The sequence below is a fragment of the Solanum pennellii genome, chromosome 8 (genome assembly GCF_001406875.1).
Source record: "Solanum pennellii chromosome 8, SPENNV200".
In the NCBI taxonomy this organism is placed as follows: domain Eukaryota; kingdom Viridiplantae; phylum Streptophyta; class Magnoliopsida; order Solanales; family Solanaceae; genus Solanum; species Solanum pennellii.
The window spans coordinates 58,199,147-58,262,304 of record NC_028644.1 but is presented as its reverse complement, the minus strand read 5'-3'; the positions used below and the strand labels follow the sequence as shown (position 1 = coordinate 58,262,304).

The 63,158-nt window shown below is 33.8% G+C and overlaps 4 protein-coding genes and 1 long non-coding RNA gene across 13 annotated transcripts; 4 read left to right on the top strand and 1 right to left on the bottom strand.

Annotated features, from left to right (window-relative positions):
- Positions 1–153: 153 nt before the first annotated feature.
- Positions 154–1,807, bottom strand: LOC107027925. Its single transcript, XM_015228980.2, has 4 exons — positions 1,679–1,807; positions 1,206–1,560; positions 545–622; positions 154–417 (listed from the first exon to the last, which is right to left on the bottom strand). Exons 2-4 carry the CDS (start codon positions 1,539–1,541, stop codon positions 367–369), a joined length of 465 nt encoding a protein of 154 aa, XP_015084466.1. The 5' UTR covers positions 1,542–1,560; positions 1,679–1,807; the 3' UTR covers positions 154–366.
- Positions 1,808–4,593: 2,786 nt separating this feature from the next.
- Positions 4,594–10,707, top strand: LOC107028138. The gene is made up of 3 exons (XR_001457796.2): positions 4,594–4,735; positions 5,207–5,264; positions 10,247–10,707. It is a non-coding gene; the product is annotated as an uncharacterized LOC107028138 (long non-coding RNA).
- A 6,863-nt stretch (positions 10,708–17,570) lies between these two features.
- On the top strand, positions 17,571–32,992 carry LOC107028610 (ABC transporter F family member 4-like). Of its 4 annotated transcripts, none has more exons than XM_015229746.2 (8): positions 17,571–18,257; positions 18,369–18,525; positions 18,888–18,951; positions 19,484–19,813; positions 20,267–20,439; positions 27,576–27,662; positions 27,757–27,830; positions 32,871–32,992. In XM_015229746.2, exons 1-4 carry the CDS (start codon positions 17,754–17,756, stop codon positions 19,566–19,568), a joined length of 810 nt encoding a protein of 269 aa, XP_015085232.1. In that variant the 5' UTR covers positions 17,571–17,753; the 3' UTR covers positions 19,569–19,813; positions 20,267–20,439; positions 27,576–27,662; positions 27,757–27,830; positions 32,871–32,992. The 4 variants fall into 4 exon arrangements, with proteins under 4 accessions (XP_015085232.1, XP_015085230.1, XP_027774792.1 ...); XM_015229744.2 differs by having other exon boundaries at positions 17,573–18,266; XM_027918992.1 differs by lacking the exon at positions 18,888–18,951 and having other exon boundaries at positions 17,574–18,266.
- LOC107028609 lies at positions 32,916–55,469 on the top strand. 6 transcript variants are annotated; one of them, XM_015229742.2, is made up of 15 exons: positions 32,916–32,990; positions 38,641–38,706; positions 51,766–51,829; positions 51,909–52,068; positions 52,156–52,266; positions 52,353–52,463; positions 52,551–52,661; positions 52,749–52,859; positions 52,946–53,056; positions 53,133–53,297; positions 53,385–53,495; positions 53,583–53,747; positions 53,864–54,028; positions 54,110–54,271; positions 54,345–55,469. In XM_015229742.2, exons 2-15 carry the CDS (start codon positions 38,703–38,705, stop codon positions 54,942–54,944), a joined length of 2,151 nt encoding a protein of 716 aa, XP_015085228.1. In that variant the 5' UTR covers positions 32,916–32,990; positions 38,641–38,702; the 3' UTR covers positions 54,945–55,469. The 6 variants fall into 6 exon arrangements, with proteins under 6 accessions (XP_015085228.1, XP_027774790.1, XP_027774791.1 ...); XM_027918987.1 differs by lacking the exon at positions 32,916–32,990 and adding an exon at positions 34,285–34,619 and having other exon boundaries at positions 51,763–51,829; positions 52,946–52,993; XM_027918986.1 differs by lacking the exon at positions 32,916–32,990 and adding an exon at positions 34,286–34,619 and having other exon boundaries at positions 51,763–51,829.
- A 1,569-nt stretch (positions 55,470–57,038) lies between these two features.
- On the top strand, positions 57,039–59,722 carry LOC107027371 (vacuolar-processing enzyme gamma-isozyme-like). Its single transcript, XM_015228547.2, has 9 exons — positions 57,039–57,278; positions 57,637–57,801; positions 57,980–58,136; positions 58,233–58,318; positions 58,401–58,621; positions 58,742–58,790; positions 58,917–59,117; positions 59,200–59,397; positions 59,494–59,722. The coding sequence occupies exons 1-9, from the start codon at positions 57,111–57,113 to the stop codon at positions 59,629–59,631; spliced, it is 1,383 nt and encodes a 460-aa protein (XP_015084033.1). The 5' UTR covers positions 57,039–57,110; the 3' UTR covers positions 59,632–59,722.
- Positions 59,723–63,158: the final 3,436 nt, after the last annotated feature.

The window sequence follows — 63,158 nt, the reverse complement described above, 5'->3', positions numbered from 1 at the left end:
CCTAGCCTATTCTACACCTACTTAGAAACTGTCCTGGCCTGCTCTGCCCCCCATTAGCCTATTCCCATCCCTACTATTCTATTTCTCATATTTTTATTTTTAAAAAAATACAAAAGCAAAATTATTTAGGAAATAACTAAAAGTATAAAGACATGAAATATAACGTTTACAATCTTTTAATTTACGCCAACGAAGAAGTACAATCAAACTAGCCCTTGAGATCATTTGATTTACGAATAAGTTATCTCAAAATTAATTATAGGGTATCGAAAGGCGAAAAAAGTACATTTGATCTTCAGCAATACCAAACAGCTCATATTTTCAGTCATAAAGTTTTTTTTTTCACTCAATGAAACCAGTAATAGTTTACTCAGAGTCAGATTCCATGTTTCCCATAGCTTTGAGTCCTCTTGGTCTCTGAAAAAACAACGTAAAATAAATTTATATCGATCAAAACTAGACTTGTTTGATTGAGTTTCGAAATCCAAAAAATATCACGTAAAAAGACGAAGTATTAATAAGTAATTTCGAGAGAGAATTGTACCTTCTTGGATACTTTTTTCTCTCTAACTTCATATCGCTCCAACGATAAATCACATAGCCAATCTCCAGGACTTATCAGCTACACAAATTTCAAAATTAACAACCTTATTACATACAACAATAGCAATTTGGCTCAATTAGGTAATTATACATATTTTAAGAAATAAAAATGAAATCATTATGTCTACGTCTATTATCTTAATTGCTTAGCCTTTTTTATCTTCTAAAAAAATTTATATGGCCCAACATAAATGAAACATCTACCTAAATCGTTCCACCTTTGAAATCGTTCATCTACTTAACTAACTAAATTTATATAATAAGAAACATCTCAGTCGATCAAAAATATATTTAAATTCAATCATTCAAATTAAAATATTATTTTTAAAGCGATCAATAATTAGATAAATAAAAATACAATGGTATACTTCAAAAAAAAAAAGGCCGAGTGTGACATTTTTCTTTTTTTCTCCTAGTCCTTTGTGCCCACCACAAAAAAAGCCAAAGTTTAGCATCCATAAATATCATTGTCCCACCAAATAGTATTCTTTTATTTATTTTTTAATAATATATAACATAAAGTAATAATTAAAGGAGTAGTACTTAATTCAAGTATACTTAAAATAATAAAATAATTGGGAAAAAGAAAAGTAAAAGCTTACATTGAGGGTACGTTGAACAGTTTTGGCTCTTTTTTTGGGTCTTTGAGGCAACTTTGAGCCTTTGATAGCCATGAAATCCTCTTCTTTCTCCTTGTTTGTTAAACCTATCACAAACTTAGATGGCCATACCATCGGAATCGCTTCATTTCCGTCTTCCTTGCTATCCTGCGCACTTTCCGACGATCCAGCGCCACCGTGGTTGTTGTTAGCATAATCATTTCTGACAGTCTTGTGGTGGTTGTGCTTATCGTGCGCACTGCCTCGCTTATCGTGCGCACCACCGCCCACTTTTTCCGGGGAAGCCATTGATCTTAACCCGTTACTCTTTTCTCTCATCACGATTGATTTATGTGACCTGAAAATAACAAAAATTTGTAAAAACAAAAAAAAAAATTGTTTCTTCCTTTTTGTCTAACTGCTAAAAATAAATAAATAAAAACACTATGGGTAAAGAGGATAATTACTGAAATAACCTTTGTGTTTGTATAGATCTGAGAATTGGGGAAGGGGCTTTTTGGAGAAAACTAATAAAGTGGAAACCAAAGAGAGAGAAACAATGGATTATTTGTCCTAGATTTGAGAAGGAAAAAAAAAAGTGAATAAAAATGGAAAAAAGTAGGGGGCAAGATGAGCCGTGTGATCAGAATTGTAGAGAAGGTTACGTGTCCTGATTACAAGATTCCAATTTGTTATTGTTGTGCCAAGCTATCTATTGTGGACCCACATACCTTATTGAGTATGACGATTTTCCGGCGGAGTAGTAAGTGATCTTTTATTCTGAAAAATATCTATGTTAGGAAGTGTTGTGGGACTTTTTGATGCGAGTTCAATGTATAGAAATTTACTAGTTTGTTCATTCTTTACATGAATTTACTTTTTTGGAGTCTAACTAACTTAAGATTCGCACTGAAAAATTCTCATGTATCTCCGAACAAATTCGCAGTGCTCCTATCAAGCATAATACTTTTTAATTAAGAATAAAAATACTTACCATTTCATTGTAATCCAAGAAAGAATAAAAGTACTTATCATTTCATCGCAAATCAGAAATCCCGGTTGATCAAATATATTCACTTGAATCTATAACTTTGTGCATTTCCTATTTTTTCTATAACAATGATGTAGAAAGTTGAATGAGTTGGTATGCACCTTAATTAATAAAGTATGGCCCATCTCCTACTACCACAACAAGAAAGAGCTCTTTATAGAATTAATTTTATTTTGAGTGTTTTTAAATTATAAATATTAATTTTTAGTATTTAAGTAAATTAAAAACCATTAAAAAAATACTTATTTTAAAACTAAATAATAATTAAACCAAAAATTATAAATTAAAATTTCTTACTTGTGAAAGTTAGAAGCCAAACCACAAAAACTACAAAGAGGATAAAGAAGAACAAATATTGTCCCCCACACGCCATCCTATATAGCTAATTCTAAGAGCTTCCAGACAAAGTAGTCAGAGGTGGTAGGATTTTAATGTACGTTTTGGCTCTGGATAATTCTCACTTTTTTCTAAAAAGAAATATATTATAAACATGTTGATATAAAGTTGTTATAATTTTTTAAAGATATTTTGATATTTTTAGAAATTCAAAAAATATGTTTTGCACAATAATATTATAAATCAACCACAATAATTCAAAAAATTGTGATTATATGCTTCCATTTTCGAAAACCATTTTAAACTTAAAAACAAATACAATTAATTTACAATTTCTATCTAAACACGCGAATAATATTTTAAAATCGTGCCTTATATGCAATTCAAGACCTCATCTAAACAAAATCACTTTGATTTGATTATTTAACCCAAACAAAATTATCATTGAATACCACAGAATTGACTGGGGGTAAAAAAGTTCCAATTGAATAGAAGAAACATAAAAAGAGCTAAACACATCTCTGGCACTAAAGAAGTGTTCCTTTTGATCTCAGACCTCCTCTAAACACATCTCTGGCAAAATATGCAATAGAGATGACTCCAACTATAAATCCGAGTAAATTCCCCACCATGGAAAACCATGAGTCTATGATCCAACCAACAAACCTTTCTCTCGTGAATAAACCAACTAGCTTTGTTCTTTGGAATACTAGGGGTACAAACAATCCCCAACTTAAAAGTTAGAAGTTTTACCTAAGATAAATACATATGACAGATGTTGGGTATGTAAATAAGCAAACTTTACAAACTAGTGATGCATTTTAAAGTCGTGTGAACCTAGACTCAAAACAGACAACAGCACTAGCGGGCTGGGCCATTATAAATGGTATTATATTAGAATCACTCTTATTTTAGCCTTGTCGATGTGAACCAAGTTCAATTGAATTTAGGCAAATCCCGATAAGGCAGGGCAAAACTCAGTGCTAAGTTTATGCAAATCTCATATGGTTGGGAAAACCTGAACGAGAATGCTGAGTCCATAGAGGGGGTGTATGTGACGCTCAGTTTAAGATTAAAAGTCTCACATCGGTAAAGTACATGAGAGATGTTGCGTACATAAGTAAGCAGACATTATCAACTAGTGACACATTTTAAAGTCGTGCAGGTCTAGGCCAAGAGCGAAAAAAATATCACTAGCAGACTAGATTTTTACAAATAATAGCCCTTGCATGGTGCCCTTGCATCAAGAGAAGCTTTAGGGAATTAATTAGGAATCATAGCCCTTGCATGGTGGCCTTGTTGGAACCTACGGTAGAAAATCACTTGAAGCTTAAGAATAAATTTGAGTTTAATGACTACTATGAAGTTCCAGCCCAAGATAGATCAGAGGTATTGTCCTGCTTTTGTAACACATCGAAGACTAGTAAGTTGAATTAGAACTAAAACGTGAGAATTAACATCAAGGGAAAATGGGCAAGGGCCAAGGCTCTTCATTTATGGCCAAGACATTGCCCACCAAGACCACGAGGGTCTTTACGACCCGTAGTGGAATTCCACTTGTGGAGGTGGAGGCAGTAGCCTCGTTAGGCTACCCTAAAAAGTGACCCCTCTACACGAGCCACTTCACGGCTCGTGAAGCCTTAGACATCTCATGAGAGTGGTCTTGGGCTTTACTTAGTGGGATGACCATTTAGGGTGGCTTGGCCTAGCCACTGCTTCAAGGTCAACGAGAGGGACCACGACTCGTAGTGCCCTTCGTGAAGTTGCCTTTGGCGTGCGAGCTAAAAGAACAGTTTCCTAGGCCACTACCTCAATACCACGACTCGTGGTTCTTGACCACGACTCATGGAGCCCTCGTGTCACTTGGGCAACTAACTTTAAGTGAGGGTGATTTTGGGAATTACATGTTTAAGTCCAATTAAAGTGGAGTCATTTTGGGCGAGTTTAGGGGAACTATATATGTTATTTTTAGACAAATTCACCCAATTTAAGTCATAATTCTGAAACACCCAAATAATTTCTCAAATTTTATGTTCTTTCCCAGAATTTCTCTCTCTAGAACTCAAGGTAGAAGAAAAGGAAGGTTGAAGTTAAGGCTTGAAGAAACAAGGCTTTCACTCAATTTCTTTGGACAAACATAACTAAGGTATTGTAGTCATTTATCTATGGATAGTTTTCATCTATGGAGTCCTTCTAAACTCAATTTCAAAAATAATAATTTCCCTAAAAATTAGGATTTTACTCCAAGTCATGGATTTCTTTTCAAAAATGATTCTATTGATTTAATTATTTGATACTATGATTGAATGGAGGATTTAATATAGTTTTATAATGAAATATCCCAAGAATTCATGAAACCCCCATATTTCAAATTTTGTGACTTTATGATTTAGGTGAATTGTAGAAAGAGAGTTTTATGAGATTATGCTTATAGCAATTGTAGTAATTGAATCATGTTATCATTCATGTCTAATGTTGTAATTCGATATATGCTAATTGAATGTGATCTATGGTACTTCAAGCATGAGAGTTATGCATGTTTACGAGGTTTATGTGTATGCTTTTAGATCACTCTGATATGATTATGATCTAATTGTTGTGTTGATTGGATTACTAGCATGGTAACTGTGACTCACATTAAGCACACCTCTCAGGACATCCACGTTATGATTCAGGTATTTCCTAGCCATAAATCTTGCTGGCTTAATGCTATATATTCTAGTACTAAGCTAGACTACTGTAATATTCTTTGGATTAATTTAGAAAACATTGCTTCCTCATTTAACAATCCATGACTTATTGCATGAGACTTTAATGATATCCTTAGTCAAAATGATAAGTGGGGTGACAGAAATATAATTATAAGTAGATTTAGGTCTTATGTTAGTAAGATTTAGGTCTTATGTTAATAATTTTAATCAGATTGACCTTGGTTTTAACAAGAGTGAGTATACTAATTGAACAAGATGACTTTTGCTCACAAAAAAAAAAAAAGAATATTAAGAAGGCTGGAGGATATCTAAAATTCAAAAGTTTATTCATATAGTAGCTTCATCTAATAACTTGAGCTCTCTCTGACCCACGACTATAACGAATTCTTAAAAGTAGAAGAAGATTTTTGAAAAATAGATTAAGAATTCATTGGCTCAGCGATGGCGATACTAAGACCAAGTTCTACCATCTTTCATAAATGAAAAAGAACAAAATATCTTACTTCATTGATGGTGATAATAATAACTAGATTACTTGGCCATTCATATATTAATCATGTTTGCAAATCCATCTTTTCGAGAGACCACAACTATTCTTATAAATTTAACATTAACAATATATTTCATACTCTACATCTCACCCATGTGGATTATCAAAATTAGTCTAGCATTGTAAACCATTCAAAGCCCACCCACACATCTTCCAAACTTAGTATATCTGAAAATTTTAAATAGCAATTCTAACAACCTAAAAAATTCTGTCCTACTAGGTTATGCAATACAGTTTATAAAATTATCACTAACGTCATTGTTATGAGACTCAATCCCTATTTAAATGAATTAATTGGACTTTTCCAAACTTGCTTCCAGAGTCCGCGATAACAACATTATTATCTAGGAACTCATAAATTACCTCGATTGTTCCAAGAGAAAAATAAAAAAAAGGTATTGTTATGCTGAAAATAGATCTCAATTTTTTTTTTGATCGTATTGAATAGTCCTTTGTCTACCAAACTATTCTACACTATAATTTTCCTTACCAAATTACTAAACTCATCATGAGCTATATCACCACTTCCAACACAACGATCTTAGTCAATGATACTTGAACATACTATTTTTCTATATCTCGCGGTATAAGGTAGGATATCTGATGTCTCCATACATCTTTATCCTTTGTATGGAACGTTTTCCAAATCACATTATACATTAAATTGGGACCTGATAGCCTAAGTCCTCCCACCTTATGCCATCTATTCTTTGCGGGTGATCTTACCTTCATAGCCAGAGCTAATATCAAATATGTAACAAGTATACACACTTGTATGAATTACTTCTATCAATTCTCTAGAAAAATAATGAACTCCTTAAAATCTAACGCCATCTATGTAAGCAATCGTACCCTCTCTTGGTTCAAAATCAATCCCTCAAGCCACTTGGTTTTCATATTCTTAGATAAAATCTAAAGTTGTTAATTTTTCAATTAAATAATACGATGAACAAAATCTTATCCTGGATAACTAAATTTCTTACTCCAATAATTTTACCTTAACACTATATATCTACCTATTCTCTCCTTGCCTATAAAAACTTTTCACCATATTGACCAAATTTACTTTTTTTTAGAGTATATTAATGAGTAGGACTGAAATTCCAAGCGCTCCTAGCTCAGAAACCACACACAGACAAACACATGGAGGCCCATAAAACCCAGAGAAACTTTCTATGGGAATCTACTGACCATAAAAGAAAGTTTCATCATATCTCTTGGATTACTATTACGACCCGTAAACTTTGTGGAGGCTTGGGCCTAAAAAAGCTCACGAGAAAAACTTTGTGGAATCATGCGGTGATTGTAAAATCATACATTGAATGAAATTAAAGCTTTCATACTGGCCTAAGTTTAGCACACTCTCTTAAATTCAAACAGGCTCTACTGGAATATTACAATTGCTTAATCACATAAAACCACCTTATGTATCTATTATCTTTCAATACATGTCATTGTTGAAGAAGTTGCGAAATTCGGAGGTCCGTCATAACTTTAAGCAAAGAAACTATGTACAAGATATATTAAATAAGCAAGACTCCAGGTTAACAGATTATAATAAAACTATCATTTTACAATCTCCACCGGACTGTGTTAAAGACAACTTGCTAAAGACAAGGATGAAGTCACTTCTACTAGACATTTTAACTAGCCTATATGTAACTCTTATATATATATATATATATCCTTTTAACCCAAAAAGAGAGTAAGAGGATATCAATGATCTAATAGTAATGCTCCTCAATCATTTTATATGGTAAGCACTTGCGTTCAATCATTTCATTCAAACTTATTCCTCTTTTAGAGTATATGAAAATAGGTACTATCAATTCTAGATGTGTTGATCAAGAGTTCATAACATTACCACATAACCACTTACAAATCAAAATACAATTAAAGGTCATTCATTATTATTCAACTCTAGTTATATTAGTGTAAATTTTTCACACAATAATCTTTCCTTACTCAACGTAAGGAGATTTAAAGTAATCTTCTTGATGGATCCTTATTATGCCTCAGAATTCCAATGGCCTAGACTAGAGCCTCACTTATAAATAATGCTTTAAAATGGTGTTTTCAGGCCTGAACAAAGGAAATTAACTTGATTAGGAAGTATTAGAGTCTAAACGTCAAGAAACGACTATGACGTCCGGAGACTAGTGAAAGTGATCTAGTGTTCCTTTAGGTCTTGGAAGTGGTTTAAAAAGTTGTATAAGGGTTAAATATTGTAATAAGACCTTTAACATATGTTATTACGTGTTTAGGGTCAAAATGTTCGTGTACGACTCCCCAAGGACCACCCTAAGGAACCTTGAGGAGGACCCATCATTTGACCCTAAAAGTTGTCAAGAAACAGCTTGGAACCACGAGGGGAACGATGAGCCGTCGATGGGCTTACGCCTTGTGGTAGACTCATCCCTCTTGCCCCCCCAAAAGGGGCTCTCTGTCCCAAACCACATTTCACCAGTACAGTCCGTGGTTTCGTTGATGGGGCGTCGACGGGGTCTCGTTGATCGACCCAAACCCCACTGCCTTTACACGGTTTAAGTGGCGGTGATTAGGTAATTATTTAATTAATTAACGGGGATAGTTATAATTAGTTTGTTTAGGGTTATTTAATCCTAAGTCATTAAACTAACCTAACACCCCATAATTCCCAAAACCCAAAAGACTCTCATATCTCTCTATGTTCTGTCACTATTTCAAAGGCCCTCGTTTAAGAAGAAGATCAAGTTCTCTCTATGGCTTCAAGATCAAGGATTTCCTTCACCAAATTCTAAGGATTGTTAAGCTATGCAGGCTATTCACTCTTGGGACTCCTTTCACCAAAGGGTTCTTCAAAAATTAATTCAATGTTATTTTTGACTTGAATTGTTTAGTCTTGATTCTATTATTAGTGATGAATTATGCATGTTTATATGTGGATTGATGTACTACTTTAGGATTTGACCTAATGCCTTCAAAAGGCCCATGAATACTCTTCTTCTCCTAACACTAATTTTTGAATTATGTTGGTTTATGATTAAGGGGACACAATTAAATGTATTCTTGTATAGTTTAATATTATGTTATGATTATGATTGAATTGTTGGGTATAAATCATTGAATTGGGAGTGAAGTCTTGAAAGAGCTTTCTTGGAGGCTAATGGTAAGACTTTCAAGTTCATGAGTACTTTATTGTAATGATGTTAGTATATTCTTGATAATGTGGTTCAATTGAAGTATGAATATGTTAGTATGATAGGAATGTGATGAAGTTAGGATTATATGAATGTGATGAATTGTGAGATGATGATAGGTGTAGTACTATGAGGGATTAGAGGTGATTCCTATGTGCATCTATTTACTATGTTTATGATGATGATATGCTCACATAATGTTGGGTTGTGATGAAAAGACTTTATCATCCTAGAACCTAGGAGCTATGAACATGATATATGAGGAGCTAATCTCCTAAGACATATACTATAAATTGGTATTTAAGAAAGACTTAAAGACACATCAAAAAGGAAATTTAGCTTAGCACCGAGTGAACTTGATAATGAGAGGTGTTCCTTCACAAAGGAAGGGAGGTTCACACTATGTTCTCTCATGAGGTGAAAATTATAACGCTAATTAGCATAAAGACAGTCTCTAGTAACAACCTCCTAGTTCCTTAACTATGTGCTCCATAGGAACCTAGATAGTGGATCCACCTAGATGTTATTATTATGTATATGTCTTACCTTGGCAAGTAGGATGCCCTCCTTTCGGTGTGAGGGTTTGACATCATATTTTATGTTTAGCTCACATGGTCTATTGTCGGTTATGAAGAAGTTTCTCGAAAGTAAAATGAAAGAATGATAATGATAAGATGAACATTAACTTGGACTATTGAAGGGGTATTGCTTAGTGTAGGTAAGGGAATGAGACTTTACCTATACATTGCACAAGTGGACCTTGAGGGGAGTTCTATATATGTGATGTTGTTTTTATATGATGATGTTTTCACTTGATATACATCATGTTGGTCTAAATTGTTATATATGATGTTGACTACACTTGTTATTAAGTTATATGAGGGTAAGACAATGCTTAGGGTCTTTTGCTAGTTGACTTGGTTTATGTGGGGTAATGGGACTTCACATACACATTGCACTAGTTGGCTTGGATTGGGATTTTGAGTAGGGTATTGTGATATATTGATGAAATAGATTCTAAACATGAAATATTGATTATGACTTTGGTAGGATGCTACTATTGAACATGAATATGAATATGTCTTTTTATGTGGTGATATGGACTCGTATATGTTCTTGGAATGTACATAAAGGTTTTTCATACTTAGTACATATAGTTTGTACTAACCCCTATTTCTATTACATTTCTACAATAATGTATGTTTGGACCATTGAAGGGTTTCAAGGCCAATTTTCAAGAAGCTTGAATAGATTCTCAAGTTGGTGAATTCTCAAGTCCGAAGAAGAAACCTATCAATCTAGTTCTTGTCATTTGATTAGTCTAAAGACATTGTTCTATTTCTTATCCTTTTTATCAGTTTAAGCTTATGTTTGTGCTTTAAAATTCTCCTTGCATGCTCATACATTCTATGTACTGACCACCTGAGTCCCAGAGTATGATTGGTGAGCCTCTTTGCTTTCGGAAAGACTCCACACTATGCTTTTATTGTTAGTTTGTTAGGATGATCGAAGTTTTGTCCCGACATCCATCGTAGTACTTTGAGGCTTTATAGACAGTAGAGTTTTGAGAAGTCCGTTTCATTTTCAATTGTTAATGTTCTAGAGTTGAGTTGTCTCTTTTGGCCAGTTGAATGTTTATTAAGTATTCTAAGTTATTTACTTTGAGATTTTTGAGAAACCTTTACTTTTGAGTTCATATATTGATGAGTAAGTTTTCCATTCAGTACTAAGCCAGGCCAAGGGTCCGCTTGGGGACCATCTATGGTTCTGGAGTGCCAATGTCGTTTACGGTGTAGACTCGGGGCGTGACACCTAATATTGAATAAACTTTTAATTTTTCACTTATGATATTTTTGTTCTTATTTTTATCACTTTAACTTAAAATCAAGCGTTGTAAGAGTTTTTTAATCTATTCAAATATTCCAAAAATACTTAGAAGCTATATTAGCTTAAAATAAGTCAATTTAAATGGACTTTAAGGGTATGTTTGACCATGCGATATGAAATCATGAGATAAAGTTGAAGTTTTGTTTGGACATGCAATTTGGACTTTTTATATAGCATAAAACCCTCACAAGTTGTAAGACTATTAAAATTGTCTAAATTTTTTTGTACAATCTTACCAAACAGTGTTTTCAAAAAAAAATTTGTGGCGAATCTCTGGGCAGAGCGTATTAAAATGCCTCGAAAACAAATCGAAGACATAGATTGATTTATAGAGCATAAGTCTTAGAATTTGGAGCGCAAGTTTCGAGCATAAAAACGTACGCCTTGTGCGTTTTTTTAACCCTTTTTTTACTTTATATCATATTCTTTTTATTGGTATAATGATATTTCACAAATAGTAATTGTAATATTTTTTTTCTATATTATTCGTTATAATATATATAATCTCAAATAAAAATCATAATATTTTTTTCTTTATATTATAGATTATTTGTTATAATTTATTTATAAAATAATTGAAAGTTTTATTTGCTTAATTTCTTAGTAACAAAATAATAAAATTGAATATATAAGAGATTACGTCTCTCTTCGTACTGCATAAAACATCTCGCCTTACGCCTCCGCCTTTTAGTACATTGTTACCAATTACGCAAAAGTTTATAATATTACATAATTCACTATCACAAAGTCATTCTAAAAAAGTACAACATTTATTTATTAAAACATAATTAATTAATTCAATAACAAAATTCAACATAAGTTGTAACCAATTAAGAAAATTGGTTTTTTCAAATAATGTAACCCTGGTTAGTATTGTCCACTTTATAATGATGAAAAAATATTTTTTTATTAAAAAAATATTTGAGTGAAGTAGTAATAAATTTGATAAATAAAATAATGAACTTGGTGAGAATAAATGGTAATTAATAAGTGATTTGAAGAACTTTTTTATGTGGGTAAGAATAATCGTTATATGAGATATAAATAATTTAAAAGTAATAACTAATGCTATGAATTATAAATTATATTTATATATGCAATAAATGATTAGACAATTTAAATGTGGGTTTTCTTTAAATTTGTGGGTCTTATTTTTTTAGAGGATTTTTTCGCAAAAAGCCACTATAATAAACTTAAGGCATAATACATAAATGTGTCCTTTAACTTGGCTTCAAATCATATTTATGCCATTCAACTTTGGATGTTTACAAATAGACACTTAAACTTGTATAAAGTTGAACAAATGGACACACATGTCCTAAATGTCATCCTACATGTCATTTTTGTCCTACGTGATGTCCTACGTGTATTATGTCATGTAGGACTCATGTGTTTATTTATTTAAAATTTGAATAGTTAAAGTGTCTATTTGTGCATTATGAAAGTTGAGGTCAAAGTTAAAATTTGAAGTCAAGTTTAGGGTCCAATGTATGTATTATTTCTAAACTTAATTATGCTCTATATCTATAGTTTGCATATTAACGAGTTGTAGCTAAATTTTAAGTTGTCTTGTTTGTATAATTCGTGGGTACAATTGTAATTTTGTATAATTCAGTTATTTTTGTATAAACTCGAAATAACGAATCTATACTATTACAAACATCACAAGTGTAAACAATTAAACAAATTATATTATACAAATTCTGAGTTATACAAAAGTTATACGAACTATATTACACAAATTTCGAATCATACAAACGTGTGAATTATACAAAACTAAAAAGGCGAATCGCGTAATTATTGCTAAATGTAGATCATGATTTGTAATTAAGACAAACTATGACCATATTACTTATACAAGTAATTTTGCCATATTAATCACAAATCATGATTTTTAAAGAATTTAAGATTTCATCTCAAATCAACTTGAAATCACGTATCCAACACTAATTTTATCTGATATGAAATCGCATGTCCGAGGATGAGTTTGAATTTAAACCCAAAAAATAAAAGGAAAAAGGACAAATATAGCACCAGAACTATCGCAAACAATATGCATATAACCTATCATACTTTTGGGACATTAATACTCTGCCATCCAAAAACTAGAGAATATATATCCTTCACTCTAACGGAACACTAAATACAGACATATGACACAATCTTATCCATCCATCTAATATTTAATAAATGTCAGATCGGTGGATAAGATTATGACAAATATATGTCCATTAGTATAAAAAATATATACTCTAATTTTTGCAGGATAAAAACACTAATATCGTAAAAATATGACGGAAGGTACTATTTACATGGGACTTTTAAAAAAGTGACAATAGGTTTCAAAATGAATGGGTGGTGACATAAGTCTTAAGTATTGAGTGTAGGTGACAATTATATGATTAATGATTAAGGATTGTGAAGTTCCCCTCAAGTTTATAAGTTGACAATTTGGTTCATTGAATTAAATAAAGGATAAAATGGTAAATTAACTAAAACCTAATTTAACCAATTTTGGTGGGAATTAAAATTGGGGGAAGCCACCACCAAGCTATACCAAAAGGGGAAATAAAATATTTTTCCCCACCTCTCGTCATATTTTTTTCTTCCTCTTCTTCTTCGTCGTTCTTGCATGCTTGCTTGTCTTTCTTCTCATTCTCTTTATCTTTTTCTTCTTTTTTCCCCGTACATTATTGGTCTTGACTGCTAGTCTTTGAATTTTCTTCTTTTCTTCTTCTTGAACCAGATTTAACTAATTTAATCAGCGGATTTTATATTTTGTTTGTTCTCAATTGAAACTACTTCATAAATGATTAGGGTCACACACCATTGTTTTGACATGTAAAATTAATAGTTCATTTGAAATCATTCATCATCATTTGGACACCTGCAATTTTTTCAATAATTTGCATTCTCGTTTCCAACAGATTGCTATATGTTGCAACAATTGATTACTGGAACAAATTATAGTCATATGTAGCTACAGAAACACTATTTCAATAGCAACAAAATTGATAGATGTTGCAACATATAACTTACACAAGCTGCAACGTATAAGCTAGACATGTAGCAACATATGACTTACATGCAACATGATAGTTATATAATACCCTTGTAAATCATTTTTTCAAGTGTTACATCATATTTTTATTGCTTAATTATGGTTTAAAGTACTAAAATTTTGTCCATTTGACATTTTTTTCATTCCTAAATCGCTCAACTTATCGATTAAGTCATCCTTGAAGTGACATATGTGGCAACATGTGCACGTTCTGTTGGGAAAATTGCAACAGAAGTGTCATATGTGGCAACATATGTATATCATAAAATGATATTTTGGGGGGTAATTCAATTAAATTGTCACTTAATTCAACATGTAACACTAATGTATAGTCCTACAACATGTCTAAGTACAAAATTATGGTCTAATACAACAATCTTCATCAATTCTATCAATTATTTTTACAAAGACTATCATTTACCACTAGTTCATCATACAATGATCAAGTAACTACATATGATAGTTATATAACACCCTTATAAATCGTTGTTTCAAGTGTTATATCATATTTTTATTATATAATTATGGTTCAAATTAATAAAATTTGGTCTAATTCGACATTTTTCCATTCTAAATTGCTCAATTTATTGATTAGGTCATCATTGAAATGACATGTAACAACATATGCACTTACTGTTGAAAAAATTGCAATAGAAATGTCATATGTGGCAGCATATGTATATCATAAAATGGTCTTTGAGGGGTTAATTCAATTAAATTGTCACCTAATTCAACATGTAACACTAACATATAGTCCTATAACATGTTTAAGTACAGAATTATAGTCTAATATAACAACCTTCCTCAATTCTATCAATTATTTTTACAAAGATTATCATATCACTAGTTCATCATACAATGATCAAGTAACTTCATATGATAGTTATATAGCATCGTTGTAAATCGTTGTTCCAAGTGTTATAACATATTTTTATTGCTTAATTATGGTCAAAAGTACTAAAATTTGGTCCAATTTGACATTTTTCCATTCCTAAATTATTCAATTTATCGATTAACCCATTCTTAAAGTGACACATGTAACAACATATGCACGTCCTGTTGAAAAAATTGCGACAGACATGTCATATGTGGCAGCATATGTATATCATAAAATGATCTTTGAGGGGTTAATTTAATTAAATTGTCACCTAATTCAACATGTAATACTAATATATAGTCATACACCACATCTAAGCATAAAAATATGATCTAATACAATAGCTTTCATCAATTTTATCAATTATTTTTACAAAGACGATCATATCACTAGTTCATCATACAATGACCAAGTAACTTCATATGATGGTTATATAACTCCCATGTAAATTGTTGTTCCAAGTGTTATAACATATTTTTATTGTTTAATTATGTTCCAGAATACTAAAATTTGATCCAATTAGATATTTTTTCATTCCTAAATCGCTCAATTATCGATGAAGTCAACCTTGAAGTGACATATGTGACAACATATGCATGTTTTGTTGGAAAAATTGCAACAGACATGTCATATGTGGCAACATGTGCATCTTAAAATGTATTTTTTTGCCAGATAATTTTTCAAAAGGAATAACAACCCAACCATCCTACAAACCAATAAGTGATAAAAACCATTAAAAAGTCCTGATTTAATACCAATAACTATTATATTTTATCTTTGAAGATATCAACGATAAACTAGAAATGATGAGGGCAACAACGCTTTGTTGAAGAAGAAAATCGGAACATATTACCACCGATGTTGTAGAAAACATACCAACAATTTGAATTATAAAGAAATAATGGAATGAGAGAAAGGAAAGAGAGATAAGAAAGCGAAAATTAGAAAAACAAATTAAATTTGAAATATGAAACGAAACGACCCTTTATAGAGGAGAGGCAAGAGGGAAAATGAAAGGACGATTGTTTTAGACATTTTTATTTTATTTTTTTTAATTTTTTTCGATAATTCATAGTGTGACATCTACTGCCACATATATCCTCTCTGTTGGGGTACATACAGATAATTTTATGGTTTCTTTTATAACAAAAGTTATATGTTGCCACAGACACCACATTTGTAACAATGAAATGTTGACACAATCTCTTTTCTGTGACATATGTTGCTACATATCTTCTTTTTGTGACATATGTTGCCACATATTTTTTTTTTGTGACATATGTTGCCACATATCTTCTTTATGTGACATATGTTGCCACATATCTTCTTTATGTGACATATGTTGCCACATATCTTCTTTCTGTGACATGTTTCCACATATCTTTTTTCTGTGACATATGTTGCCACATATCTTCTTTATGTGACATATGTTGCCACATATCTTCTTTATGTGACATATGTTGCCACATATCTTCTTTCTGTGACATATGTTTCCACATATCTTCTTTATGTGACATATGTTGCCACATATATCCTTTCTGTTGGGCACATGTAGACAATTTTGTGGTGTTTTTTATAACATAGGTTATATATGTTGCCATATACACCACATTTCTTCTTTTCCATCATAATTGACATTTGTTTCAACAAAAAAATCATTAATATTATCAACAAAAATAAACACTTCACCAATTGTTTTATACAATTTATCAACAAAAAAAGTAATTCACAATGGTATACATAACCATTAATCTAATCAATGGTGGATATTGTTGCTTCACATCACAATTGACGACTTCGATTTTTTTCTCTTTCTCTTTCGCTTTATATTCAATTTGTCCTTTCTCCATCTCTAGGTCCGTCTCCTTCTTGTTCTCCTTGCCCTTTGGGTTTGACTGTGATACAGAGCAGTAGCCATTGCCTTTTTCTTTCACTAATTATAGATAGTGATTGAGAAATATATTTTTTTAATCTCCTACACTTCAAATATTTGTGGACAGCTGAACAAAACTATATTTCTTAAATCATATGAACAAAATGATCACAAAAAGAACAACAAAAACAACTAAAAAAATGAATTTTCAGTGAATGTTAACATTACATATACATTTTCTCAAATTATGACTTTTTGGATTTGTTAATTTTCTTTCTAGAACAATAAATAATAGGTATCATTACACTATTATTCATTTTTCACATCTATATAACGATTTATTCTTCATTAACCCAAGAAGAAAGCTTAGTATTGTTTCAAAGTTGTAAAATCTTTTAAAAAATGACTTACCCATTTTAAGTCAAACACAATTTTTAGTTTAGAAAGAGGAGAAAGTCACGATCGGAGATGACAAGAAAGATAAGATAATGGGGGAGAATATTTGTTTTGATAGTCGGATTTTCAGATTTTCTAAAGAGGAAGAAGAAGAGAAGAGAAGAGAAGAGAGAACATTGAGAGAAGAAGAGATACTTATTATTTTTTTTTTTTAAAATGGTTTGGATAGAATTGTAAAATTAAAAAAATGAAGTACTTATTTATATTTTATAAAAGATTAGAAAGTTTGAGAAATATTAATTTGATCTCAAATTTACTTAATTACATTTTAAAAATGATTTGACCAACTTTTGGTCACCGAAAACCAAACCAAATACTTATTTGACACCTTTCATTTAATTTTCTCTATTTACATTCATACGTATATTTGTCCTTTTCCGAAAATTAAAGTAGTGTTTTAAGCTTTTCGTGGGAGGAAATTATAGTACCCAGAAAACAGTGCTCGTAAAGTCTCGTCATTGTTTGGTTCGTACAATTTCTTCACTCTCCTTCCTTTAAAACCCTACCTTTTGGATTTTGGCAAAAGAGAAAGAGTATAGGGGAAAAGCGAAAGTAGATTAAGAGGTGAAAATGAGCGGTCGCTGTAGAAAGAATGTGAAACAAAATGCTGTAGATGATGTCGAAAAGTCTGTAGAAAAACTGAGTAAGCCTGATCGCCATAAAATAGAGCAAAAATCAGCTCGGAACTCGAACAGAGTTGTTGACAAGTTAGTTAATGAACAACACTGCAATGCAAGAAGGAAGCGTGGAAGAGAAAATTTTGAATGTGAGAAAAAAGAAGAAGAAGAAGAACTCAATACAGCTATGAAAAAGAAGGGGAAAGGTCGCAACAATACAAGAGAAAATGTTGTAACTGATAAGGATGACCTGCAAGAAATTGCTGCTTCGAATGACGAAAAAATACTCAATACAGCTACTAAAAATGAAATTGCTCTCTTGCCTGAAGAAGAAGAACTCAATACAGGTACAAAAAAGAAGAAGCGTGGCAAAAACATCAGAGAAAAGGTTGAAAGTGAGAAACAAAAACAAGAGAAAACTCTAAGTGAAAGCCACAGAAGAGACAAGTGTCGGAAGGTTGAAAATGTAAAAAAATCTATAACATTCTCAATGCTTAGACTTAAAAAGTGATCATTTAATTTATTCGTCTCGAATAATATCCTTGTTTTGAATTAAACTATATGGCAGGGGAATGAGATTGCATCCAATATGTTTCATCAATGCCAGAGGAATGACAAAGGAAGGGTTGTTAGGTGCATCAGTTGTAAAACAAAGCTTTTGCCTTTCTTGAGAAGATTCAACACAGAGCAAGTGATGGAGATGGAGATTGAAGCTAAGATTCAAGGTTCTATTATATTGCTTAAGAATTTGATACCATAACAGTTCTATGTATTTTTCATTTGATATGCATTTTCTTTTCATTTGGGCAACCATAAATATGCATTTAAGATTCTGTTATGTGATATCTGTTTCCACAGCTAGAGAACATAGTAAAATAGCTCTTCTCTGCCATATATATATTGGAATTGAGTTTGAAAGGATCTGAAATGTTAAATGGAGAATGTTACAACATATTCCTAGATATGAAAAAATAGTTTCCTGTAGTAGGTAGTGAGATACCAACTTCCTCCAAGAAAAACCAAATGTGTAATGCATTTTCAGCTGCTTCCTATTGTAACTAGAATTTCCATTGTTTATTTTGGTCAGGAGTACCTGTGTCAGAGTTAATGCTTCCTAAGGCAAAGTGCCGGAGGAGTGAGCATATACACTGGTAAGCATGAAAGACCTCCTCCAAAAGTGTGCTCTCTCTAACGGCTTAAAATTGAGAATATAATTGAGAAAATATAAGTGTGCTCTCTCTAACGGCTTAAAATTTCGATGAGATGGTCACACACTTCAACATGATACAGAAACAGACAGAGGTCCTTAGATCGAATTTCACCACCACACATCATCAGTAAAGAATTCCACATGTATGGCCCATGAAAAAACCCAGGTCTGCATGTGAAGGGGAGTGTTGAGAATATAGTTAAGTAAATATAAGTGTGTTCTCTCTAACAACTTTTTAGATGAGATGTACATACACTTCAACAATGCTTTTTGCGAATGAAGTACACAACTAGCGGCAACTAAGCAACATGAGCAATTTCAGAGCAAGTAGCAATGTGTACTTGAGCTGTAATTGGCCTGTGAAGTGCAGTGTTTCTCAAAAGCGTTTGTCCCTTTTAGCCTTCTCAAGTATAATTTATTTGCTGTTAAGTTTAACCCATTTTAACGATTCGTTTTTCCTTCTATTACTGCAGGTTGAAGTTAACATCCACCAATTTTTTATGGGATACATGGAAGGTCGGTTTGATAGTGCTGGTTGACCCCAGATTTTGCAGTTGAAAGACTGGCCTTCATCTGATTTTTTCGATGAGCGGTCACCTCGTCACTCTGCTGAGTTTGTTAGAAGCTTGCCCTTTAAGGAGTACACGCATCCTCAAAGTGGCTATCTGAATCTTGCTGTCAAACTGCCACCAGGGTATTTGATGCCTGGCATGAGACCAAAAACATATATTGCTTATGGAGTTCCCGAGGAGCTGGGGCGTGGGGACTCTGTGACTAAGCTGCATTTTGATATGTCTGATTCGGTATACTGAATTGTTTTATTTTTCTTTGGGCATATTTTTCTTCTATGTTGACTCTGGATTATGCCCAACTAAGTTTTTCACATGGACAATTCGTGCTTAGGTTATTGCAAGTGCTCTTTAACTTTAGACTTATGCAAGCTAATGGAAAAACAAGTCAAGTTGGAAAAACTGCTTTCACACCAAAAAAGAAAATGAACATCCTGATGTATCCCATAAACTGAAGTGACTTATGTTCTCTAATTTGGTTGGATATATGCTAGAGACTTGGAGAATTGACAGTCGTAAATTCTGTTGCACTCCCCAAAAGAAATGTTCGTTCTCTGTTTGAAGAGTGCCTTCAAATCCTCCTATGTGGTATTCTCGGCAGAGGATATTACATGGTGAACAATGTTAGTCCTTGTTATATTGTTAGGCTGCATCTATGCATTTATCTATTTTCTACCTATATTCCAGGTAAATGTGCTGACACATACACAAGGAATAAACCTGACACCTGAACAGCTTTCGTGGATTAAAAAATTGAAAAGAAAGCATGCTGCCCAGGATAATTGGGAATTGCAAACGACTGAGGAGGAGCACAAATGTGAAAACATCATCTAAGTTCAACGAGGACCAGTCTTTACTAGGTAAGATACCTGACCTAATTGAAGTTCAAGACTTCATGAATTACTTATCCAAACAAGAAAAAGAAAGCAATATTAGTGAACTAAATTGTGGTAATCAATCATTGTTGCATCTGCTTCCTGTGTGGAACCAGAGAGACAATGTTGCTGAAGTGGTTCAGATGGTGGGGGAATCAATTTAACTAGCGCTTTTGAAGCAAGTGGAGGGATTAAGAAAAATGGTAAAATTGTTGAGTGCAAAGATATCCTGTTTTTTTTTTTTTTGCAAAAAATGTGAAATGATTGAGGATCTTAGAATCATGGGAATATTCTGTAACAACAACAACAAAATACCCAGTGAAATCCCACAAGTGGTGTATGAGGATTGTAAAATGTACGCAAACCTTATCACTACCTTGTGAAGGTAAAGAGGATGTTCCTGAAAGATCCTTGGCTCAAGTGCATCAAATCTAGGTATAAAGGACACAATGAAGAAAAAAAGCAGATAACAAGGAAACAATGCAAAGTCTACCAGAATAGAGCAAATCAAACAACAAAATAGTGCGATAATTGAAACACAATAAACAACATACTAGGATAGATTATTGAAAAGAATACTAAAAATGATAAATACCAACCACCCTAAACAAGCCAAAACTATACTACCAACTAACCTTCTACCCTAATACGTGTCTTCCACACCTTTCTTTACTAACCTTCTACCCTAATACGTGTCTTCCACACCTTTCTTTCTATAGTCATGTCCTTAGTAGTTGCGTTATATCCTTTCCTGCACTATCACCTCTCTTCAATACTTCTTTGGCCTACCTCTGCTTCTCCTCCTACCCTTTATAACCAATCTCTCGCACCTCGTCACAAGTGCATCTATACATCTTCTATTCACATGTCCAAATCATCTCAGTCTTGCTTCTCTCAACTTGTTTACCACCGAGACCACTTCCACCTTCCTTCGAATATCCTCATTTATAACTTTATCGCTCCTAATATGACCACACATCTACCTCAACATCCTCATTTTCGCAACATGCATTTTCTGGACATGAGAGTTTTTGACTGGCCATTACTCTGCCTCATATAACAATGTCGATCTAACCACCACTCTATAGAACTCACTTTTGAGTTTCAATGGTAGCTTTTTATCACACAAGAATCTAGAGGCGAGCCTTCACTCCATCAACGTTGTAAATACAATGTGTGATATCATCGTCGATGTCTCCACTCCCCTCATTATAAACCCAAGATACTTGAATCTATCTCTTAAGAGATATTTCGTGTGTCAAAACCTTACTTCCATCCTACCTCATGCATCACATCATTGAATTTGGTGTTCACATACTTTGTCTTGGTCCTGTGCAACCTGAATCCTTAGTCTCCAAAATTTGTCTCCACACCTCTAACTTAGCATTAACTCCATTGCGCGTCTCATCAGTGTGTACTAAGTCAACTGCAAATAACATACGCTAAGGCACCTCTTCAACCATGTGTCTTTGGGAGCATATGCTTTGTCTATATACTCACGACAAAAAAAGACAAATTGGCTCCACATGCTCTTAAATGTGTTTTTCTTGGTTATGTAAGGTATTGAATGCATGTCAATGCTTCTCACTCGTCCTTCAACAATACCTTATGTCTGTAAATGTTACTTTATTAAAGGTCCTATTTTACATCCTTCTGCTGCTAAATAGGCATTTTTGAGGTTTTAATAGTTCCATCTTCTAGAGATCCCACCATAATCTATCCTTCCATTTCATATCCTATAATTCCATCTTCCTCCATCATCTCCTGATAAATCTACAATTTACAGTTGGTTGTCTTTAGGTATATACATTACATGTTGGCCTTCATGGACAAATTGATCGCCTAAAAGCTCACCTAGAGACAAGGGTTATACACAATTTTTTGTCTTGACTATGGTGATACCTTCTCTCCAATGGCCAAGATTGCTTCTGTCCGTCTCGTTTTACATGGTTGTTGTTCGGATGTTAAAAATGTCTTTCTTCATATAGATCTCGAAGATGAGGTATATATGGAGCAACCACATGGTTTTGTTGCTCAACGGGAGTCTAGTAACATGGTGTGTAGAGTAAGACAAGCACTAGATGGCCTAAACCAGTCTCCTTGAGCATGGTTTGGGAAGTCTAGCATGGTTGTTTAGAAGTTTGGAATGATATAAAATGAAGTGATCATTTTGTGCTCACACAGCTCCAGGTTTAAGAATTTATTTAGTAGTGTACATTGATGAGATAGTTATCACATGTAATCCAGATTGCAGAGTATTGATTCTCAAATGGATTCAAATGTTAAGCTCGTACTAGGTCAAGGGGAGCCTCTTAGCGATTATGGAAGATATAGAAGGCTGGTAGGAAAGTTGAATTATCTCGTAGTGACCCGACTTGATATTACTTTCCAGTTTAGTGTTGTAAGTCAATTCTTTAATTCTCCTTGTGAGTTTTATTGAAATGCAATTATTCACATTCTTTGATACACAAAATCTGCTTCAGGGAATGGACTACTTTATGAAGACCAAGCGCATAAGAAAATTGTTGGATATTCACTGATTGGGCAGGGTCACTCTCTGACGGATTGTCCACTTTTGGATATTGTGTTCTAGTTGGAGGAAGTTTGGTGTCTTTAAAAAGTAAAACAAAATGTGGCTGCTTTATCTAGTGAAGAAGCAGTGCAACATGTGACTCATACCGATCAAGCAACTACTCAAGGAGTTGAAATTTAGAGATACTAAGGGAATAGACTTGTGTGCGATAATGAATCTGCATATCACATTGCATCGAATGCATTGTTTCACGAGAGGACCATATACAGAGAGATTAATTGTCATTTTGTTTGTGAAAAGGTGCTTTTAGGAGACATCATTACAAGGTTCGTAAGATCAAGTAATTAGTGTGCAGGCATATTCACCAAACCAAGTTCCTACCCGGTTCTAGAATGAGTGTATGATTTCCTTTACTTTTTAGGACATGTAAACTTAGTTATTCTATTATTGATATGGTTTGGAGAAAATAACTTGTTTATTGCTCAATGATTACAATGATATAAATACATGAAGTGTACTAACGAACCATTGTAACTAGATAACCAAGATTGCACAACTGTAAATTGATTTAGTAACAATCTCGCTCAAGTTGGAGCATAAATGTCAATTGTGCCAAGCTTGTTACAATAGTAATCTGCTCGCTTATTTTTTTCACAAAAGCATTAATTGGATCATCAAAAGGATCATCATCTATCATACGAGGCACATTAGGAACTATTGGAGTACTACAAGGTTTTGCTCCTAACTTTTAGTTTTTGCAAGTAGGTCAAGAATATACCTTCTTAGAGATGGAATTCTCTTCTTGCTTCTATTTACTTCTACTCCAAAAAGTATCACAATGGGCCCGAATTCTTCATTTGAAATCAGATATGAAGGAAAGACTTATGGGAAGAAATCCCCGCATAATCAGCTCTTGTGATGATGTCATCAACATATACAACAATGAGAATAAAGCCAAATGTTGATTGCCGAGAAGACTGAGTGATCACATTTGCTCATATTCAACCCAAAATCTTGAACTACCTCACTGAATATGACAAACCAAGCTCATGGACTTTGCTTCAAGCCATACAATGACTTTTTCAAATGACGAAACTTTCTCATACTCACCCTGAGCATCAAAATTTGGTGGTTGCTCCATATACATTTCCTCTTGAAGATCACCATGAAGGAATGCGTTCTTGATATCTAACTGATGCGAAGGCCAATTCTCAGAAAGAGCTAGAGAAAAGCAAGTGAACAAAATTAAGTTTTGCAATTGGGGAGAAGGTGTTTGAATAATCTACCCATATGTTTGGGCATACCCTTAGCCATAAGCCTCGCCTTAAGCCTTGCTACAAAAGCAACCACTTACATCCCACTGGTTTCTTTCCTTTCGATAGGGCCACCAAATCCCACGTGTGATCTTCCTCTGAGGCGGCATGTATTTCATCAATCATTGGATTAGACCATTCAGGATTATTCAAAGCCTTCTTCACTCTTTTGGGTATAAAGATGGAGTCTAGAGAAGAAATCAAAGATCTAGACGTAAAGGATAAACGATCATAGGATACAAAACTAAGAATTAAATATGTGGATTTGCAAGTATCTGTACCTTTGCAAAGAGCAATAGGGAGGTTGAGATTTTCTGAAGGATCAAGTGACCGAGCGGGTTTATGACAAGTATCATCAGTCTCTCGCTTCCTTGAGTAGACTTGAACAATTGGCGATCTTGCTATCACAGATGGAGCAGGTACCAAAGGTACAAGACTGGGGGGTGATCAACAAAAGAACTGAGAAATAAAGGAACAACATTGGATTGTTTTGTCAAAACATGAGTGACTTGATAGACTAACCATTCATCTTCCCCCAGACTTGTATAATTAGGAGGTGCATAGAAGAATGGTGTATGTAGTCTTCGAAAATACCAAATCAACTGACATAAGATGTTTGCCAAGTTCAGTAGATTAACATCATTACCTTTTTCAAGGCGAGAATAGCCTAGAAAAAACACATTTCAATGCCTTAGGATCTAAATTGGTAATGGATGGTCGAACATCTTGAACATAACATGTGCTTCTAAACACCTTTGGTTCCATTGAAGTGATGAGTTATTAGGAAAAAGAACATTATATGGTGTATTACCAGCACACACAGTAAATGACATGTGATTTATCCAAAGCAAGATGTAGAGACTACATTTGCCCAAAATTGTTTAGGAACCTTCATCTTGAATAAAAGTGCCCGAGCAGTCTCAAGTTGATGTCTATTCACCCTCTCGGCAACTCCATTTTTAGAGGGTGTATCAACATACGAATATTGTTGATTTTGATTCGAGGATCTTACACGACGAAGCGAACTCTTTGACATATATTCTTTAGTGTTGTCACTTCTTAGAGTACAAAACGAAACATTGAATCACAGAAGGCACAAAAGTGAGTAACTTCAGAGGACTCTTCATAAAACAAATCCAAGTCATATGAGAGAAATTTTCCACAAAAGTGACAAAATTACCTACGTCTAGTTTTGGAAGTGACTAGACATGGTCCCCCAATGATAGAATGAACCAACTCAAAAGCCGACTTAGCACACTTATTAACCCTTGGACCTACTGAGTTGCGACGATGTTTTGCAAATTGATATGGCTCGCATTTCAGTGAAGAAATATTTTGAAATTGAGGACAAAGCTTCTTTAACAAAGGTAGAGAGGGATGTCCCAATAAACAATTTCCTTCAAACAAAGATACGACACTTAAGCAGGCCATAAATTGAGACTCTCATTCATCAAGGATATAGAGATCATTAGGTACATGTCCTTACCAATTATGTGGTTTGTTGATTTGCTTCAAGCGGAGACACAAATTGAGACTCCCACTCATCAAGCATATAAAGATCATCAGATACATGTATGCTTATACCTCACACCAAACGAGCCCTAAAGGTATTAATGGTGAAGCAGTCTACTCACAACTAAAGGATTCAACTCAAATAGACATAAACCATTCAGAGAAATACCCAACAAAATTCATGATACAAAACAAATAGTCAAATAGACTGAAATACCCAGTTGTTCTGTTGTTCAGGAGATGGTTTAGAAACTAAAATATACCCAAATGATCCAAATGTGAAACCAATTGAACAACGGATGATAAAATTCAAACAACAACAACATAATTCAAACAACATTGCAGCTCAAAACAAATCAAAACGACAAAGTAATTCAAACTCAAATATGACCAAAAGAAATCACTGAACTTGATTGATGATGCTTATTCTTCAAAACTTTGTCCAATATCTAGAAGACCGCCTTAAGTCGACTGAGAATTTCAAGGCGATGCCAAATTAGGATCCAGACCAAGATTGGTCCATACACGTACCTTTACGTGTGGCTAATTCCAACCAGCCGTGAAGTTCGACATACTACACTTTTTAATCCTACAAGGCTCTGATTCCATGTTTTTGATAAGGTCCGAAGAGAATAACTTGTTTATTTCTTAATGATTATAGTGATACATGAAGAGAACTAACTAACTATGGCAACTAGATAATTAAATCTCTACAAATTAACTAGACTACCATATATACAATCTTGCACAACTGTAAATTGATTATATAACAAAACACCAATAGCTTGTGGGAATAATAAAGTTGAATTCTCTCTCAAACTCTTGTTTTCTCACAGATGATATAGATGGAGGTGCATTGTGGGACATCTTTAGAAGGCAAGATATTCCTAAGTTGGAGGAATATCTTAGGAAGCACTTCAAGGAATTCAGGCATATTAATTGTTGTCGTATACCAAAGGTATGAACCAAATTTGTTAGCATTCATACTTTGGGATGAGTATTGAGTCCTATTGTTTCTTCGTGGCTTTGGCTTGGGGGTTAAGAATAATTGGTTGTAGAATGTTTCTTTCATTAACGAGGTGTTTTTAAATGACAGAGAAATCCATATGGGGTCAGCCCATAAGACTTACTGCAACCTTTGAAACTCGGGGATATTGTGCCCGCCCTTTTACCCTTTTTCACTTAAATACCAAGCTTAGTTCACATGGCGCAAGGCTCGAACCTGTGACCCAAGTCACCAGTCCCTCAACTTTTGCCTAAGAGCAGGACCTATAATGTTACACTTCGTGCCAATTTAAAATCTTGAGTACGAAATTTCAACATCTGACATGTTTCCTACCTAGAAATTAACATATTTTTTAAATCTCCCAAATTTGCCTTTTAACTCATTATTCAAGTACGGAGGAGGGAATTGTTTCGAAACATGATCTTCTGAAATTGTAAATGATGAAACAAGAAATTTAAGAAAACATTGCTTGATCTTGAAATCCATACACATGATTAAGCTTGTTGTTTGTATATTATCAAATTTACCATGAAGATGTTTTTGCTAGAGACGTAAAGTTGAACTTATGAAGAAAATAAACATCACTCTATTTCTTCTAATGTTTAAAGAATTTACCTTTTTTCTTTTTCATATCTTTATAATTTAATACAAGAATGATAACTGTGAGACATTTCATTCTTTGTTTTTCTGTCTTGTTATTTAAAACACAGTTTTCTGCATGTACCAACTACCAACTCCATTTTGTCTTTCATTGTAGGTTATTCACCCTATACATGGTCAAACATTTTACTTGACTAAGGATCACAAAAATAAGCTTAAGGAAGAATGTGGTGAGTTTTTCCATGTATGAATCTCACAGCTTGAAATGTTCCTATTTCGATGTGGAACTCTCTCTTTTTTCTTCTTACATTTTATTTTAATTATTTTCTATTTCGCAGGGACCTTTGTTCAAAAATTAGGGGATGCAGTTTTCATTCCTGCAGGCTGCCCTTATCAAGTTAGAAATTTGAAGGTGTCTCTCTCCCCTTCTTAATTTTTTTAGATTCTTCCTTTTATATTAACTTAGGACCTCAATTAACTTTAAGATAATAGTCGAAGCTATGGCAACTTACTTTAACCTATCGAAAAAATTTCTAATAGTTGAAGCTATATTAATTAATAGTATTATCATTTTTTGCCTTGTCAAAAGAAAAGGCTACTTTTATTTTTATCCAATCCGTGATGGTTGTGAAGGATAAAATTTTTGTACCAATATATATTGGGTAAGTTTTAGGATAATAAAATGTTTTGCTATTTTATCTTATCATTTAACTATATGACATTCTGCAGCCAAAGTGACTAACAACTTAAAGACCCGGTGCCTTCAAAGTGCAATTTGTAAATAAAGTAGCTTTATTCTAAGGTTAAGTTGAAAGTGGATCTAGATTACTGTAGCTTCTTATATGCCATTGAAAATTATCCAAAGTAAGGCTGATTTAAAGTTGGATAGTGATAGTTGATACTCCCTATGTTTCATTTTCTGGGTCTTAGTTTGACTGTTGTTGTAGAAGCAACAATGCTAACGGCTGAGAAGTTGGAAGAATAAAGATACACTCTCTTAGTTCTGAAAATATCTGATATTGGTTTTTTAGACAGACGGGATGGGTAAGCAGTAGACTGGACACTTTCTTTTTCGAAATGTACTAACATAAATGATGACTAATAGATCTTTGACTTCTGATCAGGGAACTTGGATATTATCAATAAGTTGCTATATTGAAGATAATGAATAAAGTTAAGTGCTAATTAGTAAACTATAATTTAAAACTTTCTCATAGAATAACTACTAATTTTTCTTCCTAGTCACCTTTCCACTTTATTCCACATTTAGTTATGCATATCTTTTGTTGTTAAGTGAACATCCAAGGGTAGTTTAAACTGGTGGTAGGTGTTTTAATTTGTGCTCTCTTGAAGTGTGTGACCATCTCATCTAAAAGCTTAAGTTGTTAGATGAACATACTTTTATTATTGAATTATATTCTCAACACGCCCCCTCATATGCTGGCTTGATTTTTTTCATGGGCCAAGCATATGAAAATTCTTTTTGATATGGTGGTGGTGAGATTCGATCTCATGACCTCTGCCTGCTCTGGTACCATGAGAAAATAGACGAAGAAGAAAAGATATTGAGAATTGAATTGATTGATTATTCCTTCAAGTTGATGGGATTAAATAATTATTACACATAGTGTAAATAAGGAAAGAAACTAATAAGATATTACTCCAAATATATTCATATCTACCCTATCTAATCATACCATATCTAAATATTCTCATATCTCACTATCCAATTATGCCATAATTAACACTTTCCTCAAGCTGGAGTTACAAGTCATATGCTCCTAGTATGCCACAACTATAGTCAATTCTGGATCCTTGGAGTTATTTTATGAAAATATCCGCCAGTTGATCTTTTGAATTGACAAAACTCGTGGCGATGTATCATGAGTCAATCTTCTCTCGAATGAAGGGACAAGTCTCAATGTGCTTTGTAGAATATAGAGATAATGGAACAATCTTACTCTTCATATCATTCCAAGAATGAGGGTTATTTATATGTGTACAGGCAAGTCTATCTAATGACACAAAATCAAAAGAAAATCTATCTAAGTAGGTGTTTGGCCATGTGATACCATATCATGATATGGTATCGTAAGATAGAATCAGCGTTTGGACATGCGATTTTACGCTGGTTCCATCTCATGATATGATATCATGAAATGTGATACCGTATTCTCCAAAAACCATGATATGTAATTATATGGGAATACCATATCATGTTTTGAGTTATTTTAATACAAAAAGTGATCCACAAGTCTATATTTTGTTAAAATAACCTCACATTTATATCTACTAACTATTTATTTCACATGTAAATAAAATTTATAATCACATCATTACTTTTTAAATTTTATTATTCTCACCGACATAAAATTTATTATTCACACCAACATATAATCACTTTAACTCACACTTCACGATTGTTGAGTAATAAAATTTTGAAGAACCCATGAAAGGTGTTTCACTTTTACTCAAATATATTGAAGAAACAATTACTTAAGTGGAGAACAAAATAACTTTATGATAATTTATTATACGATTTTATGTTTTTTTTTATTTGATAATATTGAATAAACAATAGGAGCTATTTTAATAGTTTTAGAACTTGTGGGTTTTTTATGTTTGAGAAAATATACAACATCAAAATTCCATATCGCATGTCCAAATAAAACTTCAATTTCATCTCATGATTCCATATTATGATACCATATCATTATTCCATATCATGATACCATATCGCATGACCAAATGGGCCCTAAGAAAACAAAATAAGAAAATCCCTAAATATCTTCTATCTATGATTGTGCTATGAATACAATATGATAATATGTCTATGTACATTCAGTAACACTCCCCCTCAAGTTGGAGAATAGATATTAATCATGCCCAACTAGTAGATATGTTAGGATCTTTGTAGTTAGCCTTCCTAGCCCCTCTATGTACGAATTTTTGAAGGTCACCAACATATCCTTAATGGTGTGGAATACAACATTAATATTTTCAAAAAAAGATATTAATCATGCCCAACTTGTTACAAAGATATTCCACTCGAGTTCCATAAAAAGCTGACATAAACCGACATATGCACTAGAAGTCTGACTTTGGGAGCTACTATTAACCAACATAAACCACGTTAGCTAAATGAAATATTCGATGTATACGCCCTTTTGAGAGAACCCAATATACCTTGCCAGGGGTATAAAGGAATGACTGGCGTGATCACTTAATTTGATGCCCAAAAGAGGGGACTTGTACTCCTGTGGCACATAGTTCTGGGACTATGAGGGTACACTGAACCCTAGTCCAACTCAGTGCTAAGTCTACTCCCAACTAAACATGTATATGACTTAAATGTAACTAAAATATTGAATAATTCAAAATATTGACATTCAATCTAAATGTCACATTTATATACTAATAATGTAACGTTTGAAATCTGGAGCATGATTATTTGTTTATCTGACCTAACAAGTATATTTCATGAACTAAGAGAATTTATACAAACTAGGGTTCTGAGTTTCATGCAAGGAACTAAGCAAGCTTTCCAAGAAACAAGCTAATTTGATTTAGGATACTATAACGGTTAAATCACAACAATTACCGGGGGTTTAGAAACCCTAGGTCTTAACAAAATATGGAGAATCAAGGAACTGATTGAATTCTAGGGACCTAGCGGAGGAAAGGACCCATTAGTGAAATCCCACATACCTGTTGACGAAATCTACGGGGAAACCCTTTGGATTTGGGTGTTGAACTTTGAACAACATTGATGCTTGTTCTTGGGAAGTTTGGTTGACTTTTCCTTTTCTTTTTGCTCCAAGATTGGATGATTTTTGGGGAATGAGGGTTCTGGTATGTCTGACTAAGTTATTAGGCATAAGCTGAGTAAAACAATGTAGTTTAGGCATCAAAAGAAGTAGTTTAAGTGCCCAACCTATAGCGAGAAAAGACCAAAACGACCCTGAATGAAAATTGTATCTACTACATGACTTACGGGCCGTCGTTTGAACTACCGTTCATCGTTAGGAGTCGTTGTTCATGCTCTGCTCGACAGGGCTTCAGTAAAATAAGCACAACTTTTTACTCCGAGCTTGAATTTTAGCAAACTCGGTGGCGTTGGAAAGAGGATTCAATTATCTTTCATTTGATAGGTCCATGGGCCACCTAATTCATTTTGTGCTAAAAGATATGACCGTTTGAGGTTGACCTAACAACCATTTACCTCCAATTGGCTAAGGTCCGTAGGTCCAACCACGCCTATACTGGTCGACCGTGAGTGGGATCAGAGACCATCAAAATTTGGACCTTAACGACTGAACCCCACCTACAGTCGTGGTTCTACATACGGTCCATGGGTGCTTTCGCGGTACTGCCAATTTTTCTGAATATTAGGATTTTCTTCATTTTGAGATTTGAGGTGTTACATGTTATACCATCCTGATCATCGCCCTTGCTAAAAATATCATCAATATAAATCACCAAATAAATACACATCTTTGGAGCAAAATATTGATAAAACACAAAGTGACGTGCTTCACTACGAGTCATGCCAAACTCCTAAATTACTGTGTGAACTTACCAACCAGGCTTAAGGAGACTGTTTTTGACCATAGAATGACTGATGCCTACTTGACTCCCCCCTTCATAACTACAAAATTAGGTGGTTGCTTCATATAAACTTCATCCTCTAGGTCACCATTGAATGTCCAACTGATAAGAGACCAGTGTCAAACATCACCCATGGATAGAAAAAGACAAACAAATGGTATTTAAGCCTGAGGAGATAGAGTATCACTGTTATTAATCCCAAATATATAAGTATACACCTTGGCAACAAGGTGAGCCTTCATCGATCAACTTGGTCGTTTGGATGAACTTTGATTGCATTATCTAATGACGACAACAATATGTTAATCAAAGGAAGAGGGACAAGCTTTCAAGTAGCACTTGCATGTAAAACAAACATCTAGTCAATTATAGTCTATCACCATCTTGTATGAGAGTGCTTCAAAAGTAAACTTACAGATGAAAACAAAGGAAAAAGATGATACAAAGGCCTTATGGAGTGATGGCAGATGATAACTTAAATAGGTATTATGAAGGTTAGTATTACGAGTGGATATTATATACGTTTTTGTAGTGCAATAAGTTGATTAGAGGTGACAAGTCTGCACTAGGTGTAGGGTTCGGCGGATGATGTGAATCATCTGGGCCTGAGCTGGAGGCAGACGATGATGATGTCAAAAGTGTTGGCATTGTGGCTAGAGATGTAGAAGTAACTGTAGATTCGATAAAAGTTGGTGTAGGTTAGACCTCGGAGATATCTAATGATCAGAAGATGTAAAGTGAGGTCACAACTAAAAAATTCTATTCTATTGATCTTTTTTGATAAAACAGTAATAGTATTGGTCTTGTTAGTTTTATTATTCTAAATTTTTTCTTACTTCCACAGTCGTGCATAAATGTTGCTCTTTGCTTCGTTTCACCTGAAAATGTTGGTGAATGTATTCGTTTGACTGAGGAATTCCGCAAACTTCCCCAAGATCATGTCGCTAAAGAAGACAAATTAGAGGTACTTCTCTTGTTTCATGTTTCTCAGAGTTGTTTATATGATTCTGTTTTTTATGACCATGTTCTTGCCAGAATTCCTCTTTGCACAGATTCAATCTTCATTAAATAGATTACTCCCTATCACCATTATTATTTTGGGGAGTCAAAACAGTCTAAAATGTCTAACTATCTTCAAATGTAAAAGAATTTTGAATTGGACTACTTTTTATATAGTTTCAAGTACATAAATTCTATTTTAAAGGTTTTGAGGAATCTATCAATTAATTTCCGAGGTCACATCTAGAATTAGATGTTTGACTCTATTACTCTGGACCTCGCCATTGTTCTCAGGAAAGAGGGAGTATTATTTATAGGTTCTTCAATTATTCTGGACATATGTAGCTAAGTGTGACATGGATCTGTGTGTAAGGCTATAATTGAAACACAAAGGATGTTTCATTATTTACGCTTGAGGTCTTTCTTCCAATGAGTTTCAATTGTTTGGGGACATTTTTGAATCTCGTAGGGGAAATGAGTATAATGCAAACCAGACAAGTTCCTTTCCCTGGCAACAACAATATCTCTCTTTTTAGTCTACTAAATCAGCCTTTCACTGCCCACCCAACCTTATTCTTATTTGAGCTCTTAAGGTTAGCTATAGTCAAGGTTCTTCCAAAGCGGGATAGCCATAGAAGCAGGATGCTATCCTTCGGTTAAGGTATTAGTGTTTTTCCTATTATACCACAAATATCACACTTCCACTTTGTTCAAATAAGAGTTTGCATTGTTTCTTACTATGAGAAGACAATATCTTCCATGAAAAAGAAGATCAAGTGGCTTTCAATAGTCGAGTAATGTTTAATGCTATGCCATGCAATTTGAGTGATAAATGAGTTCTATCGTAAGCATGATCAGTGTTGTTAGAAGTGAGCACTTCGTCGTTTTAATAATTTTCCATACAATTTGAGGGATAAATGAGTTCCGTCTTAAGCATGGATCCAATTAATAAAATCCTTGGATTTCTTCATCTTGGATTGGACATTGTACTTTATGCTCTTTGTTATATAATGTACATAGACACATTTTCATGTAGAATACACAGCACAACCACTGATAGATTTATGGATTTTCTTATTTTGTTTCCTTAGATTATTTGTACACCTACAAATAGCACTCCTTTTGGATTAATACAATATTGGAACTTGCTCCATTCTCTCTATATTTTACATGGCGTCAGAGTAGAGTTTTTATTTTGTTTCTTTTTTTTTTCCTTTTCGAATCACTAGTGTCGGCCAGTTCAAAAAATTGTCTGTAAGTGACTTGATTGGTCACATCTGGTACTGGGAGTTACTTGGAACTTGATATTCCAATCTCACAGCGAACCTAGGAAGGATTACCTCACCTGATCTGTAAGAACGCAGTATCCGGTGGTTGACAGGGAAGAGTGTGAGGCTCACGCTCTGGCACCTATTTCAGGAAGCTCCGATAACTATTTCAGGAAGCTTCTGCATATGAGGCACGTGGGGGCGTGTGTAACATCTGAATCAAATCAGATTTTTTCTTTCCACACATCGTCTCGATATTTCCGTTGTCAGATTTTGTGGTCTCTTGTTCAACAGACCTCAGTTAGGTTGATTTCTGAGCATTCCAGGTTCTTTAAACTTTTTTTCCTTGGGTAAAATCTATTGACATTGTATTTGCTGATTTTGGTGTCAGATTACTGCTAAAATTTTGGTAGAAAATTCTTTTGTGAATCTCTAGCTTGATTGATTGCGTACTCTAAGTGAAGAATTAGTTTGATTGGATCAACCGATCTCTATTAATTCTTGAGCATCTGGAAATCTATTGGGGTATTTCTACTTCGTGAAATTTTGATTTTTGATACATTAGTATTTAATTGGAACAATAATTGATCATAATCTGGTAACTCGAAGGTCTGAAGTTTTTGATACTTCTAGTTCATCATCTGACAAAATGGTTTTGGTTTCAGTCGAGGAGTTAGCTAAATTCTCTCAATATCAAAAATCTTGTTCAGTTACTGCTTTTGCTAAGTCCGATAAAGTATGTCTTGTAACCGGTTCAAATAAATGGGTTCTTGATTCAGGTGCCACAAATACATGATAGATAATCCTAATATCTTGTCTTGCTTTCCACCACACAAAGCACCATCTCCAGTTACTGACCCTGATGGGTCAACCTGTAACAGAAACTTAAACCAAACTCCTCTATTACCTTGTCATCTGTGTTAAGTCTACCAAAATTGGCTTTATATTTATTATCGGTAAGTAAACTTACCAGAAACCTTAATTGTTATATTTCGTGTTTTATCGATCATTGTATATCTCATGATCTTACAACAAATCTGGTAATTGGAAAATGATGTTCTACATCTTTGATGAATGGGAGTCTTGATATGTTGCCTCCTACAATGTTGTATCTCCATTTGAAACACATTGTCGATTGGGACATCCTTCTCTACCTTTGTTGAAGAAGCTGTCCTCAGTCTCCAAATATTTCTACCTTGGATTGTGAGTCATGTTGATGTGCAAAACACCATCCAAGGATTAATAATCGAGTTGCGTCAGCTTTTGAGTTAGTTCATTCTGATGTTTGGATGTTGGGGACCATGTCAGTTATTTCTAAAATAGGGCATAAAATATTTTGTCACTTTTGTAGATGATTTTTCTCGAATCATATTGGATTACTTTGTGAATAGTCGATCTGAAGTGCTTACTCACTTTTTCTGCCTTTTGTGCTGAAGTCAAAATTCAGTTCAATGCCCCGGTCTGTATTCTAAGGAGCGATAATGCTAAAGAATATATATGTCAAAAGTATTTAAATCCTACATGAGACAACACGACATTCTCCATCAGTCTTATGTGTTGATACGCTCTCTCAAAATGAAGTTGCTGAGAGAAAGAATAGGCATCTACTTGAGACAACTCAAACACTTTTGTTCTAAATGAAGGTTCCTAAACAATTTTGGCTTGATGCGGTCTTTACTGCTTGTTTTTTGATAAATCGCATGCCATCAACTTTGCTTGTCGGTAATGTGCCTTATAATGTTCTTTTTCCAAATAAGTCACTATTTTCGGTGGAACCTAAGGTATTTGAAAGCACATGTTATGTTCGACAGTTCGAGATGTTCGACCATTTGTTACTAAGTTGAACCCCAAGGCTTTGAATTGTGTTTTCTTGGGTTATTCTTGCCTTCAAAAGGGATATCGATGTTATTCCACTAAGCTTGACGTATATCTGGTGTCAACTGATGTAGTATTTTCCGGTACTACACCATTCTTCTATGCACCTTCCGATTCTACAAGTAAGGGGAGACAGATGAGTGGTCAGTCTACAAGGTTACTAGTGTTGTGACATAAAAGTTAGAAGATGTTCTTTAGTTCCCTAGTCCTTCTATTGGGCACCAGTCCACTATTATGCCGTCAACACTTGTTCTATCTGCACCAACAAGACCAATTGTTCAAGTTTACTTGAGAAGGCGGGAAATCGTTGATACAATTCCTTTATCATTAGATGTTGCTTCACTTGATCCTCCTGAAAATCTTGACCTCCTTATTGCTCTTCAAAAAGGTTCATGTTAGTGTAAAACAGATATTCTTGTGCCAATTTTGACTCTTATGACCACTTATCAGCTGCATCTAGTTGTATGATTGCCTCTCTAGACTCTATCTCTATACCCAAAACGATGAAGGATGCCTTGAACTATCCTAGATGGCATGAGACAATGCTTGAGTAGATGCATGCTTTAGATGAAAATCACAGTTGGGATTTGGTAGATTTACCCAATGGAAAGAAACCAATTGGATGCAAATTGAATTTTGCGGTCAAAGTTAATCTAGATGTCTCTATTGCAAGACTTAAGGCCAGACTTATAGCTAAAGGTTATGCGCAAACCTAACCTTCACCTTGGTTGCCAAGTTCACCTCTGTTCACTTGTTTGTTTCCTTGGTTGTTTCTCAGCATTGACATTTACATCAGTTGGATATCAAAAATGCATTTCTTTATGTTGATCTCAATGAAGAAGTGTTTATGGAGCGACCATCTGGGTTTGTTGCTCAAGGGGAGTATGGAAAAGTTTGTCATCTAGAAAATCTCTATGGTTTAAAGTAAAGTCCCATGCTTGGTTTGGAAAATTTAGTGATGTAGTTTAGTAATTTGGATTGAAGAAGAGCAAGTGTGATCACTCAGATATCTATAGACAGTCAACAGTTGGTATTATACTTTTGGTTGTTTATGTTGGCGATATTGTTATTACTAGAGATGATTGTGCAGGAATTTCTTCTTCTCTCAAGGAGTTTTTGCATGCCAAGTTTCATACCAAAGAGTTGGGGCAACTAAAATACGTCTTGGGTGTTGCAGTAGCAAGAAGCAAGAAAGGAACTTTCTTGTCCCAAAGAAAGTATGTAGTTGACCTACTTGCAAAAACTGGAAAATTGGGAGCCAAACCATGTTGCACGCCAATGGTCCTAATGTTCATCTTACTAAGAATGATGGAGATCCTTTTGATCATCCTGAAAGATACACAAAATTGGTTGGGAAATTGAACTACCTTACAGTGCCCCATCCAAATATTGCATATGCAATCAGTATCATCTATCAATTGATGTCTGCCCCTACTATTAAACATTGGAAAGCCCTGGAACAGATCTTCTGCTACTTGAAAGGAGCTCCTGGCCTTGGCATTTTGTATAGCGACCACATACATTCTCGTATTGAGTGTTTTGCGATGCTGATGGGGCTGGATCAAGAATTGATAAAGATCTACTGGCTATTGCGTTTTTGTTGGTGGAAATTTGGTATCTTGGAGGAGTAAGAAACTAATTGTTGTATCTCGATCTAGTATAGAATGAGTGTAGAGCTATGGCTCAATCCGCATGTGAAATACTATGGATTCATCACCTTTTAGTTTAGATCGGTTTGAACCCTTTGTCTCCAGCAAAACTTTAGTGTGATTATCAGGTTGCTCTTCACATTTCCTCAAATCTAATGTGCCATGAATGGACGAATCACATTAAGGTTGACTATCGCTTTGTTCGTGAGAAGATTCAAGAGAACACGATTTCTACTGGATATGCGAAGACATGAGACCTAATGGGTGATATGTTCAAGAAGGCTTTATATGGAACTCGGGTTGAATATCTTTGTAACAAGTTGGGCATGATTAATATCTATGCTCCAACTTGAGGGGGAGTGTTATAGAATGTACATAAGACGCATTTTCATATAGAATACATAGCATAATCACAACACGATCATTGATAGAGATATTTAGGATTTTCTGAGTTTGTTTCCTTAGATAGATTATTTTTACACCTACTAATAGCTATTCTTTTGGATTAATACATTATTGAAATTGGCTCCATTCTCTTTGTATTTTGCACTCCTCAATAATTGCTTGTGGATAGAATACTACTTCCTTAAGATAATACTTTATATCAAGTGTTTGTGCCAATGGTTGACATAATTTCATCACTGGAAGCACTTATATTAGATGTTGTCTTTTTATTCTACATTTTTTGGTTGATATTGCTTCTATGCCTTCTAAAGCTTTCAGTTACATGTTTAGGAGTGTGGAACCTTTTGCATAAATCCTCTATTTAGTTTTGCTTGAATATAATTTTGGTAAAGGTGATAATTTGCTCTTTGTACCACAGGTCAAAAAGATGATTTTTCATGCCATGACGGATGCCATTTGCAAACTGGGAATGAGAAGTCAATGAGTTAGTCTCACCTGAAACTGTGCTATCCCCTTTACTCTCTCTCCTTGTTTCAGTCCATTTTTTTTCTTCTGTTGGTGTAAACAAATTGTGTTATTGATAGCAGTTTGTTTATTAAGTAGGTCCTGGTGTTGTGTGCTGCATGTGTGACTATCTTCTCTATAAGATTGTGTTTTAGTATTTCTGTTGCCTGGAAGATCGTTAGTCTCACCTGAAACTGTGCTATCCTCTCTACTCCCTCTCCTTGTTTCAGTCCATATTTTTATTTGTTGGTGTAAAGGTTATCTCCAATTTTAACCTCTTCGGACCTAAGCTCTCCAACGATCATTATGAAGTCTTGAGCTTGCTTTACCACTTATTTGTTGTCCACCATTTGGAAACGAAAAAATCTACTAGCCACATTTTTTGCTTCCGCCTCTTCGGTATCATATTTACTCTGCAATACTTTTCAAATTTTCTTTGCACTAGAGTAAGTTCTATCATAATAATCATAAAAATTATCAGACAGACAATTAAGAATATAATACCGACACTTTAGGAATCACCATCGTACTTTTCCACTTTCTCCAAATGAGAAATAATTTCATCATCATTCATAGAGGTAATGTCTTCTTTAATAGGATTTTTCTCAGTTAACACATAAGAAACATTGAGAAGACTTAAGTAGAAAAATACTTTACCCTTCCATCTCTTAAAATATTTGCCATTGAACCGGAATCGCTTGTTAAGGTCTCCCATCTTGACATCCGTAGTTTTTTCAATTGTAGCCATTATGTATCTCCTTAAAATTGTTAGTGAAAACTTACAATATAACAAAAAGTTACAAGATTACAATTGAAAATGAAATGAAGAAATAAATCTTTTCAGGCTGAGGAGCGGATATCTCGCTCTCTTTAAGGAAATTCAAGCCCACTGCAACAAATGTTTTCACCGGTCCAGTCGTAGTTTTCTTTGACTTGTCCCCTCCATAATACATCAGTCTTCACAAAATATAACTCAACAACTCTGGACAAGAGTTGAGTCCAAAGCTCTACAAAAAAGAACACCTCCCTTCAACTAATAAGAACTCTCTTTTTGTTCCAACACTTTATGCACTATATTTTCTTGTATGTTGTGTGTTACTAACCAAATGAAGACCATCACTATTTATACTACAAGAAGTCTTCCTAGCAATGAATAGGAAGATAATGGTGTAGTAAATAGTGAAAATAGTGGTATTAGGAGTTATATATGTTACAAGGTATAATGGAGGAATTAAGAGTGAAGTAATGGGTTGGCAACCAATGCACCAACGTGCAAATGAAAGGGTTGCTCAACGGCCATCACTCAAACGTTCACAAGAATAACAGTAAAGTTAAAAACTGACACAAGGATGTAATGCACCATAATGCACCATACAACAGATTATGTAATGCCATTTTTGCGACTTAAATTCACTATGCAAGTAACTGTTCGCTAATGGACATAGTGACAATACAAATAAAGCATTTTATTAATATTAAAAATGCTAAATTACTAACAATCCCCCACTCATTTTAATATTATACAAGAGAATATATCAACTGAAGGAAGACTACTATGCATAATAAAGGTGTGCTCTGCATTGAACCTCCACTTAGTGAAATAGTATTTTTTACTCCAGAGTCGTAGTGGTCTCAAACTTGAACTATGACTGCTTAAGGGAAATAAAATATCACTGCTCACACATAATGATCAAGGTGTTGACATGAGCTTTAAAGCCAGCACGTTATGCCATGTCCTATCCCTGTTTCGTGAGTGCATTTGAGAATAAGCCAATTCTCATAGGAAGCGACCTACATCCACACATCATATAGGTGAAATCTGTCGAGAGTGCTCCTGTAAGTTTAACACTCCATCCATACGGACTACAAATATTCATTAAGAGTTTTATCAACTCAACCTTCACAAACTGTAGAAAATAATGCACCCACATCATAGGGAGGGAATAAAAAGATAGTGCATTTTCATAACGAGTCATCAATGATTAGTTTTTCCCTTTGAACCTGGTTGTAGGATCTCTAGTCCCCAGGTTGGGTTTCCTCATATATGACTCTAGGATTTGTAGGCTTCAATCTCATCCCCCTCGATTTGCTCCAGACCTTTTCTCTTGTTAAGGTCTTCGTAAGAGGATCTGTAAGATTATCACAAGATTTGACATAATCAACATTAATGGTATCATTTCTCAAATACGATCTTACATTACTGTGTTTCCTCCTTACAGGTCTGGATTTACCGTTGTAATAACGATTTTGAACTCTACCAATTGCAGCGGTGCTATCACAATGAATTAAAATAGGAGGAATTGATTTTTCAAAATAAGGTACTTGAAATAATAAATCTCTTAGCCTTCGCTTCCTCACTAGCTGAAGCTAAAACAATTAGTTCAGCCTCCAAGGTAGAGTTAGCAATTATAGTTTGTTTTTTCGATCTCCAACAAACAGCACCACCGCCTAAAGTAAAGACATAACCAGTGGTAGAACACGAATCGCCCGATAAAGTTTTCTAATTAGCATCACAAAAGTCTTCAAGTACAACAAGATATTTTTTATAGAACAAACCACAATTTTTGTTCAGATTAAATATCTCATAACTCTGAGTGTAGCCGGAAGGAGCTCTTTTTGTATTGAAAGTGTTTTCAAATAGCAATCCATCGCGTCTGTTATGACATGCCAATGTTCATTACCTGGCTTGCTTGTAAACCTACCAAGTACTCCTACTGCATATGCAATATCAGGTCTAGTGCAATCAGTCACATATCTCAAACTTTCGATTATATTAGCATATTCATTTTGATTTATTACATCATTTTCACTTTCAACAGGAAATAAGTGGACACTTGAATCAAAAGGAGTAGCAACATGCTTTTAATCATGAACGTTATATTTTTTCAAAATTTTCTCAACATAATGTGACTGGTCAAGGAAAATTCCCTCACATGTTCTTGTTATTTTTATTCCAAGAATAAAATTTGCCTCACCAAGATCTTTTATATCAAAATGGTTTCTAAGAACATTTTTAGCTTCATCAATAACATTCATGTTAGAGCCAAAGATCAACAAATCATCAACATATAGGCAAATAATCACATGTGAATTATTCCAAGACTTATGATATATGCACTTATCACACTCATTTGTTTTAAATCTATTTTCAATCATGCAAGAATTTAACTTTTCATGCCATTGCTTTGGTGCCTGTTTCAAGCCATATAGAAATTTAGTAAGTTTACATACTTTGCTTTCTTGGCCTGCTTCAACAAAAAAATATAGTTGATCGATATAAATTTCTTCATTTAGGTCTCCAATTAGAAAAACAGTTTTTACATCCATTTGATGAATTTGCAAATCAAAAATTGCAGCCATAGCCATTAAAAGTCTTATGGATGTAATTCTTGTTACCGGAGAAAAAGTATCAAAAAATTCTAGTCCTTCTAGTTGTTTAAAACCTTTTGCAACTAGCCTAGCCTTCTACTTATCAATATCCATCCGGTTTCAACTTTTTTCGTAAGACCCATTTACAACCAACAGTTTTAAAACCTGGCGGTAAATCAACTAGTTTTCAAGTTTTATTAGAAATTAGTGATTCCATTTCATCATTTACAGCCTCTTTTCAAAAAATAGAATCATGTGAAGATAATGCTTCTTTCAAAGTTAAAGGGTTATTTTCAACATTAAACACATAAAAATCTGGACCAAAATCTTTTTCTACTCTATCGCTTTTACTTCTTCTTAACTCAAAATCATTAACTTCTTTATTTTTCAAAGTAGAAGTAGAAGAACTAGGTAGTGACAAAATATTTTGTTCAATTCTTTGACCCCCACTATTTTTTGTATCAAAAGGAAATTTATTTTCATAAAAAATAGCATCATCTGATTCTATCACAATATTATCTTCAACATTAAAAAATCTATAGGCTATACTATTTGAAGCATAACCAAGAAAAGCACAAGTAGTAACTTTCTTACCCAACTTTGTAATCTTGGGATCCATTAGTCTCACAAAGGCTAGACAACCCCAAACTCTTAGATATCCCAAACTTGGCTTGTAACCTTTCCACAATTCAAAAGGTGTCAATTTAGACTTTTTATGAGGCACAAGATTCAACACATAACAAACAGTTAAGATAGCTTCACCCCAAAAATTTAAAGGTGCATGTGACTCAATAAGCATGACACTAGTCAATTCAAACAAAGTTCTATTTTTCCTTTTTGCTACTCCATTAGATGAATGAGAGTAAGGAGGAGTAGTTTCATGAAATATTCTCAATGATCTAACAAAAGAATTAAACTCATTTGACTCATATTCACGACCTCTATCACTTCTAATTCTTTTTATTTTCTTCCAAACTGATTTTCAACCTCGTGGAGATAAGTTTTAAAATTCTCAAAAGCATCACTTTTATTTTTCATCAAATGAACATATGTAAACTTAGAAAAATTATCAATGAAAGTGTGATAAAATATCTATTACCTATACGAGTTAGAATTTTCACCAAGTTCACAAATATCAGTATGAACTAATTCTAACAAATCAGTTTTTCTTTCTACTTGAAAATGAGACCTTTTAGTGATCTTGGCTTTACTACAAGCCCCACATTTTTCAAAATTATTTTCAACCATTGGGATCAATCCTCAACTACTCATGATTTCAACATAACGATCATTAATATGAGATAAACAAACATGCCAAAAATTGGTAAAAGATAGCATATAAACAGAAGTAGAAGTTTTATTCATCTCAACATTCAATTTAAACATCGCATCACATGCATACCCTTACCCACAAAAATACCCTTCTTCACTATTACATATTGATCAGATTCAATAATATGTTTAAAGCCTGCTTTATTAAGAAGAAAACTAGACATCAAATTTTTTCTCATGGAAGGAGTATAAAGTAAATCTTTTAAAGTTAATATCCTTTCAGAAGTAAAACACAATTCGACATCTCCCTTTCCAAGCACTTGAATAGTGTGAGCATCACCATGCATGATGATTTTTGGCTCCTCAAAATGAGTATATATTTTAAACCGGTCTTTGTCATAACAGACATGACGTTTGCACCAGAATCATCCCACCATCCATCAACATTCTCAACCATGTTTATGTCGGTAATCACCATCACAAAAGGTTCTTCGGTAATATTTGTCTGAGGGTTAGGACCACGTTTTCGGAATTAGCAAAATCGAGCAATATGCCCACTCTTGCCACAAACAAAGCATGATCCATTTTCTTGAACATGTTGATTTTGTTCTTGGTTATTCTCATCGTTATTTTTCTTGGGAGGTCTACCATTATTTTTCTTGAATTTTTTCTTCTTAGGCTTCAAAGAAGCAGTTTTGTGAGTTTCAAGAGTAGCATTATTCGAAGTAATTAAATTTATCTTCGTTGTGATGTTGTTCTCTTCTGTTTGTAAAAGTGCATCTTGACCCCTTGCTTCTTTTCCATGCGAATTTTCATTATCAAGGTTTCAAGAGAGGTTTCCTTTTGTTTGTGGCGCATAGTTTTTTGAAATTCCTTCCAAGAAGGTGGAAGTTTATCCACTATGCCACAAACAATAAGGTTATCTCCAATTTTAACCTCTTCGGACCTAAGCTCTCCAACGATCATTATGAAGTCTTGAGATTGATCTACCACTGATTTGTTGTCCACCATTTGGAAACAAAAAAATCTACTAGTCGCATATTTTTTCGCTCCCGCCTCTTTAGTATCATACTTACTTTGCAATACTTTCCAAATTTTCTTTGCACTAGAGTAAGTTCTATCATAATAATCATAAAAATTATCAGACAGACAATTAAGATATAATACCGACACTTATAGGAATCACCATCGTACTTTTCCACTTTCTCCAGATGAGAAATAATTTTATCATCATTAATAGAGGTGATGTTTTCTTTATTAGGATTCTTCTCAGTTAACACATAAGAAACATTGAGAAGACTCAAGTAAAAAAGTACTTTACCCTTCCATCTCATAAAATGGTTACCATTGAACTGAAATGGCTTGTTAAGGTTTCCCATCTTGACATCCGCAATTTTTTCAATTGTAGCCATTATGAATCTCCTTAAAATTGTTAGTGAAAACTTACAATATAACAAAAAATTACAAGATTACAACTGAAAATGAAATGAAGAAATAAATCTCTTCAGGCTTAGGCGCGGATATCTCGCTCTTTAAGGAGATTCAAGCCCACTGCAGCAAATGTTTTCACCGGTCCAGCAATAGTTCTCTTTGACTTGTCCCCTCCAGGATACAACAACTTTCTCAAAATATAACTCAACAACTCTGGACAAGAGTTGAGTCCAAAACTCCACAAAAAAGAACACCTTCCTTCAACTACTAACACTTTATGCACTTTATATTTTCTTGTATGTTGTGTGTTACTAACCAAATGAAGACCACTACTATTTATACTACAAGAAGTCTTCCTAGCAATGAATAGGAAGATAATGGTGTAGTAAATAGTAAAGATAATGGCCTTAAGAGTTACATATGTTACGAGGTATAATGGAGGAATTAAGAGTGAAGTAATGGGTTGGCAACCAATGCACCAACGTGCAAATGAAAGGGTTGCTCAACGGCGATCACTCAAACGTTCACAAGAATAACAATAAAGTTAAAAACTAACACAAGGATGTAATGCACCATATATCGATTATGTAATGCCACTTTTGCCACTTAAATACACTATGCAAGTAATTGTCCACTAATGGACATAGTGACAGTACAAATAAAGCATTTTATTAATATTAAAAATGCTAAATTACTAACAAATTGTGTTATTGATAGCAGTTTGTTTATTAAGTAGGTCCTGGTGTTGTGTGTGCTGCACGTGTGCCTATCTTCTCAATAAGATTGTGTTTTTAGTATTTCTGTTGCCTGGAAGATGGACTAGCATGTTAAGCTTTGATCAACAATGGTACTGAAAATGATATGGTTAGAGTAGAAGTGTCATTGTCTAGCTTGAAGTCCTCTTAGCAAGAGGCTGGTCTTGCTATAAACTATAGTGACTGTTATTTCGTACTTGTGACTGAACATTTTCTCTTATAGCTGTTGCACTAACGGAGAGTTTGTAGTCAAATTTGTTTCATGAATTTTCTGTGATTCTTGTCTCCTTGAGAAAATTGCATCACTCCTGTAGACTCTTGCATTTTTGGCAACATAACCCTTATAGCTGCTTCAATGGCCACTATTTTACTGAATATATAGTTTTACCCTTTTAAATTTGCAAATTAGAAGGATGGCTTCTTATCCACTCTCTCCCCCCAGATTTTTTATAACTTAGTTAACCCTCTACAATTAGTGTTCTCCAGCAGTTAGCTCCATTCCTTTTTTATTTCTTACTCTCCAGTTGTGCCCTTCACAGCCACCAGTTTTTTTAAGCTGTTAACCCCAAAAAGGAAACATTTTGACACTTTCCATGTAAATTCCCAGTCTTAATTTATCACAAAATTAATTTTGTAATTTTAACCACCTATCCCATTTTAAAGACACTTTGGACATCCAAAATGTTTGAAACCTTTTTATTACTCTTATATAACAATTTCAAAACATTCAAGAATTAAGATCCATTTTACAATTCAAATTTTAAATTTTGATGTTATGTTTTCTCTATTAAACTAACTTTTAAATTACTACTTAATAAGTATTTTTTTCCACCATTAGCAATTTAATGTGCAAGTATACTGAATGTCTTGAACTATGTTTTCCTTCACTGGGAAGAGGCAGTATAAGTTTATGTATTGAGCTGCCTCTCACAAACTTTAAGGGCTGAGGTGCACTTTTACCGCTTCCCATAATCTCTCTAGTTTCTGCATTCAAACTGCATAAGCCCATACTGTTGAGAACCTCCATTAATGGGAGTGAAGGAGCTTTAGAGGGTATTTGGAAAAGAGAGTGTTTGGAGAAGAGAGTATTTGGGAGAATGAAGCAGTAGTATTCATTCAATCTGTATGTGAATATATATACAAAAAGATGAGAAGAAAAAATCACTAACTAAGATTCTTTCTCTAACTAACTTGTAACTAATTCTCTAACTAACATTTGTAACTAACTTTTTGTAACTAACTACAACAACTAACTAATTTATTTACATTGCTTATTTACATGATCTCAACACTCCCCCTCAAGCTGAGAATTGAAAAATATATTTTTCATTCCAAGCTTGTCAATCAGCAAATCATGTTGAGGTTTGCACAATCCTTTAGTGAGTATGTCAGCTTGCTGCTCTTTAGTTCCTATGTGTTGAGTTTGAATGAGTCCATTCATGATCTTTTCCCTTACAAAATGACAATCTATATCAAAGTGTTTTGTCCGTTCATGGAATATAGGATGGGCTGCTATTTGAATGGCAGCTTTACTATCACAAAAGAGTTGAATAGGTAGCTTAACTTCTACTCCCAACTCTTTGAACAACCCTTTCAGCCAGATTATTTCAGCTACTGTGGTGGCCATGCTTCTGAACTCTGCTTCTGCAGAGCTTCTTGAGACTGTATTCTGTTTCTTTGCTTTCCACGACACTAAAGCACTTCCCAGCTTGACTATGTAGCCAGTAACTGATTTCCTGGATTCTATACATGCTCCCCAATCTGAGTCACAATAAGCCACAAGCTCAGACATGTTATTGCTTGGCATAAACAACCCAAGACCTGCTGTACCTTTTATGTATCTCACAACTCTAAGTGCTGCTTCCATATGAGAGTTTTTTGGTGAGTGCATATATTGACTAAGTACTTGAACTACAAAGGCAATATCAGGCCTAGTCATAGTCAAGTACAATAGTTTGCCTATCAACCTTTGATACTTTCCATAATCCTCAAGACTTTTATCTTCTGCATTCATTCCTGTGCATTTATCAAACACAGTGGATGTCAGCTTGTGATTGAACTCTAAGGGAGTAGATGCAGGTTTACACCCTGCAAGTCCAAGCTCAGATACAAGTCCAAGTGCATATTTTCTCTGATTCATAAGAAAACCATCTGCATTTCTGGAAAACTCAATTCCAAGAAAATATTTCAACTCTCCAAGATCCTTCATTTTGAACCTGTACTGCAAGTCTTTTCTAACTTGTTGTATCAGCTTTAAGCTGCTCCCAGTGATCAAAAGATCATCTACATACACAAGTATGACAAGAAGTTCTTTCCCTACTTCCTTTGTAAACAATGAATAGTCATAATGAGATTGCAAGAACCCCATATCAACTAGTGCTTCAGTAAGTTTTAGATTCCATTGTCTAGGGGCTTGCTTTAGTCCATACAATGACTTGTGAAGCTTGCAAACCATGTGTTTCTCCCCCTGGTTTGCAAAACCCTCAGGAATGTGCATGTAGACCTCTTCAAGAAGATCACCTTGTAGAAAGGCATTATGAACATCCATTTGAAATATATACCAACCACAAGAAGCAGCAAGAGCAATAACAGACCTAACAGTAACCATTTTTGCAACAGGAGAGAAAGTCTCAGTGAAGTCTAGGCCTTTTTGTTGACTGTATCCCTTAGCAACAAGCCTTGCCTTGTATCTCTCAACCTCCCCTGAAGCCTTGTATTTAATCTTGAACACCCACTTACAACCAATAGCAACTTTATCAGTTGGAAGTGAAACAATAGACCAAGTACCATTATTCTCAAGTGCAGCAATTTCATCCTGCATAGCAGCCACCCAAAGAGGATCTTGACAGGCTTCTGAGTAGGTATGAGGTTCTGAGGTAGCAGAATAGGCAGCAAGAGAAGCTCTATAGGTAGAAGACAAAGCTTTATATGATACATAGTGAGAAATAGGATATAGAGATGCATTCTTTGTTGTTGGAGTAATATAAGAATCTAGCCAAACAGGAGGCTTAGACTGCCTAGATGATCTTCTAGGATGAGTAACAGATTGAACAACATCTCTACTAGATGGAAGATCTTGAGAAGAAGAAGTAGAACTAGAAGTAGGTAATTCAGAATCAAGATCACCAGGAAGATCAAGAACAGGAAACAAAGTCTCAGGAGAAGATTTAATATCTTTGAAAGGAAAAATATCCTCTTTGAATACAGTGTCTCTACTGACAAAAAAATTTTTAGAACTAAGATCATATAAGATATATCCTTTCTGAGTAGAAGAATAACCCATATGAACAGCAGGAATAGCTCTAGGGGCAAATTTATCAAGTCTTTTTGGATCAGTGGCATAACATAAAGAACCAAGAACTCTTACATGATCAAGAGAAGGAACCTGACCATATAACACCTCATATGAAGATTTGGCTTTGTGTAATTTTGTAGGTAATCTATTAAGAATGTACACTGCTGCAGACACACACATACCCCAGAATCTAATAGGAATACAGGCCTGAAATCTTAAGGCTCTAGCCATGTCAAGAATAGATCTATGTTTCCTCTCAACTACACCATTCTGTTGAGGAGAATGAACACATGAACTTTGATGCATAATCCCATGCTCTCTGAACAAAGCATCTACCTGGGAATTGAAAAATTCTGTTCCATTGTCTGATCTTACACACTTGACAGTGATCTCAAATTGTGTCTTGATCATATAGATAAAATCTCTCAGCAAGACAATAGTATCAGACTTAGTGTGCATTAAGAAAATCCAAGTATATTTGGATTTATCATCTACCAATGTTAAAAAATATCTCTTTCCATCATGGTTAGAGACTCTATAGGGCCCCCATACATCAGCATGCACTATATCAAAACAAGCATTGGATAGAGACACACTAGTAGGAAATGGTAACCTTGTTTGCTTTGCAATAGGACAAACAGTACAATTGTGATCTTCCATAGGTACATTTTGTAAGCATTGTATTCTACTGAGAACTGTAAAAGGAGCATGCCCCAGTCTCTTATGCCAAAGACTATGTATTGAACAAACAGAAGTAAAGCTGCTAGAAGAACTGATACATGAACTGATACATGTGTTCCTATTAATCTTGTCTTGCAAAGTTCTTGGTTGTGTGTCTGTATTGAGAAGATATAATCCTTGATCTTCCTTACCAATCCCCAGGACCCTCCCACTGAAGAGATCCTGAAATACACAGAAGTCAGGGAAAAATAGTACTGCACACTTTAGTTGTTTAGTAAGTTGAGAGACTGATAACAGATTATACTGAAATTCTGGTATATAGAGAACATCCTTCACTAATTTATCCTCAAGAATTAATGAATCTCCAACATGACTAATATCCACTTGAGTACCAGTAGGCAAATTTACTTTCATATCATTTCTACTTCCAAGATCTGTACAATGTTTCATAAGATTCATACTGTGAACCATATGATTTGAAGCACCTGTATCTATAATCCAGTTTGTATGAGCCATATCAGACATAAGAGCTGTAAAAGTACCTGAGGAACTTGCAGTTGCAACATTAGCCATAGAATCTACTTCCTTGCCTTTTCCTTTGCTCAACATCTTTAAAATCTGATTGTACTGTTCATGTGTAAAGAGTGACATGCCTTGTGTACCTCCTGAGAAATTGTTAGAAGAAGTACCAAAGGACTTAGCATTAGTATTTACAGAAGAATTATCACAGGTTCCATTTTCAGGTGACTGACATCCTCCAGCAGTAGCACTGTTAGCATGAGAAGAAGAACTTCCTTTCTTCTTAGGATAGCCATGAAGTTTGTAACAAGAATCTTTAGTATGTCCTCTGTAATGGCAGTAATCACAATAGAGATTTGATCTTCCTCCTTGTCGTACATCACCATTGTTTCTAGCTTTATAACCACTATTTCCACTAGAACCATTGTTAGGATAGTAAGCTGAACCTGAGCTAGAACCACCACTGTTATGATATCCACTATTATAACTAGACATTCTATTACTCATAAGAGTAGTTTCTGAAGAAGTTTCTGCTGAGAATGAACTACTACTTGCACCATTCACTCTTTGACTTTCTACATTAATGATCATAGCATAAGCTTGATTAACATTTGGAGTAGGAATCTGCATTAACACCTGACTTTTAGCATGAGGATAAGACTCATTTAGCCCCATCAAAAACTGCCATAACTTCTGAAACTGAAAATGTTCTGCATACTGTTTGGATTCAGGACATGCACAAGAAGGAGGTGGTATAAGTGTCTCAAACTCATCCCAAAGTTCTCTTAGTCTTGAAAAATAATTCGACACAGATGCAGTTCCCTGAGACAGGGTAACAATTTCTTTGTGAAGATAAAATGCTCTAGAAGCATTAACCTTATCAAACCTTTCTCTAAGATCTTCCCAAACAGTGTGTGCATCAGATCCATAGATCACAGTGCTAACTAAGCTTTTAGAAACCGTATTCATAATCCAACCTAAAACAATAGCATTGCATCTCTCCCATTGTTCATGCATAGAAGAAGGATACATACTCTTAGTACAGGTTCCTAACAAAAAGCCTAGCTTATTTTTACCAAGTAATACAAGCTTCAAAGATTTACTCCATAAGGAGTAATTTTCATATCCTAGAAGTTGAATTGAAGTGAGTAGAGAGCCTTGAGTATCAGAAGGATGAATAAACAGTGGATGATTGTGATCGATTGAAGTAGAGATTGAAGTAGAAACTCTAACCTCACCGGCAACAGCAACTACTTCCTCAACTGCCATGGCAACAGATCACTGAAACTGAAGATGAACACCTGATCTTCAATTGAGGGAAAACAGAGGAGAAGAAACGTGATGTTTGGCCGAAAATTACAGTAGAAATCCTACTGCTCTGATACCATGTTGAGAACCTCCATTAATGGGAGTGAAGGAGCTTTAGAGGGTATTTGGAAAAGAGAGTGTTTGGAGAAGAGAGTATTTGGGAGAATGAAGCAGTAGTATTCATTCAATCTGTATGTGAAAATATATACAAAAAGATGAGAAGAAAAAATCACTAACTAAGATTCTTTCTCTAACTAACTTGTAACTAATTCTCTAACTAACATTTGTAACTAACTTTTTGTAACTAACTACAACAACTAACTAATTTATTTACATTGCTTATTTACATGATCTCAACACAACTACCACTCTATTAAAATCATTATCGTCTTGATTTATCAACAAGAAGGAACAATTCAAAGATGGATGGTGTCAAATCTCTGTCATCAACTCCAGTCAACAAAGTGCAAGACGTAAGTGAAATATGAAGATACGCCTTTCCTCAAAACCAGCTTATGTCTAGATGTTTAACAATCTGTATTCTCTTTTTAGGCCATTAGCAACTCCACAAAGATCTTTGGATATTGGGAAACAGTCAGAGGACATGGCACAAGCCAGAAGGAAATCTTCTTCTATCGAAAATGAGCTGGCTAGAACCGTGCAAACTGATTATAGGAGTCCTGTTTCAAGTCATCTTCTTTCTGCAGAAAAGGTATTAAAGTCATCTTGTCAGCTTCCTTAGTATGGTTTTCCTTGATTCATCTTTAGATGTATAACAATCTATATCTTATGTTTTCAGGCCATGCCACAAATCAGAAGAAAATCTTCTGCTACCGAAAATGAGCTGGTTAGAACCGTGGAAACTGATTGTGGGAGTCTTGTTTCAAGTCATCTTCTTTCTGCAGAAAAGGTATTAACATCATCCTGTCAGCTTCCTTGTATGGTTTTTCTGGATACATCTTTAGATGTACAACAATCTATCTCCTTTGTTTTCAGGCCATGCCACAGGCCAGAAGGAAATCTTCTGCTATCGAGAATGAGCTGGTTAGAACCACGCAACCTGATTGCAGGAGTCCTGTTTCAAATCATCTTCTTTCTGCAGAAAAGGTATTAAAGCCATCCTGTCAGCTTCCTTAGTATAATTTTCCTGGATTTATCTTTAGATGCATAACAATCTATATCTTCTGTTTTCAGGCCATGCCAAAAGCCAGAAGGAAATCTTCTGCTATCCAAAATGAGCTGGTTAGAACTGCTCAAACTGATTGCCATAGTCCTGTTTCAAGTCATCTTCTTTCTGCAGAAAAGGTATTCAAGTCAACCTGTCAGCTTCCTTGGTATGGTTTTCCAGGATTTATCTTTAGGTGTATAACAATCTATATCTTCTGTTTTCAGGCCATGCCACAAGCCAGAACAAAAACTTCTGCTATCGAAAATGAGCTGGTTAGAACCACGCAAACTGATTGTGGGAAACTTGTTTCGAGTCGTCTTCTTTCTGCAGAAAAGGTATTAAAGTCATCCTGTGACTTCCTTAGTATGGTTTTCCTGGATTTGTCTTTAGGTGTATAACTATATATATCTTCTGTTTTCAGGCAATGCCACGAGCCAGAATAAAATCTTCTACTATAAAAAATGAGCTGGTTAGAACCGCGCAAACTGGTTGCGGGAAACCTGTTTCGAGTTATCTTCTTTCTGCAAAAAATGTATTAAAGTCATACTGATAGCTCCCTTAGTATGGTGTTCCTGGATTATTTTTTAGATGATATCTTCTGTTTTCAGGCCATGCCACAAGCAACTCAGCAAAGATCTTTGGATATTGTGAGACAGTCAGAAGACATTGCACATGCCAGAAGGAAATCTCCTGCTAGCGAAAATGAGCTTGTTAGAACCGCGGAAACTGATTGTGGGAGTCCTGTTTTAAGTCATCTTCTTTCTGCAGAAAAGGTATTAAAGTCATCCTGTGAGCATCCTTAGTATAATTTTCCTGGATTTATCTTTAGATGTATAACAATCTATACCTTTTGTGTTCAGGCCATGCCACAAGCCAGAAGGAAATCTTCTGCTATCGAAGATGAGCTGGCTAGAACCGCACAAACTGATTGCGGGAGTCCTGTTTCAAATCATCTTCTTTCTGCAGAAAAGGTATTAAAGCCATCATTTCAGCTTCCTTAGTATGGTTTTCCTGGATTTATCTTTAGATGCATAACAATCTATATCTTCTTTTTTCAGGCCATGCCACAAGCAACACTGCCCACATCCTTGGACATTTTGGGACAGTCAGAGAACATGCCACTGGGAATGAAAATATCTTCTGCTAGTGATAATGAGCTGGTTAGAACCCCTCAAGTTGATATTCAAGGTCCTGGTTTAAGTCGGCTTTTTTATGCCAGAAAGGTAGTGCAGTTATCTTGACAACTTCTTTTGATAACCAAAATAACAAATCCTGATTTTGGATCGGGGTTGAGTGTATTTATCTTTCATATGTAGCAATCTCTGTCTTCTCTTTTCAGGCCATGCTACAAGAAACCCTACCTGCATCCTCAGACATTGTGGGACCACTAGAGGACAGCGCTCCAGGCCAAAGGAAAATATCTTCTGATATTGAAAATGAGCTGGTTAGAACCCTTCAAGCTGATTGTAGAAGTCCTGTTTCAAGTCTTTTTTCTGTGGAAAAGGTAGTAAATTATCCTGTGAGCATCTTTAATATGTTTTTCCTGGATTTATCTTTCGATGTAACAATCTGTCTTCTATTTCAGGCCATGCTACAAGCAATTCCACCAGCATCTTCAGACACTGCGGGACCACTAGAGGACATGGTACCAGGTCAAAGGAAAATATCTTGTGATATTGAAAATGTTACTACCCCTCAAGCTGATTGTCGAAATACTTTTTGCAGTCATTTTCTTTCTTTGGAAAAGGTAGTAAATCATCCTGACAATTTCTTTATGTTATCCTGGATTTATCTTCCTTCTTTTCCTATGCATGAAGCAGGATCGACCCGAGGAAAGCACATCTGTACCTAATCTGAATCGAACTCCAACTATAATTCAAGATGTGAACTCAACTTTCCACAAAGTAGAATCATTCCTAAAGTCTATCCCGAAGGATCATTTTCGTTCACTATCAGGTACACCAAATTCTAATCTGGAGTCTGCAAAGGAAACAGTAAAACATTTTGTTGGAGGACCATTGAAGATGTTGGCGGACCCAGCTAATGAAAAGGTATTGAAGGAAGCAATTAGCCTATTGAACGAGAATCTCTCGTCATTCACTGACGAACAAGTCAAGCTGTTGGTAAAGATCAAACATATATTCCCATCAATGGTTCAAGACCTGAGGGACGCAAGCCAAGCCGAGTCTAGTTGCCAAGACTTCTTCATTGATCTTGAGAAGCACAGGAAAACTTTAGATGACTTGAGGAACACTGACATGGAATTGAAGTTAAAGTATGATCAAGAAGAGGCTGAAGAGAAAGAAATGGAAACTATGCTTATGTTCCTTAGGAAGAGGAAGGCTCAAATTCTAGAGAAAAGACGTGAATTTTCTGTGAAGGCTAACCACACTGTCTTCAGCAGAAGAAAAAGCAGGTAAGATTGAAGACACCAAAATACTGTTGGTCAAGGTTAAAGAGCAAATTGATAACTTGAAGAGACAATGGTCTGTCCTTAAACCTATGGATCTGTAATTTGAATGCCAACTCTTGTAACTGTTGGATAGAGCAATGCTAGTGCTAATCAGTGCACTCTTTTGAAGAAAAAAAACAAAAAGATCAGGGAAGGGACATTTTAAATGGTCTGGTTTTTGCTGTCGATGAAGTGAGTTAAGGGTTCGGTATGATCAATCTGTTTAGGGTTTATTGGCTATCCTTGTGAGCAATCAAATGGAGATTGCGCAAGATTTCGAATGGAGTTAGCTCTCAACTGCTGTGAAAGGTTAACTAGGAAACACAAATTCTCTTGTGAAAAATGACATGATGTGGTAAATTCATGTTTTTTATGTAAGAGAACACTATAAAATACTTTTTGATATTAAAAGGGTGTTGTAACTTTCAAATTTATCCTGGATGAAAGTTAAGTGTATTTTTTGTATAGAGAAAGTTTCATCTTTTTCTCTGTGTATTCTTGTCCTTTGTAACAATTTTCAGTGGTACCTTTATATAAATTAGTATGAATAGTTACATTGCACACAATGCCAACACATAGCCAAAAATTAAACGAAGAATGTTCAAAATTTTAGATCGTAAATAAAATTTTTTTTTGATGATTGGGTGCACCAAAAAAAGAAGTTTTAAAATCTAATCAAACATTTAACTAAATTATAAAAACATTTAAAATAGAATTAACAATTGTATAATTTAAAGCAAAATAGGCATTTGTTGTATATGCATCTCAATTACTCATCAACTATTTTTAAAAAGTAAATTAATAGAATTATTCAATTATTTTTAGATAACAAAAAATAAAGTATTATCGTATTTCACTTTTACTTGTTCAATTTACCATATAAATATTTTTTTTTCTATTTTACCTGTTTGCTTATTTATTCCCTTAAATCATATTTCAAATTTTTTTGAATCATTAACAGTCATACAATATGCACTCCATTTTTTAGTAATTTAGAAGTGTATAGCTTCACTCCACACTCCATTAGTCATTACTCCATTATTCTTTAACTAATTACACTTAATTTAAGGATTAATAATTGGGCTTTTTAGTATTATGTACTATATAATTAAGTCTTAAAAACAGTCTTATAACATAAATTTTCCCTATATTTTATTTGAGAAGTGTATAGCTTCACTCCACAGTCCATTAGTCATTACTCCATTATTCTTTAACTAATTACACTTAATTTAAGGATTAATAATTGGACTTTTTAGTATTATGTACTATATAATTAGGTCTTAAAAACAGTCTTATCACATAAATTTTCCCTATATTTTATTTGAGAAGTGTACTCCAAATATTACTCCATTATCCTCTAACTAATTACACTGAATTTAAGGATTAATAAATGGAGTAAGGTAATAAATTATTTGTCCATTTTTTAAAAAATGTTGTTTGTTTGTTCAAATAAGTAGTCAAATTCTAACAACTCTCTTCGCTATATATTTGATGAACGTTTATTATTAGACTTTAATTACTCCCACAAGGTAATACTTCTACTTAATTATCCCATATTAATTAGTTCATTTTATAATGTGCTTAATAAATTAATAAAAAGATGATTTTCCTAATTTATCTCTTAAAGAACTTCTTGGAAATTTTACAATAAATATGAATACTTTAAAAAAATTGCATGGATAATATAGAAATAAATTAATTAATGTTTTCTTGATTTATTAAGGTGATATAATATGAGACAAGTATATTCAATATAATGATGAACTAGTATGAGACAGAGATCGCATATTACTACCACTATCTCATATTGAATGAACATCTTACTATCTTTGGAAGTAAAAACAAATTTTGAAGATTCAATTTTTTTTAAAGGCTAATTAATTAATTTATATGAATAAGGACAAAATAAAAAGTGTTTATCAAATATGAGACGGAAGGAGTACATATATTAGTATAGAGAAAACAAATGTAGAAATATTTAACAACGTGACATAATTGAATGCATAACCACACCCATAGAAAAAGACAATTAGGAAACTCTATAAATTTAATTTGTGTAATAGCCAATGGATTAACTCACCACTAATCAGAATTAAAGCAGGAAAATATACATTTACTTTTCTAAAAGTTCAAAATGTTTGTTAAAATTAATGTTGCATCATTCCTAATTGCACTTTTTGTGGTACTAACTGAGGGTCGTAATGTGATAGAGAGATTTGTTGAAGATTATGAGAATTCCATTGGAACTAAATGGGCTGTGTTAGTAGCTGGATCAAAGGAATGGTATAATTACAGACACCAGGTAATATATACATGTATTTAATATTAATATGATAATACGTACGTGCTAATTTCATATGAATCAGTACTGAAAATCACTTGTATTCATCGCTTTAGCAATAACATCAAAGATGAAAGTAAAAATAATGATACCAACATCATGAATATTTATTCAATGTTCAAAGAGTTGGTCATGACTTTCTTCCTACGGAATCGAATTTATCTTAAAATTGAAAGAAATTTGAGGTTGAATAAGTTAACTTATGGATAACAATAATGTAATGAAAAGAGAAAGATTATTTAACTTAATTTAAATTACTTATAGTAAAAGAATTGTTTTTAACATCGATTAATTTTTTATTTTGTGCTAATAATTTCAGGCTAATTTGTGTCACGCTTATCAACTACTGAAGAAAGGAGGCCTAAAAGATGAACACATTATTGTATTCATGTATGATGACATTGCCAATAATCCCGAAAATCCTAGACCTGGAGTTATCATAAATAACCCACATGGTCATGATGTGTACAAAGGAGTACCCAAGGTACATACTCATGTTTTTTGAATTTTATAACGACAACTTCAACTGTCAATAACATACATTATTTAAGTAAAATTTAATAAATTCAATTGAGCTCGTCTTTAAACTTCTAATTCCGCTTCAAAATTAATATATGTACATATATATTTGATTAACTTTTTTATGAGATTTATACTTGTAGGATTACACGGGAAAAGATTGTAATGCTCAAAACTTTTATAATGTTATCTTGGGAAACAAAAGTGCTTTGACTGGAGGCAGTGGAAAAGTTGTAAACAGTGGTCCAAATGATTATATTTTTATTTATTATACTGATCATGGTGCACCTGGGGTAGTTGGTAAAAATTAATTTCTTACTCTACCTAAACTACAATATAAATTATAATATAAATTATTTTTCACCAAATTTTTTAATCCAATTTTTTCATGTTTAGGTATGCCTGAAGATCCACCGGTCTATGCCATAGACCTCAACGAGGTGTTGAAAAATAAACATGCTTCTAGGACTTATAAAAAAATGGTAAGTAATTTTTGTGCTAGCGAGTTTGAATCAATTATATATGTCGATATTGAATAATGAACATATGTTGTTAATTAATTAGGTATTTTACTTGGAAGCGTGCGATTCTGGAAGCATGTTTGCCGATCTTCTTGGTAAAGGTTTAAATATTTATGCAACGACTTCATCAAAACCCGATGAAGATGGTTGGGCTACGTATTGTTATTTCACTGGTGATACATCTTGCTATGGTGAGTGTCCACCAGAAGACTTCAAGGATAATTGCTTGGGAGATTTGTTCAGTGTTTCTTGGCTGGAGAATAGGTATGTATATGTTTGTTACAATTAATAATTTATTAATTTGATTGAATTAAAAAAAAAAAAAAGGTGATATACTATATGTTAAATTAAACTAAACTATACTTTGTAATTTGTACAAACCAGTGATTTGCATGATCTACAAGTTGAAACTTTGGAGAAGCAATATCTACGGGTAATTATTTTGCTAAAGTTTCAAATATCATATAGTTAAGGAGTACGTAGTTGTTAACTTTTTTTATGGGAAATATTATAAAAGTAATTGCTAACTTCTCGTTGATTTTTTTTTTAATTCGATCAGATTTATCAAAGAGTGTTAAATAATGGTACGCATGGTTCCCATATGATGCAATATGGAGATTTACATATAAATAAGGATGCACTCTCCATATATATGGGTTCTAATTCCCCAAAACATACTTCTTCTGCCAATAATAACTACGCCTCAAACTCAAGACATGTTAATCAACGTGATGTTCAACTCTTGTATCTCAAATCCAAGGTGATTAATTAATCTTACATCACTTTAATTTTTGTATGTACATATGTAAAACAATGTTTTAAATATACAATCAATTTCACAGTTTCAGAATGCTCCGGAAGGGTCTAGAAGAAAAAGTGAAGCTTATAGGAAACTAAGTGAAGTTATATCCGAAAGAGAACATGTAGACAAGAGTGTAAAACATATTGGACAAATTTTATTTGGAGTTGAGAATGGTCAAAAAGTGCTCAACATTGTTAGACAACCCCTTGTTGATGATTGGGATTGTCTTAAATCCTTTGTAAGTATATACTATACGTCTATATGTTATAATAACAACGATCATATATACATTGACAATATAAGAAAAAACTAATATTACGACGTTGATGTACAGGTGAAGATATTTGAGTCGCATTGTGGATCATTGACTAGCTATGGTAAAAAACACCTTCGTGGATTTGCTAATATGTGTAATGCTGGAATTCAAAGGGACCAAATGGATGCAGCTGCTAAACAAACATGTTCTTCTTAATTAAGGAATTAATTAATTACTGATCATGTAGCTTTTATTAAGCAACTTCATTATTATTATTAATAAATCGTATGACTACTATTGCTAATTACCTTTGCATCTGTAATTTGAATGTCAACTCTTATATGTTAGAACAAGAACCGATAAAAATATGAAGAATTCAAAATAAAACTTGCTTGGCTTACAGGCATGTTAAAACGCTTCTTGAAAATAATTGGAGTCTCTCCCACGAGCAAATGGAAGAATAAATTATAACTTTATCTTCGAAATTCAATGAAGCCACAAACAAGTAGAATTAAAGCATGTTGCTCTTCTATTCTTAAATTGGTGATACTGCCTTTAAATTAATGTCTCACAAATATATTTTTCAACGAAAAATAGCTTCTTCTTTTTTAGTGCCTATCTTTTCACATAAAAGAAACTCAATTTATATGACAAAAGTTTGCATGAAAAGACTTCAATTAAATTGTATCTTTTATAGATTTATGAGTTGAAAAGAAAACTTATCTTTCAGAAAACCTATAATCTAGAACTAAAACAAAATGTATCTTCCATGAGATTTATAACGTCGAATTAAAATAAGAATAAATATTTCAATTTACATTCATGTATTTTATTATTTCAAAACTTTTAACGGATGAATTTTTTTCACAATTAAATGAAACATATAGGGCAATATTAGTGCTAATTAGTGCATTTCTTTTGAATAAAAATAAATACAAAAAGAAAAGGAGAAGGGACAAATTCTCTTTTTAATAATACTTTTTTATATTAAGAGGGTGTTGTAAGTTTCAAATTTATCCTGGATGAAAGTCAGTATATTTATGTATTCTTGTCCTTCAAATCCATTTATGCATCGACTCTAATGTTGTAACAATTTTCAGTGGTACCTTCAGTTGACATCCTTGTATTTTTTTATGAATAATTGCATTGCACACTTTATTAGCGACGTAATCGAAAATTTTAAAAAGGGCATTCAAAATTATAGATCATAAATAAAAAATTATCCCTGTAACTGAGAAAAATCAAACGAAGCAATGTTTGAAAAGATTATAAAAACCTTTAAAATAGAATTAATAATTGTATAATTTAAAGGAAAATATCCAAAACACAATATCCACTAATGTAAGATTATTTATTATTATTATTATTACACGTGGGGCATGCTAATCTTCACAATATTGTTTCAATTTTATCAAATATCTAAAAAGGGCGAATCTAAGCTTCGTAAATTATAGGATCAAAATATTTTCGGAATAGAGAGAGAAAGAATTAAGAGAGGAGAGAAGTGAATCAGAATTCCCCAAAATATGGTCTAGGACAAGAGTATTATACACTATACTCAAATGATCACTTTAATTCGAAATATACTTTCGAAAAATGGCATAATACATAAATATATTCTTTAACTTAGGTTCATTTTATATTTATGTCCTCTAACTTTGAATGTGCACAAATAGACACTTAAACATATCTAAAATTGAATAAATAAACCATAAGTCGTACATGTTACAATACACAAAAAACACCACGTAACACACAAATTTCCATCTCGAATGCAACAAGTGCCGCTACTTCTTAATTCTATACACCTAATTAAATTCTAATACTTCTTAATTCTATACACCTAATTAAATTCTAATTATATGATTTTGATTGGAGGATATCTTAGGGTGAGTATCTAATTGGCTTTAGAGCCACTTTCCTTCCATTAAGGGTGTTACAGGGCTTGGGGTTTAAAATTGGTTGGAGATAATTTTAAAAAGGATAAATTTTAATCAATCACATTGTTTTAATATGAAGTTACATTCTATTCCTCTTTAGTTAGCAATTATATTAATTCGTAAAAAGTAACATAAATTGGATACATTAATATATAGCTTGGATACATTAAAGAGTATCTCAAATACATTATAACATAAACCAGATGCATACTATGTAGCTCGAATACATTAAAAACTAGCTCGGATATATTATAAAACAAATCGAAAACATAATATGTAGCTCGAATACATTAAATACTGGTTTGGATACATTAATATGTAGCTCGAATATATTAAAAAAATAAAATTTTTTAGAAGTTTTTAAAAATAGAAGGGATATTGAAAATAATGGAAACATAAGACGTGTATTTTAATAATTTTTCATTTTAAAAATATAAGTATTATGCAATGATTGACATATTACAAGTTAATAAGGCATTATTAGGGTTGGACTCCTTCTTTCACTTGAGGTTAAAATAGTTGATGGTGTACCTAGTTCAAATTTTAGATTTTCTTTTTCATCTATTATGATTTAAGTTTTAATACATTGAAATATGTAATTGATTATTAGGTGAATTATATTATACGAATATCATTAAATTATGATATTGGAAGATTAAGACTTAAGTCTAGGCTTGAAATTTAGAGAATATAAGAGTTGAAATGTTAATTGGCACCAAAATATATATAAGAACTTGATCATATATTTTGAGTGAGTTTTAGGGTCTAGGTTAGATCTATAGTAATACGGGTGTTAGTTTTGAAATCTTATTGTGGTTATTTATGCGAATAGATTGCTTTGAGTTGGAAGTACAACGAAAAGGGAAGTCTCAAGTCCAGGAGTGGTTGTTCGATTATTTGAGGCAAGTGAATTTCTAAACCCTTGTTAAGTGCATAGAGTCCTATATTTTTTTGTGGTATGTGTTGGGTAGTGATGGGACTTGGTGATGAGTTAACTTGTCCAAGTTGAATAATTCTAAAGATGAAAAAGTTGTAATAAAAGATAATGTGATTAATTTTTGGAGTTTGATGTGTTAAAAATGATTTTGAAAGGCTTATTGATTCATTGTCGTTGTTGTATCATGATTGTGTTGTTGTGAATTGTGCAATGTTATGAAAATGGTTATCTTCTCATTATTGTAAACATGTCATTTCCATTGTTTTGATATATGATTGTGACAAGTGTTATGTGAATTAAGAAAAAATAAGAAATTAAAGAGAACGTACTATTTCAAGGGACGTGTCGCGTGCCACAACTGATACTATATATCGAAAAAAATGTATCGCACGTCGCTATGGATACTATATACTGAGGGACGTATCGCGCATCGCGATGAATATCATATATCGAGGACGTATCGCACGCCACAATGGATGCATGAACAAATATGTTCCCCGTGGGTCCTAGACTGTGAGACAGCGCGGTGTATATTATTAGGTTAGACATGAATCACTATACTTGACATTACATTTCATTACAATGCACATCTTTATCATTGATGAACTTGATCTTGTGAGTGCCTTTATGTGAAAGTTGTGATTGATGAATAATGATTTTTTGTTGAGGATATATAATTTTTTTTAAGTGTTGTTGTTGAACTTGTGTTATGTATACTATGAACATGTTGAATGCCTTGAATCGGACCCGTTACAGCAGAAAGAACGGGGGTCTCGCTGCCCGGTCAGCGAGTCGGGGGGGCCAGGGGGGCGACGCGCCCCCTGGCCTGGGGGTCCGGGGGGGCGGGGACGCCCCCGGCCCGACGG

Coding starts and splice junctions, on each gene's coding strand:
- LOC107028610 (XM_015229744.2), top strand. CDS start 17,754: ATGAGCGGTCGCTGTAGAAAGAATGTGAAACAAAATGCTGTAGATGAT. Junction 18,526..18,887: donor GATTGAAGCTAAGATTCAAG/GTTCTATTATAT, acceptor TATTTTGGTCAG/GAGTACCTGTGTCAGAGTTA. Junction 18,952..19,483: donor AGGAGTGAGCATATACACTG/GTAAGCATGAAA, acceptor CTATTACTGCAG/GTTGAAGTTAACATCCACCA.
- LOC107027371 (XM_015228547.2), top strand. CDS start 57,111: ATGTTTGTTAAAATTAATGTTGCATCATTCCTAATTGCACTTTTTGTG. Junction 57,279..57,636: donor GGTATAATTACAGACACCAG/GTAATATATACA, acceptor TAATAATTTCAG/GCTAATTTGTGTCACGCTTA. Junction 59,118..59,199: donor TCTTGTATCTCAAATCCAAG/GTGATTAATTAA, acceptor TCAATTTCACAG/TTTCAGAATGCTCCGGAAGG.
- LOC107028609 (XM_027918986.1), top strand. Junction 51,830..51,908: donor CAGTCAACAAAGTGCAAGAC/GTAAGTGAAATA, acceptor TTCTCTTTTTAG/GCCATTAGCAACTCCACAAA. Junction 53,748..53,863: donor GGCTTTTTTATGCCAGAAAG/GTAGTGCAGTTA, acceptor TTCTCTTTTCAG/GCCATGCTACAAGAAACCCT.
- LOC107027925 (XM_015228980.2), bottom strand. CDS start 1,541: ATGAGAGAAAAGAGTAACGGGTTAAGATCAATGGCTTCCCCGGAAAAA. Junction 623..1,205: donor CTGTTCAACGTACCCTCAAT/GTAAGCTTTTAC, acceptor AAATTTGTGTAG/CTGATAAGTCCTGGAGATTG. Junction 418..544: donor AGAAAAAAGTATCCAAGAAG/GTACAATTCTCT, acceptor TTGTTTTTTCAG/AGACCAAGAGGACTCAAAGC.